The 72,089-nt window shown below is 39.9% G+C and overlaps 1 protein-coding gene across 1 annotated transcript; it reads right to left on the reverse strand.

Moving 5' to 3' along the window:
• Positions 1-7,551: 7,551 nt before the first annotated feature.
• On the reverse strand, positions 7,552-14,932 carry LOC138883081 (uncharacterized). Its single transcript, XM_070163741.1, has 6 exons — positions 13,964-14,932; positions 13,501-13,867; positions 11,918-11,995; positions 11,207-11,784; positions 10,937-11,110; positions 7,552-7,569 (listed from the first exon to the last, which is right to left on the reverse strand). Exons 1-6 carry the CDS (start codon positions 14,930-14,932, stop codon positions 7,552-7,554), a joined length of 2,184 nt encoding a protein of 727 aa, XP_070019842.1.
• Positions 14,933-72,089: the final 57,157 nt, after the last annotated feature.

Genomic DNA, 72,089 nt, shown 5'->3' on the forward strand with positions numbered 1-72,089 from the left:
GGTTGATTAAATGCACGTCTCTACACATTTAATGCCCCAAACATGTGTCATCCCATGATTCAGCATAACTTTTTTTGGCTATCGAGGTAATTATGGCCACGAGTTTAGCCGCCTAAACCTTTACTTATACGCATCAACTTTTTTAATTTACACTTCATAATACTCTGAATTTTCTAAGACTTTCTTTACTCAACTCATCGTTTGACTTCAACCTTTCTTTAACTTCCTTCTTTGAGAAAAAACTCTTTATTTGATAAGAAATGGCCTCCTCTTTAAAAAACCTAGCTCTTCAAAGAAAAATAGCAAAGCTAACGATGCCGCTCTCCCTACGGTGAGTACCATCGTCTCCAAGAACCTAATTACCACCAAAGATTTCAAAGAGAAGTTTTCTTGTGCTAACTCTCGTACATGGGTCATTGGCAGATACCCTTCTTCCATCTGTCCTTCCAGTATTCCTGCCATGAAGAAAGATTGTCGTTATCGAGATTTAAACATTATCGCTCCTGAGCTAGCGGAGTGGGTAACCCTACCCAAGGAGGGTTTTGCGTATTTTTACACATATCCCTTTATTTTGGGAGCTTTTTCTCTAAGTGGAGATCTTGATTCCGTCATTGCAAAGTTCTGTTTCCGCTACCAGGTGTGTTTGGCCCAAGTAAGTCCTTGGAGTATGATTACTTGTCTTTGACACTTGTGCCAAAGAACAGGAGATGAGCTTTCCTTAGCTCACATGATGAACCTTTATTCCCCCAAAATATTCCGTAGGGGAATGATAAACTTCAGCAAATGCAGCCATCATGCTTTATTATCTAGCATAGATGATGACAATGACCGTGGGTGGATGGAACGGTTCGTTGCAGTTGCCACCAATGATATAATTCTGTCAACGGCTTCATCCTTTTCAGAATCATGGAACCGTACTCATAAGCTCCTTGTTTAATATTTTTTTCATTAGAAATTTTCTCATATCCTTATTAACCCTCCTTCTTTCTCCTGTTTCAGCAACTCGATAGGTTCTACCTAGGGTTGAAGGCTTAGACTAGTGGGTCTAGAAAATCTTGGACATCACTGCGCCTGAAACCCGCACATGGAAACAACTGGCTCTTAAATATGGGTGGAAGGCCAAAGATCATGGTAACTTAGAATCATCTTATCTTTGCTTTTTATGTGAGGAAATTGATTGATCCTTTCTCTATTTGCAGAATTCAGGTCTACCCTAAGGCTTGGTTGTCATCCACAAGGAGGACATTTTGGCTGATCATGTTGATACGGCGAGGCAACTTCAGGAGGCGCTTACTCAAACAGGTGTCTTCGAGCTTGCTTCGAGTGCAAGTGTTTCTTCATAGAGTCCCCGATCGGAGAACAAGCAACCAAAAAGGAGTTCCTCCGTGGCCGGGGGAAAGAAAAAGAGGGCGAAGAATGCCGCCCCTAAATTGTCTTCGGAAGTCATGGTGAGGAGCCCTCCACCTGGGCCAGCCATAGATACTATGATGATTGACGATGATACAGAAGATAGTGATGAAGAGGCTTCTCTACATAGAAGATGATGATCTTTATCAACTCAATAGAATGCTCAACCTGTTGAGTTAGTTACACCAACCGAGGATGATGTCTCGGTGCTTTGGGGGGAGTTTGAGATGGTAGAAAATGCCAACTCCTATTGTCCGATCCTAATCACTGCGCCCGGTACCGTGAGGCTGAGTATTGGGCCCATGTCATCTTCGATTGATGAGCAGCCAGCAACCAGTATTGCATTTGTTGTAGTTGCTTCTCACCTTTCAACGCTATCAGCTTCATCACCTTCTTCACCCACTCTTCCACCAGCAACTGCTACATTATCTCCAACAGTTGCATCTGTCCGAGAAAAGGATGTTCCTCTTCTCCAGTCCCCAGTTCATGGGAATTTGGGGCAATATTATGTCGCCCCCTCAGAAGATCCGCAGAGGAGGAGGAGCGCTACTCCCTCGGTCTCCACTAGATGCAATCTGCTATCCCGGCCGGTGGAACTTGGTAACTATCTAAAGCCTTTAGCTTCAAAAAAAGATTAGGAGAAAATACAGGCTCTCTCGGGAGAGTGCTTGTTGAACAACGCAAAGCATAATGCCGAAGCGGTATATTTTTCATTTCCTTTGTCACTAATACTATCTTTGATTTAGTATTATTTTTGAATTTGCCTTTGTTGTTTCGCAAAACAATTTCCTTGCTTCCGAGGAAATTCAGAGGTTGATTCAGGAAAAGGAGAAACTAACTTCGGAGTGGGATCAACTTCTGGTCGAGCAGGACCAAATTGCTTCTCGCCTCTCAGAACTGGAAGCCAAAGTTGTTGACGCTGTTGTGTTAGAGGCTCTTTTGCAGCAAAGCGAGCAAGAAGTAGAGACCCTTAACCAAGAGATTACCCCGCTAATGGTTCAATTTATAGAGGCTAGGGATAAATGGGTTGAAGTTCATAGTGTCATCTTTGCTGCGTCCACTAAAAGATTGACAAATTTGGAGGCAGCCTTGAACTCCAAATCTGAAGAGCTTGCTGCTCCTGTGGTGAAATATACACAGCTGGAGGAGAAATATAAGAGGACCATCAAGCATAATAGACTTTTCAGCTATACTGTCTGTGATCTCGATATTAGCCTCCAGTCCGTGAGGTCCACGCGGGAGAATCTTTCTACCGAGGTTGACCAACTTAAAAAAGAACTTCAACGCTGAGCAGCTTCCCTCATTATTGAGAAAACACATTCTATATATAGCATGAGGAGAAAAACCTTGGAAGAGGCCAAAGCGGGTGTCATAGATTTTGATGCCTAAATTGCTAAGGCCCTTGAGTTGGAGTTAGCCGCAAAAAGAGGTCTCCCGGCCTGGCCTGATGCTACCTATTCTTCTAGTTCCGGTTTTGAGTTCTCAGGAACTGGAGAGGAACCAGAAGGTGTTGATGTTGAGAGGCCAAAATGATTAAGGCCAAGATATCGAACTGGCAGCGGATCTACCTACTTCCTCTGGGGGCACGGACGATTCTCTTTCTCTGGGTTCCGGAGATGCAGCAGTTTAGATTTTTATTTCTTTTCCTAACTTTTGTACTTGTGATATTTCGGCATTTTTATTTGGAATAAAAACATCTTTTGCTCAATTATTGCATGAGTCTTTCTGTGTTCTTTTGTTTGAACATTTATGCAAGTTTTAATCTTTGTGTTCATTCTTGCTTAAGTGTTTTGTGCAAGTTTAATTCTTGCATCTTTTTTTGTTTGAGTATCTACGCAAGTTTGTTTTTTGTGTCTTCTTGTGCAAGGCTTCGGGTGCATTTTTCCCCAAAAGTATTTGGATTCCGGGAATAAGTTCTTCTGAAACCAACCCTTTAACGTAAGGGTTTTCATAAGAGAGGACCTTCTTATGTTTATGGTGCTCTTGAAGAGGACGTCTCCTATTCATTACGGCACTAACATTTGAAGTACTTCTTTAACTTTAAAATGACAAAATCAATTCATCGTTCAGATAAGAAACAAGATAGAAATAAAAGTACTTTGCTTTATACCTTCCATTTTCAAAAAGTACATAAGCATTCGTTATGCTAAAAAAGAAATTGTCATTTCTTGTGGCTAACTTGCATAACTTGTTTCTATGGGTCTGGCCGCACAGTCCCTGGTCCTGATGATACAACTATGTTTCTGGTTTTCATATTCCGATCGATGTGGCAGTCATTGTTACCATATCCTCAAATCACCACTCCCCCCCAGTGTTCGAATGTGAATTTTGAACACTGGAAGTTTTGTGTTACGCCCCGCAATATTACGTCGATAGTACGTCACACAGTATTAAGTTACGATATTATTACACCTAGCAGTATTACGTTATGGTGATGTTACACTTAGCAGTATTAAGTTACGACGATGTTGCGCCCTATAGTATTGTGCGTTCAATTTGGTGTAAGGTAATTGACATCAGTCCAAGGAAAAGATTATTTGGAGATTATAAGGATTGTATGTGTTCTGAAGGATAAGTGGTACAGAGATTAAAGAAAACGAGTTTCGTTGATAGTGGCCAATTTGGAATAAAATACGGGCCGAATGATAATACCCGATAATTATGAACTAGTACCATATAAGGTACCATATGACCACGATAGTATAATTATGAAACGTGAAAATGCACAAATTCCATAAATGACTCTATTCATAGAAGTATCAGAAATATCTATGTTCTTTAATTCTCATGTGTCATAATATTTTATCATCTGTTCATGGGTCTCAGAAAAATACGAAAGTTGAAAAGATGTTACTTTATGATATTGCTCAAGAGGCAAAGTGGTCTTATGACCTTCCGAATGATTTTATTGACGTACTTTTCATGCATTGCATTCATGTGCATTGACCCATGACCAGATGGCGTTATATACACGTATATATGTAAATATATGTATATGGAATGGGAAAAGATTACGGCGTTATATACATACCACCACCTGATCAGCTGGTATATGATGATGATGTTGCCCACAGTGGCCGAAATATGATTCAAACGGCGTTATATGCGCGTATATATGTATGTACATATGTATATGGGATATGGGAAAGGTTATGGCGTTATATACGCACCACCACCTGATCAGCTGGTATACGATGATGATTTTGCCTACAGTGGCCGATATGATATGATGGGATGCCCTCAGAGGCTGATGATATTATGAAATATATACCTATGCACGACATGACATTCATACGCATATGCATGACGTTAAAAGTAATTTATGATTTACAAAGTTATTCAGACTTACAGGTTGAGTCATGTACTCTATATGTCTTCCATATCTCTCATGTATTTATTTATGTGCCTTACATACTCAGTACATTATTCGTACTGACGTCCCTTTTTCTTGGGGACGCTGCGTTTCATGCCCGCAGGTCCCGATAGACAGATCGAGAGCCCTCCAAGTAGGCTATCAGCTCCGCGAAAGATATTGGTGCGCTCCATTTGCTTCGGAGTTGCTCATTTGGTTAGTATGATTTAGACGTGTATTGTTTGGTATGGCGGGACTCTGTCCCGACCCTTATGACATTTATGTATTCTTAGAGGCTTATAGACATATGTCGTGTACATAAAAGATTGTACGGCCTTGTCGGCTTACGTTTTGAGTTTATAAAGGATCATGTTGGCCTATTAGGCCCGTATGCATGTGTATATGATGATGTATTAAGAAAGATACATTATGTTGGTACTCAGTTGAGTAAGGTACCGGGTGCCCGTTTCGGCCCATCGGTTTGGGTCGTGACAAAAGTGGTATCAGAGCAGTTCTGTCCTAGGGAGTCTACAAGCCGTGTCTAGTAGAGTCTTGTTTATGGGTGTGTCGTGCACCACACTTATAAGCAGGAGGCTACAGGGCATTTAGGATTGTCACTCTTTGTTCTTACTCTAGATCGTGTGGTAGAGCTCACTTATAAGAATCCAAGTTCTGAAATTCTATTTTATTCGTAATAAGATGATGCCTATATCCGAAAGAAGGTTGGAAAGAGAGATTGTTGTGGAAAAGCTAAGTAAGAGGAATTGGATTTTTTTATGATGCCTACGATAAGTAAATGTGAGGTCTTTAGCAGATTATGGGTGTACTGAAAGGTGTAAGCTTCCTGATAAGAAGCCTTAAGGTAAGAATGTCTATCCATCTTTATGGTGAAAGACAATGAGAGATTAAGAAGATAAATACAAGTTTCAGCAAGTAAAAGGAGCAAGGTGAAAAAGGGTACGAGGTACCCAGTTAATGAAGGCTAACAACGTTTATAATTGAGGCAGAGGAACATAAGCTTTTTGAGTTATATTCAATAGTAACAGAGGTATATACAATTTGTCGCACCCCTTCCAGATATGTCCTATAGGGGTTAACAAATGTAGTATAAGAAGATATGATGGATGAATTGATTGCGTCAGTTGACATTTCCGAAGGATATTGCAAATGTGCTAATAGATCTCTTTATGAGACACCTAGATGGTGCACTCTAAAATAGTGCAGCCACATATGAGTACTACAAAGATATGCACTATAAGCCTTGAAGGGATAAATATTACCTTAAATGTGGCTCTCATCCCTAGTAGAGCGAGGGTGTTGAGCAACCCAAAGAGCCAATGGGTGGAGCAAAGGGAAGCTAAAAGTGAAAGAATGTCGTATTGAAGTTTTCACAAGAAAAGGGATATACAGAATTATTAGCAGAGTAATGAGAAGAGAGATAAGGAAGCATTATGAATAAGGTGTGATACATGGATAAAAACGGTAGAGTGTTACAGAACCTATAGTCAAATGAAGGAAGAGACAAAAGGTGATGGGACTTAAGACAACAAAAGAGTATAGGCCATAAGGTTATATCCTCATTTTGAGAAACAAGTTTGTGACTCCAACACGACTACCAGCGGGGAGAGTTAATCCCCAGAGTAATAGAAATCAGTATGGACTGGTAAACAAGATAAACTAAATATGAATTAGGTACTGAATGATTCGAAAGTACTCGACATCATGGTAATTTCAGATTTTGTTTCGGCAGTAATAGAATGGACCACAGAAGAAGATTCACGATGAATTCAGAGAATGGTCATTTAGGGAGACGCTTCCCTAGAGCAAGCAATGTGAGAAAAGTTAAGCTTAAGAGACTGTATTGTCACGACCCAAATCCCGGTCGTGATGGCGCCCAACACACTACTAGGCAAGCCCGACTATTAGTCACACTTAACCCAATTTGTCAACAATAGCGGATGGAAATATCAATTAATTCACGATCAAAGTACTGAAGAGTTTAACAAAATACACAACATGATCTCTCTAGGACCTGGTGTCATGAATATGAGCCTCTAGAATACAAAATATCACCCTAATACATAGTGTATCCAAAGTCTGATAATGCAGAAATAAAAAGGATAGGATAGGAGGGAAGAAATCAATGCTGCGAACGCTGTGCAGCTACCTTGATACTCCCGAAATGCTGGAATCCGTTGATCAACTAGATCTACTATGCCTGAGACTGCCCTGGATCTGCACACAAGGTGCATGGAGTAAAGTGAGTACTCCGACCCAGTGAGTAGCAAAAGTAACTACAGTCCGAAGATAAGAAAATCCAGTATATACACAAAGTAAGCTAAAATCTAAATATACAGCAACATATGGAACTGAACAGCTAAACAACAGTATAAAGGCAAATACATGAATGCAATGCAATGCATATGATGGTACATTCCAGTACCCACTGCGGCGTGCAGCCCGAGCCATCCATATTTATTTATCATCGACGGCGCTCACTGGGGGTGTGTACAGACTCTGGAGGGGCTCCTACGGCCCAAGCACAATATCTTGGTCAGTCATTGTTACCTGACTGGTCAGCCATTGTTACCTGACCAACTTATATCACACAGTGCCATTGTTACCACTGTTCCAAGTATATATTACAGTGTCATTGTTACCACTATTCCAAGTATATATTACAGTGTCATTGTTACCACTGTTTCAAGTATAACATACGGTGTCATTGTTGCCACTGTTTCAAGTCACTTTATAATCTATCCAGAAAATAATATAGTAAGCCCCTTGGGCATTTACAAAGTAGAAGTTCCCTGCCCGAAATACATTTAAAATGTCATTTAAGTTTTCAACACTTAGAATTATGGCTGAGTTTGCAAGGCAGCATTTAAAACCTTGGACTGAAATTAAATGATATGCAAATCATGCTAAGCAGTAATGTAAATCCTCGAAGGATTTTTCAAGTCGGCACAAGGCCCCAAACATGGCATCAAGCCCAGTAATATCAATAAAGTGTGTGTATCAATCACCAGTATAGTATAAACATCACACGGGATAGACCAAGTCACAATCCTCAATAGTATTCGACCCCGCACTCACCATGGAGTGCGTGTCACGCCTCAATAGAGCGTTACGATGTGAAAGTCTGGGGTTTCAAACCCTCATAACAGCATTTACATCTATTACTCACCTCTAACCGGTCGTAGACTAGTCCGCAATGCCCTTTCCTCTTGAATTGACCTCTTCGCGCGTCGAATCTAGTCAAAACCACAACGAATACGTTACAATAGGCTAAGGGAATATAACCCAATCGAAAAGACTCGAAAAATGTCGAAAATCACGAAATTAGCAAAACACGAGCCCCGGGCCCACATCTCGAAATTCAGAAATTTTTACATCAATACGACCCTTATCTCTCCACGAGTCTATACATACCAAATTCACAAAAATCGGAGTTCATTTGACCCCTCAAATCACCATTTAATTCTCTTAAGTTTCAAGCCCTAAACCACCATTTTTGTCCATAAATTACTTGAGTTTTCAACTCTAATCCATGTATTTAACTTGGAAATAAGTAGAAACAACTCACCTTTGATGCTTGATGAAATCTCACTTGAAATTCTCTCCAAAATAATCCAAGCCAAATGAAAGAAATGAAAGAAATAAGCCAAATCCATGTTTAAAAGAATCTGCCCGTGCTTCGTCGAGTTGTATCTTGCACTTGTGCTATACAAGTTGTACATCCTATTAAAAAATTTCCTTGTCGGACACCTTCTGTTTAAACACCCATAACGTCTTGTATAAATATCCAAATGACAAACGGTTTGAAGATTTAGAAACTAGACTCGAAGATATTTAATTTGATAGGTTTTACACCATATAACTTTTTATATATCCCGAGATATGAGCTTCTAAAGTAGGCTCCCCGAAATCAGAAAATTCTGGAGAACGAGCTCCACCAGTCATATTCAATCGACCGTAACATTCCCTACAGATGTCCAAATTACGATTTCTTTAGCTTTCTGGAAACTAGACATGAAGGGCTACAACTTTCGTTTTTGAAGCATCTCAAAATTCCTTATAGATCGAAAGATATAGGCCTCCGAAATACGCTCCACGATTGCAGTCCAAAGACCTTCTGCAGAAAATTGCAACAGAAATTTCTGCAGCTTTTTCTTTTCTTTTTGGTCCGAATTTCATTCCGTTAACCTTCCGAAATCCACCCGAGGCCCTCGGGACCTTAACCAATTATATCAACATGTCCCACAATATCATTCAAACTTGTCCCAACCTTTGAAACACCCAAAATAACATCAAAACATCAAATCATCATCGGATTTAAGCCTATGAATCTCACGAACTTCCAAATTCCATTTTTGATCAAAACCCAACTAAACCACATCCGAATGACCTCAAATTTTGCAGACAAGTCCAAAATGACATAACGAAGCTACAGCAACTCTCAAAATTCCATTCCGACCCTCGGATCAAAATCTCACCTATCAACCGGAATTCGCCAAAATACTAACTTTGTCAATTCAAGCTTAATTCTACACCGGTAATCACAAAAATATTCCGGACATACTCTAAGTCCTAAATCACCTAACGAAGCTATTCGAACCATAAAATTCGCATTTCGAGCTCTCTAACACATAAGTCAATATTCGGTTGACTTTTCCAACTTAAGCTTCCTTAAAAGAGACTAAGTGTCTCAAACCTTACCAAAATCATTCCGGAATGACTTCAAATTTTGCACACAAGTCACATTCGACATTACGGACTTGCCCCAACTTTCGGATTCGCATTCCGACTCCGATATCAAAATTTTCACTTCCGGTCGAATTTTTCTCAAAAACCTTCAAATTTCTATACTTAGCCAAATGACTTCAAAATGACCTCCGGACATCCGAATTCACTTCCGATCGGTGCTACCAATCCTTAAATCATCCCCCGAAACTAACCGAATCATCGGAAATCAATTCCGAGACCTCTAACTCAGAAGTCAACTTCCAGTTGACTTTTCCAAACTAATTCTTCATTAAAGAGACTATTTGTCCCAATTTCTACCAAACTCGATCCGAATTGACTCAAATTCACCAAGTACACATATTGAAGCATGAATAAGCATATAACGGGGAATACGGGATGGAATTAAAGGAGGCGACGGGTCGGGCCGTCACATTCTCCCGACCTAAAACAAATGCTCGTCCTCGAGCGAGTTAAGAAACATACCTGGAGTTTCAAATAGGTGTGGGTATCTGCTCCGCATCTCTTGCTCGGTCTCCCAAGTAGCCTCCTCCACGGGCCGATTTTTCCACTGTACTTTCACTGATGCTATATCTTCGACCTCAATTTTCGAACCTGTCGACCCAAAATAGCCACTGGCTCCACATCATAAGTTAAATCTTCCCCTAGTTGTACTGTACTGAAATCCAATATATGAGATGGGTCCCCAACATACTTTCGGAGCATAGAAACATGGAATATCGGGTGAACACCCGACAAACTAGGTGGCAAGGCAAGCATATAGGCCACCTCTCCAACATTCCTAAGTATTTCAAAAGGTCCAATAAATCGTGGACTTAGCTTTCCTTTCTTTCCAAATCTCATAACACCCTTCATGGGTGAAACCTTCAGCAAAACCTTCTCACCCGCCATGAATGACACATCCCGGACCTTCCGGTCCGCATAACTCTTCTGACGCGACTGAGCTGTGCGAAGTCTTTCCTGAATCACCTTCACCTTTTCTAAGGCATCCTGGACCAAATCCGTCCCCAACAACCTAGCCTCGCCGGGCTCGAACCAACCAAATGGAGATCTACACCGCCTCCTATATAAGGCCTCATACGGTGCCATCTGAATACTGGACTGATAGCTGTTGTTGTAGGCAAACTCTGCAAGTGGTAAAAATTCAACCCAAGAACCTCCAAAATCTATCACACAAGCACGCAACATATCCTCCAATATCTGAATAGTACGCTCGGACTGTCCGTCCGTCTGAGGATGAAATGTTGAACTCAGCTCCACCTGAGTACCCAACTTGTGATGAAAAGTCCTCCAAAACTGAGAAGTGAACTGAGTACCTCTATCCGAAACGATGGAAACTGGAACACCATGCAACCGCACAATCTCCTGAATAAAGATTCTCGCCAACCGCTCCGAGGAGTATGTAGTACATACTGGAATGAAATGCGCTGACTTAGTCAGTCGATCCACAACGACCCAAATCGAATCAAACTTCTTCAAAGTCTGAGGAAGACCAGTCACGAAGTCTATTGTAACTCTCTCCCATTTCCACTCAGGAATAACCATCTGCTGTAGCAAACCGCCAGGCCTCTGATGCTCATATTTCACCTGCTGACATTTGAGACACTGAGCCACATATCCCACAATGTCTTTCTTCATTCTCCTCCACCAGTAATGATGTCTCAAGTCCTGATACATCTTCACGGCACCCGGATGGATGGAATACCGCGAACTGTGGGCCTCCTCAAGAATCAAATCTCTAAGTCCATCAATATCGGGCACATAAATACGGCCCTGCATCCTCAATACACCATCATCACCTATAGCCACATCTCTGGCATCACCTCGCTGAACCCGATCTCTAAGGTCAAGCAAATGTGGTTCATCATACTGGTGCTCTCTGATGCGATCATATAAGGAAGATCGAGAAATCACACTCGCCAACACTCGGCTAGGCTCAGAAATATCTAGCCGCACCATCTGATTGGCCAAAGCCTGAACATCAACTGCAAGAGGTCTCTCCCCAACTGGAATGTAAGCCAAACGCCCCATACTGATTGCCTTTCGGATCAAAGCATCGGCCACTACATTGGCCTTACCCGGATGATACAGAATAGTAATATCATAGTCTTTAAGCAACTCAAGCCATCTCCGCTGCCTCAAATTAAGATCTTTTTGCTTAAATAAATGTTGAAGACTACGATGATCAGTGAATACCCCACAAGATATGCCGTACAAATAGTGCCTCCAAATCTTCAAGGCATGAACTATAGCAGCCAACTCTAAATCATGAACAGGATAGTTCTTCTCATGGGGCTTCAACTGACGCGAAGCATAAGCGATAACTCTACCCTCCTGCATTAGCACACAACCAATCCCAACTCTGGAAGCATCGGAAATATACCGTGTATGAACCTGCAGCTGATGGTAACACCAACACTGGAGCTGTGGTCAAAAGTGACTTGAGCTTGTAAAAGCTCTCCTCGCACTCGTCTGACCATACAAATGGAGCACCTTTCTGAGTCAACTTGGTCAAGGGCGATGCGATGGATGAAAATCCCGGAACAAACCGGCGATAATAGCCTGCCAGCCCAAGAAAACTCCGGATCTGTGTGGCTGAGGACAGTCTAGACCAACTCTGCACTGCTTCTATCTTCCTTGGATCAACCTGAATACCCTCGCTGGACACTAAGTGTCCCAAGAATGCCACAGAACTTAGCCAAAACTCACACTTGGAGAATTTAGCATAAAGTTTCTCCTCCCTCAATCTCTGCAACACTACACGCAAATGTTGGGCGTGCTCCTCCTGGGTATGCGAGTATACCAGAATATCATCAATGAATACAATGACAAAAGAATCCAGATACGGCCGAAATACACTGTTCATTAGATGCATGAACGTTGCTGGGGCATTGGTCAGCCCAAAAGACATGACTAGAAACTCATAGTGGCCATATCTAGTCCTGAAGGCAGTCTTAGGAATATCTGAATCCCTGATCTTCAACTGGTGATAACCCGAACGAAGGTCGATCTTAGAAAACACCCTCGCTCCCTGAAGCTGATCAAATAAGTCATCAATGCGAGGCAAAGGATACTTGTTTTTCACTGTTACCTTGTTCAACTGCCTATAATCAATGCACATTCTCATTGTGCCATCTTTCTTTTTCACAAATAACATAGGTGCACCCCACGGGGACACACTAGGCCGAATAAACCCCTTTTCTAGGAGTTCCTGAAGCTGCTCTTTCAATTCTTTTAGCTCCGCTGGTGCCATGCGGTATGGCGGAATAGAAATGGGCTAAGTACCCGGCACCAGGTCAATACCAAAATCAATATCCCGGTCCAGTGGCATGCCCGGCAGGTCTGCAGGAAATACATCAGGAAAGTCCCTCACAACTGGGACAGAATCAATACTGGAAGTCTCAGCTCCCACATCACGCACGAAGGCCAAATATGATAAACAGCCTTTCCCAACCATACGTTGGGCTTTCAAGAAAGAAATTACTCTACTAGGAACATAATCAGTCATACCATGTCACTCGATCCTCGGAACACCCGGTATAGCCAAAGTAACTGTCTTAGCATGACAGTCTAGAATAGCATGACACGGAGATAGCCAGTCCATGCCCAGAATAATATCAAAATCTACCATTCTCAACAACAATAGATCAACTCGAGTCTCCAGACCCCTAATAGTCACAATACACAACCGATACATATGATCCACATAATAGTATCGCCCATCGGGGTAGACACATGAACAGGTAAAGCAAGAGACTCCCGGGGTATACTCAAATAACGAGCAAAATATGAAGACACATAAGAATAGGTGGATCCGGGATCAAATAAGATAGAGGCATCTGTGTGGCAGACTGAGATAATACCTGTGATAACAGCATCTGACGCAAGAGCATCTGTCCTGTCTGGGATAGCATAAAACCGAGCCTGACCACTGCCCGATCGACCTCCCCCTCTGGGGCGACCTCTAGCTGCCTAACCCTCACCCCTAGCTGACTGAGTGGGTGCTGAAGTAAATGGTGCAGAAGATGAGGACTGGCCCCTCTGCTGAGACTGACTGCCACGAAGCCGAGGACAATGCCTCTTCATATGACCAAACTCTCCACACTCGTAACAACTACCCGACGCTGGATAAGGGAACTGAAGGGAACCCCTCGCACCAAAGTGACTAGCTGATGCACTCGGCGCCGAAGAACCCTGGACTAAAGGAGCATGTGATGAACTCTGTGCTGGAAGGGCACCCAAAGAAGACTGACCCTGCTGAAATCCCTGATGACCACGGCCTGAAGATGCCCCTCGATACTCGGAACGAGCCGACTGATGAGGCCTATAAGAATGACCCCTGCTCTGCTGAAACTCGCTCCTAGATGGAGCACCACTAAAACTACCTGATCCACGAGGCCTCTTGGCCTCCCGCTCCTCTCTCTCCTAACGACGATCTGCCTCAATATCTCGAGCAATATCGACTTCATCCTCAAAAGTATGGCTCAGAATCCTCTCTCGAGCCATCAGGATACGGATGGGATAAATGAGCCCATCCACGAACCTCCTAATCCTTTCCCGATCAATCCGGACCATCCATGGAGCATAACGAGCTAACTCTGAAAACCTCACCTCGTACTGAGATACGGTCATATCTCCCTGACGAAGATACTCAAACTGCATGCGCCGCTCCTCTCTCTGAGATCGCGGTACCCACTTCTCCAGAAAGAGAGTGGAGAACTCCTTCCATGACAAGGGCGCTGAACCTACCGGCCTACGCCGCTCATATGTCTCCCACCAAGTGAAGGCTGCACCTGAGAACTGAAAAGTAGTAAAGGATACACCGCTAGTCTCCAAGATCCCTGCTGTCCGCAGCATGCGTCTACACTTGTCAAGAAAACCTTGGGCATCCTCGCCCTGAGCACCACTGAAAGGAGGAGGTGCAAGTCTGCTGAATCTCTCAAGACGACGCTGCTCATCGTCTGGCATAACTGGGACCATAACCTCCTGAACTTGGGCAACCAGCTGAACTGGGGCAACCTGATGTACTGGTGGTGCCTCTGGGGTCTGTAATCCCTGCACTACCGGCTCAGGTGTGCGAGCAGCGGGGGTCTGACTGCCTCCCCCTGCCTGTGAAGTAACTGCTGCAGTGGTAGCTGAAACTACCTGAGCCAGGCCAGTGCAAACTGATAAGATCTGTGCTAAGGCCTCCTGAAGACCCGGAGTAACAATAGGCATAGCTGGTGCCTGAGCATGTGCTGTTAGAATCTCTGCAGCTGGAGCCTGATCCTGTGCCGGGGCAACTGGTGGGTCAGCAGGTGCTGCCCCTGCGGCTCTGCCTCGACCACGACCGCGCCCACGGCCTCTGGTGGCCTCAGTAGGTGGCAATGGTGGTCGTCCGTCCTGTCCATTAGCTCGTGTTCTCGCCATCTGCGAGAGAATAGAACAGCAAAATTCAGGTTTTTTTTTTGGATCAACAAAGTCGCACGATAAGAATTCCAAGAATATGAAAATTTCCTAAAGGTTCTGCAGCCTCCCGAGGATAAGTACAGACGTCTCCATATCGATCCATGTGACTCTACTAAACCGGCTCATGACTCGTGAGACCAACTAACCTAGGCTTTGATACCAACTTGTCACGACCCAAATCTCGGTCGCGATGGCGCCCAACACACTACTAGGAAAGCCCGACTATTAGTCACACTTAACCCAATTTGTCAAAAATAGTGGATGGAAATATCAATTAATTCACGATCAGAGTACTGTAGAGTTTAACAAAATACACGACATGATCTCTCTAGGACCCGGTGTCACGAATATGAGCCTCTAGAATACAAAATATCACCCTAATACATAGTGTATCCAAAGTCTGATAATGCAGAAATAAAAAGGATAGGATAGGAGGGAAGAAATCAATGCTGCGAACGCTGTGCAGCTACCTTGATACTCCCGAAATGCTGGAATCCGTTGATCAACTAGATCTACTATGCCTGAGACTGCCCTGGATCTGCACACAAGGTGCAGGGAGTAAAGTGAGTACTCCGACCCAGTGAGTAGTAAAAGTAACTACAGTCCGAAGATAAGAAAATCCAGTATATACACAAAGTAAGCTAAAATCTAAATATACAGCAACATATGGAACTGAACAGCTAAACAACAGTATAAAGGCAAATACATGAATGCAATGCAATGCATATGATGGTACATTCCAGTACCCACTGCGGCGTGCAGCCCGAGCCATCCATATTTATTTATCATCGACGGCGCTCACTGGGGGTGTGTACAGACTCTGGATGGGCTCCTACAGCCCAAGCGCAATATCTTGGTCAGTCATTGTTACCTGACTGGTCAGCCATTGTTACCTGACCAATTTATATCACACAGTGCCATTGTTACCACTGTTCCAAGTATATATTATAGTGTCATTGTTACTACTGTTCCAAGTATATATTACTGTGTCATTGTTGCCACTGTTTCAAATATAACATACGGTGTCATTGTTGCCACTGTTTCAAGTCACTTTATAATCCGTCCAGAAAATAATATAGTAAGCCCCTTGGGCATTTACAAAGTAGAAGTTCCCAGCCCGAAATACATTTAAAATGTCATTTAAGTTTTCAACACTTAGAATTATGGCTGAGTTTGCAAGGCAGCATTTAAAACCTTGGACTGAAATTAAATGATATGCAAATCATGCTAAGCAGTAATGTAAATCCTCAAAGGATTTTTCAAGTCGGCACAAGGCCCCAAACATGGCATCAAGCCCAGTAATATCAATAAAGTGTGTGTATCAATCACCAGTATAGTATAAACATCACACGGGATGGACCAAGTCACAATCCCCAATAGTATCCGACCCTGCACTCACCATGGAGTGCGTGTCACGCCTCAATATAGCGTTACGATGTGAAAGTCCGGGGTTTCAAACCCTCAGAACAGCATTTACATCTATTACTCACCTCTAACCGGTCGTAGACTAGTCCGCAATGCCCTTTCCTCTTGAATTGACCTCTTCGCGCGTCGAATCTAGACAAAACCACAACGAATACGTTACAATAGGCTAAGGAAATATAACCCAATCGAAAAGACTCGAAAAATGTCGAAAATCACGAAATTAGCAAAACTCGAGCCCCGGGCCCACGTCTCGAAATTCAGAAATTTTTACATCAATACGACCCTTATCTCTCCACGAGTCTATACATACCAAATTCACAAAAATCGGAGTTTATTTGACCCAAATCACCATTTAATTCTCTTAAGTTTCAAGCCCTAAACCACCATTTTTGTCCATAAATTACTTGAGTTTTCAACTCTAATCCATGTATTTAACTTGGAAATAAGTAGAAACAACTCACCTTTGATGCTTGATTAAATCCCCCTTGAAATTCTCTCCAAAATAATCCAAGCCAAATGAAAGAAATGAAAGAAATAAGCCAAATCCGTGTTTAAAAGAATCTGTCCGTGCTTCGTCGAGTTGTACCTTGCACTTGTGCTATACAAGTTGTACATCCTATTAAAGATTTTCCTTGTCGGACACCTTCTGTTTAAACACCCATAACGTCTTGTATAAATATCCAAATGACAAACAGTTTAAATATTTAGAAACTAGACTCGAAGATCTTTAATTTGATAGGTTGTACACCATATAACCCTTTATATATCCCGAGATATGAGCTTCTAAAGTAGGCTCCCCGAAATCAGAAAATTCTGGAGAACGAGCTCTACCAGTCATATTCAATCGACCGTAACATTCCCTACAGATGTCCAAATTACGATTTATTTAGCTTTATGGAAACTAGACATGAAGTGCTACAACTTTCATTTTTGAACTATATCAAAATTTCTTGTAGATCAAAAGATATATGCTTCCGAAGTACGCTCCACGATTGCAGTCCAAAGACCTTCTGCAGAAAATTGCAGCAGAAATTTCTGCAGCTTTTTCTTTTCTTTTTGGTCCGAATTTCATTCCGTTAACTTTCCGAAATCCACCCGAGGCCCTCGGGACCTTAACCAATTATATCAACATGTCCCAAAATATCATTCAAACTTGTCCCAACCTTCGAAACACCCAAAATAACATCAAAACATCAAATCATCATCGGATTTAAGCCTACGAATCTCACGAACTTCCAAATTCCATTTTTAATCAAAAACCCAACCAAACTACATCCGAATGACCTCAAATTTTGCAGACAAGTCCAAAATGACATAACGAAGCTACAGCAACTCTCAAAATTCCATTCCGGCCCTCGGATCAAAATCTCACCTATCAACCGGAATTCGCCAAAATACTAACTTTGCCAATTCAAGCTTAATTCTACACCGGTAATCACAAAAATATTCCGGACACACTCCTAAGTCCTAAATCACCTAACGAAGCTATCTGAACCATAAAATTCGCATTTCGAGCTCTCTAACACATAAGTCAATATTTGGTTGACTTTTCCAACTTAAGCTTCCTTAAAAGAGACTAAGTGTCTCAAACCTTACCAAAATCATTTCGGAATGACTTCAAATTTTGCACACAAGTCTCATTCGACATTACGGACTTGCCCCAACTTTCGGATTCGCATTCCGACTCCGATATCAAAATTTTCACTTCCGGTCGAATTTTTCTCAAAAACCTTCAAATTTCTATACTTAGCCAAATGACTTCAAAATGACCTCCAGACATCCGAATTCACTTCCGATCGCGCTACCAATCCTTAAATCATCCCCCGAAACTAAACGAATCATCGGAAATCAATTCCGAGACCTCTAACTCACAAGTCAACTTTCGGTTGACTTTTCCAAACTAATTCTTCATTAAAGAGACTATTTGTCCCAATTTCTACCAAACTCGATCCGAATTGACTCAAATTCACCAAGTACACATATTGAAGCATGAATAAGCATATAACAGGGAATACGGGATGGAATTACAGGAGACGACGGGTCGGGTCGTCACATGTATATGCCAGTTACGCTAAGTGTCACCCTCGCGAGTAAGGGAATTTGTCATCCTCGGTGCAGAAGGATTGTCGTAAGGCGAGTAACGATCATTGATATTGAGAAACGACGCCAAAAATGAAGAGGTAAAACATCTATAGGTAGATCCTCGTGGCTTCGGCATTTAGTACACCCCTAAAGTGGGGAATATGGAGTGATGTGGCATTAAGTCAGAATTAAGTGGTTCTACTAACTATGGAATGGTAATGGAAGAATGCAGTAGATGAAAGAGGAATGAGATGGCACTTATTCAAATCTTACAGATACGCTATGATTCAAGAATATTGTGCAAGCACGACGTCAAGGAGAGGAAGTAAAGGTTCCTGTCCGAGCTGTTATTAATAAAAATACGGAGCCAGTGCGAGACGTAAGTTAAAACAAAGTAAATAACCCAAGAAAGAATACGAGGAATATTGATGTGAGAATGGCCCAACGAGTAGTTAGTAATTCGTCAGGAAGATCCCAGTTATGGCTAAACAGGAGGTTACAGACGAGTCATCAGATCGTGTAAGATAAATATTGTAGAACCCAACATGGAGAATTCAGCCTCGGAGAATATCATTATAATACTTGAGATATATTCAATCAAGAGTCGGGGTAGTTAAAGGTACCGTATGAGTGTTACGGGGATAAAAAAAGTGCCACTGGGAAGGCAGTCAAAATATCAATTCAGAAGCAACCATACAAGAACAAAGTCATGGAAGTAAGCAACAACGGATGATTATAGGCAAGTAAGAACATCGAAAAGGTCCGTAATAAGCTCACAGCTTTACGAGTGTCAAGGGTTCTCCTTAAGTACTACAACGAAAGATTACCTGAGAAGATAAGAAATAAGGCTTCAATCTAAGCACAACGACCTAAAGAGGAAATGGTCGTGTAATAACAATCTCGCAATAACATTGTAAACATTCTAAAGGAAAGTGGCACCTACCATGGCTAATGAACGGGAAGTAAGAATTAAAAGTAATATTCGAGATCATATGAGTTGTATGAAAACTCTGGCAAGTGTGGACACTAAGATAAGCTAAGTATGGATGCAACAAGGAGGCAGAATGACCAGAAAAAGTAATAGCTTACATTGAAAGAAAGCTAAGATGGAACATAAGAATTATTCGATCAATGATCCAAAGTTAGTACGTTATGGATACACTCAAGATTCTGGAGCATTATCCAGGCAGCATATTTGTTGACAGTCATATAGCCATAGAAAACTCCAATATAAGTTAAAAGAAAGAACTGAGCCCAGAGCATAGACAAATGATTGAATTGTTAAAAGATTGTATCATGGATATTCCATAACGCCCATGAAAGGCTAAGGTAATAACTGATACCATGAGCCACAGATCGGAAGATAGCTTAAGCCTACGTAAAGGCTGATCAGAAGGAAGAGGAAACTAAAGAATTACATCACCCAAGTAAATCAGAAGTCTGATTATTGGACCTAGAAAAATTATAGAAGTTGTGCTTGAGAAAATGACAAGAATCACTCTTAATATCATATGTTCAAGAGAAATAACACAACAACCATAATCTATAATGGCTCTACAAGGAATCTAGTTAGAAGAAGTACCAGCCTCACAAGATGTCAGTACGAAGCTCCCACCGGATTGTGTATGTACCAGAGGTGCGAGTATTAAAATAGAGCTTCAAGTTATGGACGTGAATTACACCTAGGTATAAGGGAGGTCAGGAAAGAGATAGAAGATACGCTGCGAGATTTTAAGGAGGTAAAGGTGAACAACGTACGAGATACTCAAAGACAGAAGATCGTGAATAGTCCATACTTCGGATAAAAGGCTATAAGCCTGGGGATCCAATAACCAGGAATGATAGCAGCATCGCCGGCGTCATGTCTTCCAGCCTATGGTTTCTAAGTACTGAGAGGTCTAGTTAAGAGAGTAGAGAAAAGTTGGAGATCATGTGATGTCTCGCTTGATGTTCCAGAATAACATAAGGGAATCTACGGTGCAAGCAAGTTGAAGGAAAGTTTATAAATGGATATGTATAGGTCGCCCAAGCTGGAATAAGCAACGAGAGTAAGCTAGGATTTGGTAGCAGGCCTCAGCAATGATAAATTAAAGTAAGAGTTATTGCAGTAAATTCATACGGATGGCTAAATGGACCTATGCGATGAGATAGACAATATTCGTGAATTCAACAAAGTATCGAGCAAAGGACTTCAGCATACCTATAAAGGCCCAAAGAGGCATCATATTAAGCCTTGTATATACAAAGTAAGGCCTAGAGATTGACTAAAAGATAAAAGGAAAAAGGAAAGATGAATTGCATAAGTGCACTTACAAAGCCAGGATCATACAGGCTGCATGATAGGAGGTAACAGTAGTTGCAAGATAGGAAGATTTCGACCACAGGTCATGATATGAGAAAAAAGACTAAAGGGGGGGAATACCCTAGACTTTTGATTTATTCACAGAGCAACTGCTTAAATGGCAGGAAGAGTATTAAGGAATTCATAAGAGCTATAACTTACGAAAAAGATAAGAGCATCAGTCAACATTCGAGGATGAATGTTCCAATGGGGGGAATGATGTTACGCCCCGCAATATTGCGTCGATAGTATGTCACACAGTATTAAGTTACGACATTATTGCACCCAGCAGTATTACGTTATGGTGATGTTACACTTCGCAGTATTAAGTTACGACGATGTTGCGCCCTATAGTATTGTGCGTTCAATTTGTTGTAAGGTAATTGACATCAGTCCAAGGAAAAGATTATTTGGAGATTATAAGGATTGTATGTGTTCTGAAGGATAAGTGGTACAGGGATTAAAGAAAACGAGTTTCGTTGATAGTGGCCAATTTGGAATAAAATACGGGTCGAATGATAATATCCGATAATTATGAACTAGTACCATATAAGGTACCATATGACCACGATAGTATAATATATAAAGTATATAAGAAGTATTTTAAAAATAAATAGAATTTTAAGTAATTTGTGATAATTTTTAAATTATGCGGGTAATTAATTAATTACCAGATAACAGGACATTACCCAGTTAACTAATAAATGGGTAAAAATTATTAAAATCCCACCCCACCCCACGTGGCAAAAAGCCACAACATTGGTAGATGACTAAGTAAGTCATTAATGCCAAATGGCTAAATTTGGAATGTGACTAAGATATAGGTTACATGATAAGTCTTAGCAAATAAGACTTTGGAGTCAACTTTTGAAACTTAGAAGCAATTTAATAAGAAAGATACAATCTGCAAATTGGACTTCATTTTCAAACACGTTGAAACAGAAGCATATTAAAGGCTTCACCAAAACAATTTCATACAAATTCCACACAAATCCAACAAAAACGTTGGAACAGAGTCAAGAATTTTGTCGGATTACATCTTATTCTGTCAAGAATTTTGTTCCAATTTCAAATTCAAATATAAATTCCTTTCAAGAATTTCGCAGAAATAGGTATGTTAAGGCTATCCCTTCTTTCTTTTGGCATGATCCATACGATATGAACGAAACGTGAAAATGCACAAATTCCATAAGTGACTCTACTCATAGAAGTAATAGAAATATCTATGTTCTTTACTTCTCATGTGTCATAATATTTTATCATCTGTTCATGGGTCTCAGAAAAATACGAAAGTTGAAAAGATGTTACTTTATGATATTGCTCAAGAGGCAAAGTGGTCTTATGACCTTCCGAATGATTTTATTGACGTACTTTTCATGCATTGCATTCATGTGCATTGAACCATGACCAGATGGCGTTATATACGCGTATATATGTAAATATATGTATATGGAATGGGAAAAGGTTACGGCGTTATATAAACACCACCACCTGATCAACTGATATATGATGATGATGTTGCCCACAGTGGCCGAAATATGATTCAAACGGCATTATATACGTATATATATGTAAGTATGATTCAAACGGCGTTATATACGCGTATATATGTATGTATATATGTATATGGGATATGGGAAAAGTTATGGCGTTATATACGCACCACCACCTGATCAGCTGGTATACGATGATGATTTTGTCCACAGTGGCCGATATGATATGATGGGATGTCCTCAGAGGCTGATGATATTATGAAATATGTACCTATGCACGACATGACATTCATACACATATGCATGACGTTAAAAGTAATGTATGATTTACAAAGTTATTCAGACTTACAGGTTGAGTCATGTACTCTATATGTCTTCCATATCTCTCATATATTTATTTATGTGCCTTACATACTCAGTACATTATTTGTACTGACGTCCCTTTTGCTTGGGGACGCTGCGTTTCATGCCCGCAGGTCCCGATAGACAGATCGAGAGCCCTCCAAGTAGGCTATCAGCTCCACGAAAGATGTTGGTGCGCTCCATTTGCTTCGGAGTTGCTCGTTTGGTTAGTATGATTTAGACGTGTATTGTTTGGTATGGCGGGACTCTGTCCCGACCCTTATGACATTTATGTATTCTTAGAGGCTTGTAGACATATGTCGTGTACATAAAAGATTGTACGGCCTTGTCGGCCTACGTTTTGAGTTTATAAAGGATCATGTTGGCCTATTAGGCTCGTATGCATGTGTATATGATGATATATTAAGAAAGATATATTACATTGGTACTCGGTTAATTAAGGTACCGGGTACCCGTTCCGGCCCATCGGTTTGGGCTGTGACATTTTGCACCTTCGAGGACTCTACTAATGAATTGCTAGATAATCTTCAGTTCGGTAACAAACTTCAGTTCCCCTTAGGAATATATGCTATCGATCCAAAGACTATCTAGCAATCCCTTAATGGTTTGCACTTGTGAACGGTCGAGTAACCTTTGTTTGATAGCAAACTTAACTTTGTAGTAGGAATTTCGCTATCCAGCGAAAGATTATCTAACCGTCCACGCGGTTCTTCGTTTGTGTGCCTTGTTATTAGAAGGTCTTATTGTTGTTATTGAAACATTTCTTCGTAATATGCTTTCCGTTGCTGCCTCGTTAAAACCCTTGCCAGAAAAACCCAATTGGGACAAAAACTGGATGAAGGGAAAAAGAGTGCAGCACATACTTTCAGTACATGTCATATTCTTTTGCAATAATATCTCTTGAGGTACGCCACATTTTAGTTGCTTGGCAGCTTTTCTCCATCATGATTCTACAACTCGTTTGAACCTTTCTCGGTGACAGCTGAAACCCGGTAGGGCCCTTCCCATGTTGGACCTAACTTCCTAATCATGCCCAAGTCTAGTCCTAAAAAGGATAAGCGGTCGCTGCAAATATAATCCGGTCTAAAAGTCCGGAGTCGAATCCCACAGAGAACTAAGGCTTAGCTATAACTATTTAATATCACTAAGAAGACAAGTTTGAACAACATTCTAAATTATAAAGATTGAGATTTATATTTCTAACTAATTAACTAGCAAATACTAGAAAGCGGTAAAATTATCAACTAACGAGACAAAGTGTTGGAGACTAAATTAAGGAGGTCTAGAGTCATGATTTTCCCAATTATCGGAATCCTTTCAGCTAAGGCCAGCAAGTGAGCTGGTTAGGCCCGGGACCAAACCAGGTCTGCGAGTCCATTAGGGTAGTGGGCCTAAACGGACCTAACCGGATAGGACCGGGACAAGGGGTGGGCTGCTAAGTGGGCCGGTTAAGCCAAAAAGACCGTTAAGACCGGACCGTTTGGGCCCGGGACAAGGTCATAAGTGGGTCGGTTCAATCGGTCCCAAACGGGCCCAACGACTAAATTTTTTTAAAAAAAAATCCAAAAAAAATTCTGACCGTTGGCTCATTTAAAATATGGTCGTTGGGCCTGCAAAAATAGTCGTTTGGGCTTTGCAAAATAGCCATTTAACCCCCCAACTTTGTTTTAACCCCAAAAACTTTATTTTAACCCCAAACTTTTTATAATTACACTTTTTTCCTATTTTCAACTATAAATATCCCCCTATTCTTTCATTTTTCTCATAAAATCATCAATCTCTCTCTAATTTTCTTCTATAATTGGTTACTTTATTATTGCAATTTGTGCAAAAAATTGTGAAGTTGGTGAATTTCAGTCTTCAATGATAATTAATTTTTAACAAGTTGTTCGTCAATTCGGTAAACTCGTTTCAACTCTTTAGTTTTAATATTATAGTTTTGTTTGTTTTATTTACTTTGTATAATTATTATTAAGATGACCTATTCCTTAAAACAATGTTTAGTAAAAATAAAGGAAAATCCAAGAGTGGTGAATCCAGTGGCCAATCTATTCCTCCTCTAATTCCCCGGGCTCACCTACCCAAACCCCACCCGCCCTCCACCTGTTGCTATTCTTGATAGTGATAATACTTTATTACGATTTACTGAGAGTCAATATGTGCATAATATTGGTGGTGGTGAACTCTTAGATGATGAATATATAAATTCTATTTATGGTAATCCAACTATTGATGAAGAAGATGAGCAGGAAATAGATTTCGATGAAACACAACCGGATGACGATCACCCACTAGTCCTGTTGCTGAAGTTAACCCAACTAATCCAAATGATGCCCCGGTTGACCCCCCTGTTACTACACATACTTTTTCTAGACAACCTTCTAAATGGGAAACATCTCTTGTTTGGCCATTTTTTATTCAAATAAGAGAGAAAATAAAGCTAAATATAAAACTTGTCTACACTTTCGGATGCACAAGCCTCATTAAAACAAATGCTCAAACTATTTATAGTGCTTATCAAATTTAATAGATAATGTTAGACTAAATGTTCCAACTCATTCTTCTTCTAGTTCTCAATCATCTAAATGAACTGCAGGAGTAAGAGCACTTACTGCTTGGACCGGTTTCAGGGGTTCTCAAGGTTGTAGTACTAGTGATTGTTCATAACTAAATGAGCTTGAAGTTTATTTGTCACAGGAACTTGAGGAAGTGAATTCCGACGGCTCATTTAATTTTTTGGAATGGTGGAAGGACAAAGAACAACACTTTCCGATCCTTTCAAGGATGGACCGAACCATTCAAGCTTCAACAGTGGCATCGGAGAGCGCTTTCAGTCAAGCAAGACTTCAACTCGGTGATTATAGAGCATCTATGAGGGAGAGCTCGGAAAAATCAGTACTTTTCAGAGATTGGATCCGTTCAGAATGAAGAAATTTTGGACTTGCTGAATCACAACCAGAGGTAGACGAAGCTTACAAAAAAATGCTAGTTGAACTTGTGAAAGATGTAGCTTCACCCAGAAGCGGTGATGAAACACGCTTCTTTTCCGCCAGCACCAACAAAAATTCCTCCGAACCTTGATGGATTTATGAAATTTGTAAGAGATGCCATGTAAAATTAATATGTAACTTGTATTTTTGTACATCTTGATTAGTTTCTTTCCTTCTCAATGGTGGTATTAGCACCTTGGTTGTGCTCATTCCATTGGGGGGAGACTAAGAATGATTGGGCCATGTTTTGTTAATGTCATAATAATAAAAATTATAACGCATTCCTTTGAATATCTTTTTCCAATATTTTGTCTTTTAAATTTGAATTAAAAAAATTTAAGTCACAACTATATAATATAATTTACAAGAAATTGCCTTAGATAAAAAAATTTAAAAAAAAGTCAGGCCCACTTAGGCCCATATATATATATATATATATATATATATATATATATATATAGACACACACACACACACATATAAGCCATGTATATAGTATACATATATATTATAGATATAGATATAGTATATATAATATATATAAGCTATATAATTTACAAGAAATTACCTTAGATAAAAAAAACTTTTAAAAAATAAGTGAGGCCTACATAGGCCCGGGACCGGCCCACTTAGCTCGGGACCATTAGTTTGTGGTCTCGGTCCTGGTCCGGTTACCTCCAAAAGCCTACGAAGCCCGGGACCGTTTAAGCCCAGCCCACAAAGCCTGGCCCACATAGGACTAACCCACTTAGGACCAGCCCACGAGGCCCGTTTAGGACTAGGCCCGACCCGTTTGTCAGCCTTACTTCCAGCTATGTTCCCTACAATTTCGCCGATGTATTCTCTACTAATCGTGAGCACTTTAGGTGTCGTAATTCTCTCTCGAGCAACTACAATAATTTACTAGACATATTCTCTCGAACTACGCTAGTTGGCTTCATCTAACCGCTCACTATGACCACGTCAAGGCATTTCTAAACCTACCTTTAAACCCATTATACTAATTTCTCACATACGTTAGGAGTGACGTTGTTCAACAACCACCTAAATATGTATCCTTTCTCAAGCAACACTTAATAAATAGGCACAGTCAGTCGATGGCCATTCAATCAACTGAAATAAACATGTAGTTGAACAAATAAATAAATTAAAAAGCTAAATTAAATTAAAACATAACAAGAATTCATTCTACAAAAGTTTCTATCAAAACTCTAGATAACAAATTAGCTATTCATAATAGTATGCATAACTATAATACTAGAATTCATAACCAATAATGGAAATAGGAAGAAGGAAGTGAGAAACTTGTAGAAGAATTCTCTGCCTTTCTCCTAGTGTATTCTTGCCTCCTTAGGTCGAATCCCCGGTCTCCTTAGTCTCCTTAGGTCTAAATTATGTCAAAAGTATGTCAAAAGTGCTCAAAATACCGTTTTTTCATGTATATATACCAATTAGGGTCGGGTCCAAATAATTATACCTTCTCCTACGCAAAAAAGGACATTTTTCCAGGTCAGGAAGTCCGCGGCCGCGGATTCAACCGCGGATTTGGCCTCGGATTTTGGCCAGTTTCTGCCTTACATCTGCGGCCAATGCGCGATCGCGCACTTGTATTGCATTTTTCACCTTGTTCTGTTTTGAATTTTGGAAAAACGTAAAATATGAAAGTTGTAGCCCTTTGAATTATCTTTCCAACCACATATTGTGGAGATCAAATGGATTTTTGAGAGAAACGATATGTGTATTTTACTATACAGTACGCAATATGCCTACTCGATTCTTTGTTCGTTCATCCATTGATCCCCGAACACGATCCCGGCTTAATTCCTTGGGCTTTTACTCATACTTTAAAGCTCCAAATAACTTGAATTCATTCCATAATATTTACATGGCTCGAAATCACTCCTACAAGGCATAAAACACACAATTAGTGCAAAACACTAGCGATTAAAGCTCAAATTCAATTAAAGTGCAGTAAATTAGAGTGTAATATGCGACTAAACTACGCAATTATAGCCTATCATCACTTTCCTGAGTTGAGTTCCTGGGTGTTTTGAGTTACTTTGCTTAGAACCAAGTCTCCCACTTTGAAATAACATAGGTTGGCTCTTCGATTATAATATCTTTCTATTCTCTACTTTTGGGTTGCCATCCTTATTTGTGTCAAGTCCCTGCGCTCATTGAGTAGCTCCAAGTTGACTAACATTGCTTTGTTGTTTTTTCTTCACTTGCCTGGAAATATCTCAAGGTAGGTTCCCCTACTTCCACCGGGATTAAGACTTCTGCTACACAATGGAGAAAGGAGTTTCTCATGTGCTTGATTTGGCCATGGTCTGGTATGCCCATAGCACTCCAGGCAGTTCTTCAGGCCATTTACATTTAGTTGCTTCCAATCTCTTTTTGAGATTTTGTATAATTACTTTGTTCGTTGATTCTGCTTTGACCATTTGTGCTCGGATGATAGGGCGAAGATGTGATTCTTTTAATTTTCAAGTTCTTCAAGGAACTTTGTGATCTTTGGGCCTATAAATTGTGGCATGTTATCACAGTCTATCTTTTTTGGTATTCCAAATCTGCAAATTATGTTTTCCCACAAGAAATTCACCATTTCACGCTCGCCGATCTTCTGATAAGGACCCGCTTCAACCTATTTAGAAAAATAGTCAGTCAAAATTAAAAGAAATCTTACCTTGCTAGGGTCGGCGGTAGTGGTTCGACGATATTCATTCTCCACTACATGAACGACCATGGAGACAGAACTCAGTGCAATGTTTCTACTGGTTGATGTACCAGTGGTGCGTAGCGTTGACACTTATCACAATTTTGTACGAAAGCTTTGGTGTCTTGTTCCATTCGGGGCTAATAGTATCTCGCCCTTACTAATTTTAGTACCGAGGAGTCCGCGCCCGAATGATTTCCACATATCCCTTCGTGGACTTCTCACATAACATAATTAGCATTGGAAGCTCCCAAGCATGGGGCCAGCAGGCCTTGGAAAGATTTCATGTACAATTGGCCTCCTTTGAAGCTATATCGCACTGCTTTAGCGTGCAACGCCCGGGATGCCTTGGAGCCTTCGGGAAATTTTCCGTGTTCGAGATAATCGATGATCTCATTCGTCCAATCCATACCAAATTAGTTGTATTCACCTCATAGTAGTTATCTGCGTACAGAACTGAATACATGAACTATACTACTATCTTGGAATCTGACCCCTTCATTTCTATTGATAAGACGAGGTTAGCCGATGCATCTTATTCTGCATTGTCTTCTCTTGGGATATGCATAATTAACCACTCCTGAAATTGAGGAAGTAGAGCCTGAACCTTTACTACATATTGTTGCATGCGCTCCTCTTTGGTTTCGAAGATCTTGTAGACCTGAGTTACCACCAGCTGCGAGTCGCATCTAGTTTCTTTGACATTGGAATCTAGTCCCCGATCCAATTTGAGTCCTGTAATCAAAGCTTTATACTTTACTTTGTTGTTAGTTAAAGAAATCGTTCTTATGGCCCGCCTTAAGGTTTCTCCTAAAGGCGTGATCAACACTATACCGAGCCTAGACCCTTTTACATTGGAAGATCCATCCATAAATAGGGTCTACACTCCCGATGTCGATTCTGACACCATCACTGCTTCTTTGGTTGCCTGAGGCAGCAATCCCGGACTAAAACCGGCCACAAAGTCGGCCAAAACTTGTGACTTAATTGCAGTCCTAAGTTTATATTCTATGTCAAATTCACTTATTTCGATGGCCCATTTGGACAACCTACCCGAGAGTTCGGGTTTATGTAGGATATTCCGCAAGAGAACGGTGGTCACCACAACTATCAGATGACATTGGAAGTAAGGCCTCAGTTTTCGAGCGGTGACTACGAGAGCTAAGGCCAGCTTCTCCAAATGCGGGTAGCAAGTTTCAGCTCCTGTTAAAATTTTACTAACGTAATAAATGGGAGATTGCATACCTTCGTCCTCACGGACTAAAATGATGCTTAATGCTACCTCCAAGACTGCTAGGTAGATTAATAATTTTTCTCCTTCCTCCGGCTTTGATAGTAACAGAGGGATTGACAAGTATCTTTTCAAATCCCTTAAATACTGATGGTATTCCGGGGTCCATTCGAAGTTGTTCTTCTTTTGAGTAGTGCGAAGAAACTGTGGCATTTCTCTGATGACCGAGAAATAAACCTACTCAAAGCGACCAGTCTCTCTGTGAGCCTTTGAACCTCTTTTACGCTTGACAGTTGGTCTGTGATGTCTTCAATGGCTTTAATTTTATCGGGGTTTACCTCAATCCCCCTTTGTGATGCCAAAAACCCTAGGAATTTGCCAGAGTTGAGCCCGAACACGCACTTCTCGGGATTAAGCTTCATATTATGCTTCCTTAGGATGTCAAAAGTTGCTTTCAAGTGCTTAAGATGATCACCTGCGTTCAAAGACTTAACAAGCATATCGTCTATATAAACTTCCATGGTTTTTCCTATTTATTTTTCAAACATCTTATTTATGAGCTGCAGATAAGTGGTTCCGGCATTTTTTAGCCCGAAGGGCATCACATTATAGCAATATGTGCCGAAATTCGTTATCAACGAAGTCTTCTATTGATCCTCTGTGTTCATCTTAATTTGGTTATACCCTAAGTAAGCATTAAACTCATTAACTCGTGCCTGGCCGTCGCATCAATCATTTGATCGATATTTGGCAGTGGGAATAAGTCTTTTGGGCATGCCTTATTCAAGTCCTTATAGTCTATGCACATGTGAATTTTTTGTTCTTCTTAGGAACTACTACTATGTTAGCTAGCCAGTCTGGATACTTTACCTCTCGGATCAAATCGATACCAAGTAAGCTAGTTATCTCCTCTTTGACGAATTTATTTGTGGCCTCGGCAATAGGACGTTTCTTTTATCTTATCGGAGGAATGCTGGGATCCAAGCTTAACTTGTGTATGACCACTTCCATCGGGATACCTATCATATCCGCATGCGACCACGCAAAATAATCGGCATTAAACTTAAGAAATTCAATCAATCCATACCTGAGCTCGGGTGTAGTACTGTACCCAGGTGGAATTTCCTCTCCAAGAACTCTTCAAACAATGTGACTAGCTCAAGCTCTTCCCCTGTGGACTTCATTGCTTCCGTCTCTTCTGGTACCTGGAATTATCTTGGCACTTAATAAGATTCCAACGTTTCTTCCCCCTGGTTAGCTTCACTGGACTCGAGAGCAGGCATTAGTTCATGTAATTGCTATGCTGCATGCTCTTTCCCTTTGCTACTAGAGACCGAAATCGCATTCATCACCCTTGTCGCTGGTTGTTCACCTTTTATCTGTTTAATTCCCTCGGAAGTTGGGAATTTCAGCAACTGATGATACGTTGATGGTATGGCTTTCATCTCGTGCAACCACGGTGTTCCCAGAATAATGTTCTAACTCATATCACCGTCTACAACCTCAAAAAAGGTCGTCTTCATTACCCCATCAGCATTTGTGTGCAGCATGATCTCTCCTCGGGTTGTCACGCTTGAGAGGTTGAACTCAGCGAGGAGTTTTGTGGCCGGAATGATGCTTCCGGTGAGTTTGACTTGCTCCAATACCCTCCATTGTATGATATTGGCCGATCTTCCTGGATCCACCAGAACACATTTGAATTTAAAATCTAATACATTTAAAGAAATTACCAATACATCGTTGTGCGGTAGTAATAATCCATCTGCGTCTTCCTCCGTGAAAGTGATGTCATCCTCAACGACTTCCTAGAGCCTCTTGACGTGGGTTACTATTACCTTCATCTTTTTTGCAGCTGAGAAAACCGTTAATCTCCCCCCTCCCCTCCCGCCCAAAATCATGTTGATCGTCTGGCGCATGGGGGCTTCTCCTGTTTTTAAGGGCACCGTGTTATCACGGTTGCAACCGAAATTGTTTTTGGCCCGGTCGCTTAAGAATTCCCTAAGATGACCATTTTCAGTAGTGTCTCCAGCTTTTCACGTAGATGCCGACAGTCCCTAGTTCGGTGGTCGTTCGCCCCGTGGTATTTGTTGACGGTCAATTTTTACCCTCCTTTTTAAAATTAATTTATTTATACTTAATTATTTAAAATAATTATTTTTCAAAGTATTTTTAGTAATGAATACCTATCTCTTCAAATTAATTCAGTGTTAGTTTCAAAATTAATAATTTGGCATTAATATTATGTAATTACAAATATATTTACTATTTTAGGATTATTAAAATAATTTCTATATGTGAGTTTTATAATTAATTCAATAAATTACTTCTTAAAATAGTTAATTAGTTTACCATTTCATTAATTTAAAATTAATGTCTTAGTGAAGTATTTTTATAAATAATCAATTAATTATGATAATTAGTAGTATTTAACAATTATAATGTTTACCACATTTATTGAAAGTTATTAAGTTTATTTAACTTAATTTCAAAAGGGATAAAAGACCAAAAGGCCACAATTGTAATTCTTGAATCAAATGTAAAATGGCCATCTCTTAAATGATAGTTAGCCAAATACAAGGCCCAGTCCATAATTACCCAACCCAAACAGCCCCTATCTCTCCACTGTGGCGATCCAAGCCACCCCATCTGCACAAATCGCAACGCGCCATATCACCCTTACTCTCAACTCACAGAACAAATACATCCACATCTGAGCTATTGATCCATCTGATCAATTGTCCATGCTTATTTTCTAATTTGTCTTTTAATTTAAATACCCGTCCCCCAGATTCAATTACAACCATCCAAATCCAACCATCCAATGGCCATAACTTTTTACCTTTTAATTTCTTTAATGCCCAAATTATCAAAGCTGTTGATCATTAGATCCAGCGGCCCAGATCCTATCTCTCATTCTTAAACCTAAAGACCAGTCCCGAAATCCTAAATCATTTCTCTAAACTCTCAACCACCTCCCTTTCCTCTTCTTCTCTCATTTCACTCAAGCTCACAGACCCATCAATCACCCAGAAACCTCTGCCACGTCCTTTGGCCCGTTCATAGGGCAAAAACCGACCCTTCGAAGATCGCTTGTCTGTGTCAAAATCGCCTTTTAATTTTTCTTTATTCTTCTCCCGACCTTTAGCCGATGTCGGGAAGCCGAGCTGATCATCCTCGATCCTTATCTTCGATTTGTACTAGTTGTGAACATTCGCCCATGTCATTGCTTGAAATTCGAGCAAGCTCTCCTTCAACTTTTAGGAGGCATTAGAACTTCTCAGATTCAAACCCTTGGTGAATGCCTCAGCCGCCCATTCATCCGAAACAGCCGAGAGCAACATTCTTTCCTTCTAAAATCAGGTTATGAATTCCCGCAGAAACTCGAACTCCCCTTGTGGAATTTTGAATATGTCAGCCTTCCGGGCCTGCACCTTTCTGGCCCCGGCATGAGCCTTAATGAAAGAATCCGCGAGAATCTCAAAGGAATCTATGGAATGCTCAGGTAACAATGAATATCAAGTCAAGGCTCTCCTCGTGAGAGTCTCTCCGAATTTTTTCAACAAAACAGATTCGATCTCGTGGGGAGTTAAATAGTTCCCATTCACCGCTATTGTATAGGCAGTAATATACTCCTGATTGTCTGAAGTCCCCTCATATTTCGACATGTCGGGCATTTTAAGCCGCTTCGGGATCAATTCTGGTGCCGCGCTTGGCTTGTACGGCAACTGAGTATACTTCTTTGAGTCCAATTATTTCAGCACGGGTGGTGCAACTAGAATTTGGTGCATGCGGGTGTTTAATTCCCTCATAAACCGTAAGAGTTCGTTTTTGAAGGAATCATTCTCGTTGTTGTGATCGGAACCGCTCCCCCGGGCCTAATCGAAGTCGACTTCACCCCTCGAGGTGTTGTTGTCAATCCTCTACGTTGTTTGATTTGCGGCAATGTACTCCTGAGGATCCGAAGTCCCATCATATTTCGGCACACCGGGCATTTTAAGCCGCTTCGGGATCAATTCTGGTGTCGCGCTTGGTTTGTACGACAAGTGAGTGTACTTCTTTGAGTCCGGCCCTTTCAGCACTGGTAGTGCAATCGGGATTTGGTCCATGCGGACGTTTACTTCCCTCATAAACTGTATGAGTTCGCTTTTGAAGGAATCGTTCTCGTTGTTGTGACCAGAACCGCTCCCCCTGACCCCATCGAAGCCGACCTCACCCCTCGGGGTGTTGTTTTCAATCCTCTACGTTTTTTTATTTGTGGGAGCTCCAGGAGGAACTGGACCTTGTCCGTTCGCATTATTGGAAGCACTCGATAACACCTGTTTTAGTTCTGTCATAACCTTGTCCTACCGTGTGAGATGACCTAGAATGACCTCTTGTTGCTCCTGCAAGATTCTTATCACTTCAACAACATGCTCCTCTTTAGCATCATCAGGAGTCGCCCCCCGAACATGTCGCGGGTACCGCCTACCATGGACCATCATGGCATTATTTCCCTCATTGCGGGTATCTCTGATTGAATCCTCATGCTGATGATGGTCTCCTTAGGCCTCAAGATTGTGTGTGTTGTTAACACCATTATCCGCCATTTTCTGTGATTTTTTGCTAAGAACAAGTATTCAAACTAGGTCAGTAAAAGAGGCAAGGACCAACTTAATTACTCAACTGTCTAGGCCCCACGGTGGGTGCCAAGCTGTTTACCCGTAAAATGGTACAATTAAATTTATACGTGGTTTCAAACAAAGTGAATTAATTCGATCCTGAAATAATAGAAGAATTAAAATAATATGAAATACTTAACCTTGGGATGATAATGAAACAGCAGAAACAGTAGTTCCGGGAACAGAGCTTTCGGGTATAACAACAATGTAATCAAAAAGCTAAAAGATAAAATTGTATAAGCTTTGAACAGATTATAGCATAACTTTTTCAGAATATTTCCCTCCTTTACAATGATAATAAAGCTCACTATTTATAGATGCACCTAAGGAACAAGGTCCTAGGATCATGCCTTTCTTTTAATGTCAATTATGAGGGCCATTGAAGAATGTGTAACGGCGGGCATGAATAATAATTCTTTATAACGGGCAATATTCTAATGTTGTAGAATATTCTCCATTAAATGTTACTGAGGGTAGGCATTTATTTCATCTTTATGAACACCATTCTTCCTGGTAACAGATGGAACAGTTGTCCTCGATTTTGGCTATCTTCTGCATTCGGCTCCACGTGTCACTCCTTTATGCAATCACTTAACATAACATATTTTACCCTATATAGTTCTAATGGTGATTCTAAGTTAATTTCATTTCTCCAATACCTTATTAATACAGATAAACCCTTCAAATCATTAGATATTTGATCGAGATGTCATTGTTGAGAAAACCCGAATTCAAGAGAATTGAACGTTAAAAGGCAATATCTTCATCCTATAATTGATTATAGCACTGGTTTAATTATTACAAACTCTAAGTTCATGAGATATGAGTTGATGGGTTTGATTAAAAGCATGAACGATTATAGGTTTGGGTTGTTGATTGTTGATTATTGGTTAAGGGTGTTGTTTATCTTATGGGTGATGAAGAATGATATTGATTATAAGAAATTTGAGATTTTAGAATTTATTTAGGAGAAAGAGAATGGATTGTTGGTGTAGAAACACCATTAATAAGGGTTGTGAGTCTTTATGCCCATAAAGTATTTGATAAAATGCCTAACTGACCAAAACATGAGTATTATTGCTAATATAAAATCCCTTTGACTTGTATTGATACAGATTAAAGTTGAAGGGTTTGTGAATGTTGTATTACGCTCAAGAGCAAGAAGTTAAGGTATGTGAGGCTAACCCTCTATGTTTGGGAATGTTAATAAATCTCTCCACACTACGTTTCTTTTAAAACTGTTACGCCCCGCAATATTACGTCGATATTACGTCTGGCAGTATTAAGTTACGACAGTGTTGCACCCAGCAGTATTACATTACGGTGGATTTATGCTTTGTAGTATTAAGTCACGACAATGGTGCACCCTATAGTATTGTACGTTGGATTTGTCATAAGGTAATTGACATCAGTCCAAGTAAAAGATTATTTGGAGATTATAAGGATTATGCTATTTATAACACGCGATAAATAAGTGTTATGAAGGATAAAGGGATACACAGATTAAAGAAAATAAGTTTCGTTAAAGGTGGTCAATTTGGAATAAAATACGGTTCGTGCAATAATACCCGATAATTATGAACTAGTACCATGCAAGGTACCGTATGGCCACGGTAGTATAATATATAAAGTATATATGAAGTATTTTAAAATTTAATAGAATTTTAAGTAATTTGTGGTAATTTTTAAATTATGTAGGTAATTGATAATTTATCGGGTAACAAGACATTACCCGATTAACTAATAAGTGGATAAAAAATTAATAAAATAACCCACCCCTACTCTCTACATGGCATTATGCCACCATTCAAGCATTTGACTCATAGTCATATATGCTTGTGTGGCAATGTAACATGTAAAGTCATTTAATGACTCATAAGGAAGGACTTGAAATAGTAGTCACTTTGAAAAATCTGATTCTTGGTTAATTTTCAAAAGACCTCTTGTCTTTGAGAAAGAAACGTGAAGGAACAAAACCAAAGTCTTCCAAAATTCTAAAACCAAAAAACGTGAGAAAGGCAGAACAATTTTCGTTCAATAATTCAACTTCTTAGCCAAAAAAAAAATCTCAATTGAAATTTCAAAAGCATCAACAATTTACATTTGTATTATGTATTGAACCAAAAATGTGAAAACAAACAATAGCAAGAACATTTTCTTGCTTGGTTCATACACTGTAACACCAAGAGCAGAAGCTTAATTCCATCCAAATTTTGCGGTTCTAAAAGGGTACGGTGCAATCCTCGCCAAGAATATTATACAGATTTTTCCCTACTCCAGGTATGTTAAGGTCATCCCTTCTTTCTTTTGGCATGGTCCAAATTATATTGAAGAAACGAGCAAATACACGATTTTCTATAAATTATTCTATTCATAAAAATAGTAGGGGTGTCTATATACTTGATTCTCCATGAGAATTATTATTATCTTCCGTTCATGGGTCTCAGAATAATACGCAGTTGAAAAAGTTTATCCGAAAGGAATATCGAGATTATTATGTATTTTTCATGCATTTCACTCATTTATACATGTGCATTGACCCATGACCAGATGGCATTATATACGTGTATATATGTAAATATATGTATATGGCATATGGTAAAGGTTATGGTGTTATATACACACCACCACCTGATCAGCTAGTATATATTGATGATTTTGCCCATAGTGGCCAATATGATATGATGGGATACCCTCAGAGGCTGATGATGTTATGAAACATGTACCTATGTATGACATGACATTCATACGCATATGCATGACGCTAAAAGTAATTTATGATTTATAAAGTTATTCAGACTTATAGGTTGAGTCATGTACTCAATATTTCTTCCATGTCTCTTATGTATTTATTTATGTGCCTTACATACTCGGTACATTATTCGTACTGACATCCCTTTTGCCTGGGGACGCTGTGTTTCATGCCCGTAGGTCCATATAGATAGGTCGAGAGCCCTCTAAGTAGGTTATCAACTCAGCGGAAGATGTTAGTGCGCTCCCTTTGCTTTGGAGTTGCGAGTTTGGTTAGTATGATCTAGACGTGTATTGTTTGGTATGGCAGGACTCTGTCCTGACATTTATGTACTCTTAGAGGCTTGTAGACAATACATATGTCGTGTACGTGAAAGATTGTGCTGCCTTGTCGGCCTATGTTTCGTGTTTATAAAAGATCATGTTGGCCTATTAGGCCCGTATGTCATGTTTATATGATGATGTAATAAGAAAGATACGTTACGTTGGTACTCGATCGAGTAAGGTATCGGGTACCCATCGCGGCCCATCGGTTTGGGTCATGACAAAAGTGGTATCAGAGTAGTTCTGTCTCAGGGAGTCTACAATCCGTGTCTAGTAGAGTCTTGTTTATGGGTGTGTCGTGCACTATGCTTATAAGTAGGTGGCTACAGGGTATTTAGGATTGTCACTCTTTCTTCTTACTCTAGATCGTGTGGTAAAGCTCACTTATAAGAATTCAAATTCCGAATTTTTTTTATTCATAATAAGACGATACCTACATACATAATGAAGGTTGGAAAGATAGATAGTTGTGGACGAGTTGAGTCAGAGGAATTGGATTTTTGTATGATGTCTACGATAAGTAAATGTGAGGTCTTTAGCAGATCATGGGTGTACTGAAAGGTGTAAGCTTCCTGATAAGAAACCTTAAGGCAAGAATGACTATCCATCTTTATGGTGAAAGGCAATAAGAGATTAAGAAGATAAATACAAGTTTCAACAAACAAAATAAGCAAGCTGAAGAAGGGTACGAGGCGCCCAGTTAATGAAGGTTAACAACGTTTATAATTGAGGCAGATGAACATAAGCTTTTTGAGTTATATTCAATAGTAACAGAGGTATATAAAATTGGTCGCACCCATTCCAGATATGCCCTATGGGGATTAATAGAAGTAGTATAAGAAGATATGATGGATGAATTGTTTGTGTCAGTTGACAATTCTGAAGGATATTGCAAATCTGCTAATAGATCTTTTTATGAGACACCCAGCTAGTACACTCTAAAATAGTACGGCTAGATATGAGTACTACAAAGATAGGCACTGAAAGCCTTGAAGGGATAAATATTATCTTAGTATGGCTACCACCCCTAGTAGAACGAAAATGCTTGGCAACCCGAAGAACTAATGGATGAAGCAAGGGGAGCTAAAAGCAAATGAATATCATGTTGAAGCTTTCAAAAGAAAGTGATAGGTAGAAATATTAGCAGGGAAATAAGAAGAGAGATAAGGAAGCATTATGAATAAGGTGTGATACAAGGATAACGACGGTAGGAAAAACAAAAAAAATAATGACAGTATTACAAAGTCTATAGTCAGGTGAAGGAAGGGGCTGACAGGCCTTAAGACAACATAAGAGTATAGTCCATACAGTCATGTCCTCATTTCGAGAAATAAGTTCGCAACTCTAGCGCGATTACCAAGAGGAAAAGTTAGACCCTAGAGTAATAGAAATCAGTATGGGCTGGTAAATAAGATAAACTAAATATGAATTAGGGACTGAGTGATTTGGTAATAGTCAGCATCATGAGAATTTCAGATCGCATTCTGGCAATAATACGATGGACAACAGAAGAAGGTTCATGAGAAATTCAGAGAATGGTCATTCAGGATGACGCTTCCCTAAGGCAAGCAATGTTAGCAAAGTTAAGCTTAAGGGATTGTATGTAACAATTACATTAAGTATCACCCTCGCGAGTAAGAGGATTTGCCATCCTTGATCAGAAGGATTGCCGCAAGGCGAGTAAGGATCATTGATGTTGAGAAACGACGTTAAGGATGAAGAGATAAAACATCTATAGGTAGATCATCGTGGCTTCAACTCTTTGTACACCCCTAAAGGGGGGAATAAGGAGTGATGTGGCATTAAGTCAGAATTAAGTGGTTCTAGTGGCAACGGAATGGTAAAAGAAGAATGTGATAAATGAAAAAGGAATGAGATGGCACTTATCCAAATCTTACAGATACGCTACGATTCACGAATATTGTGCAAGCATGACGTCAAAGAGAGAAAGTAAAGGTTCCTGCCCGACCTGTTATTAATAAATAAGGAGCCAGTGTGAGACGTAAGTTAAGACAAAGGAAATAACCAAAGAAAGATTACGAGGAATATTAATATGAGAATGGGCCAACGAGTAGTTAGTAATTGGTTAGAAAGATCCCAATTATAGCTAAACAGGAGGTTACAGACGAGTCATCAGATCGTGTGAGATAAACATAGTAGAACCCAACATGGAGAGTTCAGCCTCGAAGAATATCATTATAATACTTGAGATATATTCAAACAAGAGTCGAGGTAGTTAAAGATATCGTATGAGTGTTACGGGGATAAAATAAAGTGCCACTGGGAAGGTAGTCAAAATATCAGTTCAGAAGCAACGATACAAGCACAAGGGCATGGAAGTATGCAACTACGTATGATTATAGGCAAGTTAAGACATCAAAAAGGTCCGTAATAAGCTCACACCTTAACAAGAATCAGGGGTTCTCCCTAAGTACTACAAAGAAAGAATAGCTGAGAAGATAAGAAAGAAGGTTTCAACCTAAGCACAACACCCTAAAGAGGAAATGGTCATGTAATAACAATCTCTCAACAATATTGTAAGCATTCCAAAGGAAAGTGTCACCTACTGTGGCTGATGAATGGGAAGTAAGAATTAAAAGTAATATTCGAGATCATATGAGTTGTATGAAAACTCTCGCAAGTGTGGGCACTAAGATAAGCTAAGTATGGACGCAACAAGGGGTAGAAAGACCAGGAAAAGTAATTGCACACGTTTAAAGAAAGCTGAGATGGAACGAAAGGAATTGATCGTGAGAATTAAAAGTAATATTCGAGATCATATGAGTTGTATGAAAACTCTCGCAAGTGTGGTCACTAAGATAAGCTAAGTATGGACGCAACAAGGGGTAGAAAGACCAGGAAAAGTAATTGCACACGTTTAAAGAAAGCTGAGATAGAACGAAAGGAATTATTCGATCAATGATCCAGAGTTATTACGTTATGGATACACTCAAGATTTTGGAGCGTTATCTAGGTAGCATATTTGTTGATAATCATACAGCCATGGAAGACACCGATATAAGTTAAAAGAAAGAATTGAGCCTAGGGCATAAACAAAGGATTGAATTATTAGAAAATTGTGTCATGAATATTCCATAACACCATGAAAGGCTAAGGTAATGACTGATACCATGAGCCATAGATCGGAAGATAGTTTAAGCCTACGTAAAGGCTGATCAAAAGGAAGAGGAAACTAAAGAATTACATCACCCAAGTAAATCAGGAGTCTGATTATTGGACCTAGAAAAGAATTATAGAAGTTGTGCTTGAGAACATGACAGAATCACTCTTAATATCAGATATTCAAGAGAAATAACACAACCATAATATATATTGGCTCTACAAGGAAGCCAGTTAGAAGAAATACCAGCCTTATAAGAAGTCAGTATGAAGCTACTACTAGATTGTGTATGTACCAGAGGTGCGAGTATTATAATAGAGCTTCAAGTTATGGATGTGAATTACATCTAGGTGGAAGGGAGGTCACGAAAGAGAGAGAAGACACTATGCGAGATCTTAAGGTAAGTAAGGTAAAGGTGAACAACGTACGAGATACTCAAAGGTAGAAGATCTTGAATAGTCCATACATCGGATAGAAGGCTATAAGCACGAGGATCTAACAACCGGGAATGATAGCGGCATCGGCGGCGGCATGTCTTCTAGCCTATGGTTTCTAAGTATTGAGAGATCTAATTATGAGAATAGAGAAAAATTGGAGACGATATGATGTCTCGCTTGATGTTCTAAAATAACACAAGGAAATTCAAGCAAGTTGAAGGAAGATTACGAGTAGTATAAATAGATATGTATAGATCGCAAGCTAAAGTATAGTAAAGAGACAAAGTTTTATGACAGGATGTAAGAACGAGAAAAGGCGAGTGAGAAGGTGACGAGAATGGATTACTCCTCAGGATTAGGCCCATGAAAACAAGGGAGATAATGGATTCTCTATGTTATACAAAGCTTACTATAGCCTTAATGAGCTCAAAAGAGTCTAAGATTAATAGCATTCAGAAGGAATGAAATTCTGACCTGGTAATTAAATGAGGATATAATTGTGACAGATAAAGAATGACGTTTAGGCCTTTGTTTGATTAATGATTTGAAAAAGAAAAAAAAAAGAAGGAGAAAAGATTTTGTTGGTGGAACGAAATTAGGATACCCCCATAAGGTGAATCACATTGAGACATTATGAAATACGATTATGGGAATCACTTCGAATATTCTTTAAGGTAACGTAAGCCCTAGGGGCAAAGTATTACGTAAGAAGTTTCAAGTTATCAGTTGTATATTGTAGATCAATATTGAGGTGCATCAACAATGGATGGACAAAAATCACAAAGTATGAGATGAGATTAGGCCGTCATTCTAAAGATGAGCGGTAACGAATGAGCATTAAGGGACTGAGATTTATATCCCTAAAGGATAGGCAATAAAAGTAACTGGGAGCTTGGTAAGCATACCTCAGTAAAGCTAGATTGAGGCAAAAATTATGGTATAGTATAACCCATGTAAATGCAGTAAAGTCATATGAATGGGTAACCAGATCTATGAAATGAGATATGGTCATATTCGCAAGTTTTACAAAGTATTGAGCAAAGGACTTCAGTACACCTATAGAGGCCTAGAGAGGCATCCTATTAAGCTTTGTATATACAAAGTAAGGCCTAGATATTGACTAAAAGATGAAAGGAAAAAGGAAAGATGAATCACATAAGTGCACTTACAAAGTCAGGGTCATACAGGTTGCATGACAGGAGGTAACAACAGTTGCAAGATTAGGAAGATTTCAACCACAGGTCATGATATGAGCAAAAAGACCAAAGGGGGGGAATACCCTAGACTTTGGATTTATTCACAGAGCAACTGCTTAAATGGCAAGAAGCGTATTAAGGTATTCACAAAAGCTATAAGTTACGAAAATGATAAGAGCATTAGCCAACATTCGAGGACGAATGTTCCAAAGGGGGGGAATGATGTTACGCCCCGCAATATTACGTCGATATTACGTCTCGCAGTATTAAGTTACGACAGTGTTGCACCCAGCAGTATTACATTACGGTGGATTATTATTGCACCCTGTAGTATTGTACGTTGGATTTGTCGTAAGGTAATTGACATCAGTCCAAGTAAAAGGTTATTTGGAGATTATAAGGATTATGCTATTTATAACAAGCGATAAATAAGTGTTATGAAGGATAAATTGGTACACAGATTAAAGAAAACAATTTTCGTTAAAGGCGGTCAATTTGGAATAAAATACGGGTCGAGCGATAATACCCGATAATTATGAAATAGTACCATGCAAGGTACCATATGACCACGGTAGTATAATATATAAAGTATATATGAAGTATTTTAAAAATAAATAGAATTTAAAGTAATTTATGGTAATTTTAAATTATGCGGGTAATTGATTTATTGCGAGGTAACAAAACATTACCCGGTTAACTAATAAGTGGATAAAAATTTAGTAAAATAACCCACCCCTACTCCCCACATGGCATTATGCCACCATTCAAGCATATGACTCATAGTCATATATGCTTGTGTGGCAATGTAACATGTAAAGTCATATAATGACTCATAAGGAAGGACTTGAAATAGTAATCACATTGAAAAATCTGATTCTTGGTTAATTTTCAAAAGACATCTTGTCTTTGAGCAAGAAACGTGAAGGAACAAAACCAAAGTCTTCCAAAATACTAAAACCAAAAAACATGAGAAAGGCAGAACAATTTTCGTTCAATAATTCAACTTCTTAGCCAAAAAGAAATCTCAATTGAAATTTCAAAAGCATCAACAATTTACATTTGTATTATATATTGAACCAAAAACGTGAAAACAAACAATAGCAAGAACATTTTCTTGCTTGGTTCATACACTGTAACGTCAAGAGCAGAAGCTTAATTTCGTCCAAATTTTGCGGTTCTAAAAGAGTACGGTGCAATCCTCGCCAAGAATATTATACAGATTTTTCCTTACTCCAGGTATGTTAAGGCCATCCCTTCTTTCTTTTGGCATGGTCCAAATTATACTGAAGAAACGAGCAAATACATTATTTTCTATAAATTATTCTATTCATAGAAATAGTAGGGGTGTCTATATTCTTGATTCCCCATGAGAATTATTATTATCTTCTGTTCTTGTGTCTCAGAATAATACGCAGTTGAAAAAGTTTATCCGGAAGAAATATCGAGATTATTATGTATTTTTCATGCATTTCACTCATTTATACATGTGCATTGACCCATGACCAGATGGCATTATATACGCGTATATATGTAAATATATGTATATGGGATATGGGAAAAGGTTACGGCATTATATATTCACCACCACCTGATTAGCTGGTATATGATGGTGATGTTGCCCACAGTGACTGAAATATGATTCAAACGGCGTTATATACGTGTATATATGTATATGGGATATGGGAAAGGTTATGGAGTTATATACGCACCACCACCTTATGAGCTGGTATACGTTGATTATTTTGCCCACAGTGGCCAATATGATATAATGAGATGCCCTCATAGGCTGATGATGTTATGAAACATGTACTTATGCACAACATGACATTCATATGCATATGCATGACGCTAAAAGTAATTTATGATTTACAAAGTTATTCAAACTTACATGTTGAGTCATGTACTCTATATTTCTTCCATGTCTCTTATGTATTTATTTATGTGCCTTACATACTCGGTACATTATTCGTACTGATGTTCCTTTTGCCTGGGGACGCTGCGTTTCATGCCCGCAGGTCCAGATAGCTAGGTCGAGAGCCCTCCAAGTAGGCTATCAGCTCAGCGGAATTGTTGGTGCGCTCCATTTGCTTTGGAGTTACGATTTTGGTTAGTATGATCTAGCGTGTATTGTTTGATATGGCAGGACTTTGTCCCGACCTTTATGACATTTATGTACTCTTAGAGGCTTGTAGACATACATATGTCATGTACGTGAAAGAATGTGCGGCATTGTCGGCCTATGTTTCATGTTTATAAAAGATCATGTTGGCCTATTAGGCCTCTATGTCACGTTTATATGATAATGTAATAAGAAAGATACGTTACGTTGGTACTCGGTCGAGTAAGGTATCGGGTGCCCATCATGGCCCATCGGTTTGGGTCGTGACAAAAGTGGTATCAGAGCAGTTCTGTCCCAAGGAGTCTACAAGCCGTGTCTAGTAGAGTCTTGTTTATGGTGTGTTGTGCACCACACTTATAAGCAGGTGGCTACAGGGTATTTAGGATTGTCACTCCTTCTTCTTACTCTAAATCGTGTGGTAAATCTCACTTATAAGAATTCAAATTCCGAATTTTTTTTATTCGTAATAAGACGATACCTACATCCAGAATGAAGGTTGGAAAGATAGATAGTTGTGGACGAGTTGAGTCAGAGGAATTGGATTTTTGTATGATGTCTACGATAAGTAAATGTGAGGTCTTTAGCAGATCATGGGTGTACTGAAAGGTGTAAGCTTCCTGATAAGAAACCTTAAGGCAAGAATGACTATCCATCTTTATGGTGAAAGGCAATAAGAGATTAAGAAGATAAATACAAGTTTCAACAAACAAAATAAGCAAGCTGAAGAAGGGTACGAGGCGCCCAGTTAATGAAGGTTAACAACGTTTATAATTGAGGCAGATGAACATAAGCTTTTTGAGTTATATTCAATAGTAACAGAGGTATATAAAATTGGTCGCACCCATTCCAGATATGCCCTATGGGGATTAATAGAAGTAGTATAAGAAGATATGATGGATGAATTGTTTGTGTCAGTTGACAATTCTGAAGGATATTGCAAATCTGCTAATAGATCTTTTTATGAGACACCCAGCTAGTACACTCTAAAATAGTATGGCTAGATATGAGTACTACAAAGATAGGCACTGAAAGCCTTGAAGGGATAAATATTATCTTAGTATGGCTCCCACCCCTAGTAGAACGAAAATGCTTGGCAACCCGAAGAACCAATGGATGAAGCAAGGGGAGCTAAAAGCGAAAGAATGTCATGTTGAAGCTTTCAAAAGAAAGTGATTGACAGAAATATTAGTAGGGAAATAAGAAGAGAGATAAGGAAGCATTATGAATAAGGTGTGATACAAGGATAACGACGGTAGGAAAAACAAAAAAAATAATGATAGTATTACAGAGTCTATTGTCATGTGAAGGAAGGGACTAACAGGCCTTAGGACAACAAAAGAGTATAGACCATACAGTCATGTCCTCATTTCGAGAAATAAATTCACAACTCTAGCACGATTACCAAAAGGAAAAGTTAGACCCAGAGTAATAGAAATCAGTGTGGGCTGGTGAATAAGATAAACTAAATATGAATTAGGGACTGAGTGATTTGGTAATAGTCAGCATCACGAGAATTTCAGATTGCATTCCGGCAATAATAGGACAGACAACAGAAGAAGATTCTTGAGAAATTCAGAGAATGGTCATTCAGGAAGACGCTTCCCTAAAGCAAGCAATTTTAGCAAAGTTAAGCTTAAGGGATTGTATGTACCAGTTACATTAAGTGTCACCCTCGCAAGTAAGGGGATTTGTCATCCTTGATCAAACGGATTGCCACAAGGCGAGTAAGGATCATTGATGTTGAGAAATGACGCTAAGGATGAAGAGGTAAAACATCTATAGGTAGATCCTCGTGGCTTCAGCTCTTAGTACACCCCTAAAGGGGGGAATATGGAGTGATGTGGCATTAAGTTAGAATTAAATGGTTCTAGTATCTATGGAATGGTAAAGGAAGAATGCGATAAATGAAAAAGGAATGAGATGGCACTTATCCAAATCTTACAGATACGCTACGATTCAAGAATATTGTGCAAGCATGACATCAAGAAGAGAAAGCAAAGGTTCCTGCCCGAGCTGTTATTAATAAATAAGGAGCCAGTGTGAGACGCAAGTTAAGACAAAGGAAATAACCCAAGAAAGATTGCGAGGAATATTAATATGAGTATAGGCCAACGAGTAGTTAGTAATTGGTTAGGAAGATCCCAGATATGGCTAAACAGGAGGTTAGAAACGAGTCATCGGATCATGTGAAATAAACATAGTAGAACCCAACACGGAGAGTTCAGCCTCGAAGAATATCATTATAATACTTGAGATATATTCAAACAAGAGTCGGGGTAGTTAAAGATACTGTATGAGTGTTACAGGGATAAAAGAAAGTGTCACTAGGAAGGCAGTTAAAATATCAGTTCAGAAGCAACCATACAAGCATAAGGGCATGGAAGTAAGCAACTACGGATGATTATAGGCAAGTAAGGACATCAAAAAGGTCTGTAATAAGCTCACAGCTTTATGAGAATCAGGGGTTCTCCCTAAGTACTACAACGAAAGACTAGTTGAAGACTAAGAAAGAAGGCTTCAACCTAAGCACAACAACCTAAAGAGGAAATGGTCATGTAAAAACAATCTCGCAACAACATTGTAAGCATTTTAAAGGAAAGTGGCACCTACCATGGCTAATGAACGAGAAGTAAGAATTAAAAGTAATATTCGAGATCATATGAGTTGTATGAAAACTCTGGCAAGTGTGGGCACTAAGATAAGCTAAGTATGGACGCAACAAGGGGTAGAAAAACCAGGAAAAGTAATTGCACTCATTTAAAGAAAGCTAAAATGGAACCAAAGGAATTATTCTATCAATGATCTAGAGTTAGTACGTTATGGAAACACTCAAGATTTTGGAGCGTTATCTAGGCAGCATATTTGTTGATAATCATACAACCATGAAAGACTCCTATATAAGTTAAAAGAAAGAACTGAGCCCAGGGTATAGACAAAGCATTGAATTATTAGAAGATTGTATCATGAATATTCTATAATGCCATGAAAGGCTAGGGTAATGACTGATACCATGAGCCACATATCGGAAGATAGTTTAAGCCTACATAAAGGCTGATCAGAAGGAAGAGGAAACTAAAGAATTACATCACCCAAGTAAATCAGGAGTCTGATTATTGGACCTAGAAAAAAATTATAGAAGTTGTGCTTGAGAACATGATAGAATCACTCTTAATATCAGATGTTCAAGAGAAATAATACAATAACCATAATCTATAATGGCTCTCAAGGAAGCCAGTTAGAAGAAATACTAGCCCCATAAGAAGTCAGTATGAAGCTCCTACCAGATTGTGTATATACCAAAGGTGCGAGTATTATAATAGAGCTTCAAGTTATGGACGTAAATTACACCTAGGTGGAAGGGAGGTCACTAAAGAGAGAGAAGATACGATGCGAGATCTTAAGGTAAGTAAGGTAAAGGTGAACAACGTACAAGATACTCAAAGGTAGAAGATCGTGAATAGTCCATACTTCGGATAGAAGGCTATAAGCACGGGGATCTAATAACCGGGAATGGTAGCGGCATCTGCGGTAGCATGTCTTCTAGCCTATGGTTTCTAAGTATTGAGAGATCCAGTTAAGAGAATAGAGAAAAGTTGGAGACGATATGATGTCTCGCTTGATGTTCTAAAATAACACAAGGAAATTCAAGCAAGTTGAAGGAAGATTACGAGTAGTATAAATAGATATGTATAGGTCGCAAGCTAAAGTATAATAAAGAGACAAAGTTTTATGACAGGATGTAAGAACGAGAAAAAGCGAGTGAAAAGGTGACGAGAATAGGTTAGTCCTCAGGATTAGGCCCATGAAAAGAAGGGAGCTAATGGATTCTCTATGTTATACAAAGCTCACTATAGCCTTAATGAACTCAAAAGAGTCTAAGCTTGTTAGCATTCAGAATGAATGAAATGTTGACCTGGTAATAAAATGAGGATATAATTGTGATAGATAAAGAATGACGTTTGGGCCTTCGTTTGAATAATGGTTTGAAAAAGAAAAAAAAGAGAAGGAGAAAAGATTTCGCTGGTGGCACGAAATTAGGATACCTCCATAAGGTGAATCACATTGAGACACTATGAAATACCATTATGGGAATGACTTTGAATATTCCTTGAGGTAACGTAAGCCCTAGGGGCAAAGTATTGCGTAAGAAGTTTCAAGTTATCAGTTATATATTGTAGATCAATATTGAGGTGAATCAACAATGGATGGACAAAAGTCACAAAGTATGAGATGAGATTAGGCCGTCACTCTAAAGATGAGCGGTAAGGAAGGAGCATTGAATGTAAGCACGTGATTTTTGCCCTATATGAGAATTACTCCCAAAAAATTCAAAAATAAAATGATTTTCCTTGGTGTGCAATTTTGTGATATTTTTGGATAATTATTTGTATTTGTTTGTGCATGTTTATTTGTTAAATTAATAAAAAATACAAAAATATGTCGCATTTTGCATGTAGGATTTAATTCTACAATTGTTAGTAATTAAGTTTGTTTTACAAAAAAATGAAAATTACAAAAATTGGCATCTTTTGCATTTTTAGCATTTAATGTCCAAATATACAATTTTATGCTTAATTATGCGTTAATTATTATTGGGAGTTAATTTGCGCTTTTATAACTTATTTTAGTTCTTAATAATAATTTAAGGATTTTTAGAATTTAGTTTTAGAAAAATAAAAGAAGAAAAGAGAGCAAAAATACAAAGAAAAATCGGATTGGGCCGCTTCTTCAAATTCAAGCCACAAGCCCAAAAAATACCCAATCTTCCCAAACGACCCAGTCCATTTCGAACTAGGTCGACCCAGTCCATAACCCAAAGAGACCCAAACCCCCTTTTTCTTTCATTTTTCATAAAACAAAACAAAACAAAAAAAAACCAAGAAAACCCTAAAAACTAACCATCCGCCACCCCCCTCATTTTCTTTCTTCTTCTTCAAACTCCAAGCAAGCCATCCATGGCTGCCCTGCCTATCCCCCACAACACACACACACACACACACGTCATTATTCATCACCCTCACGACCCCAGCTCGAACAAACAACCAACACCATCTCCATCATCGTCTTCAAGCTATGAATGACCAAATGACCACCTTCGAGCTCCGTCTCGACATCCATGGCCGCTGCTTCATCTCCTCGTCGTCAACCCCCCATTTCTGTCAACTACAGTCGACAACCAGTGACGACCCAAATAGTCCACCTGCTGCTCCCCACGGCTGCCCGTCATAGCTGCTTCATCTGCGTCTGCTGATGTTGCGTCCGTTGCTGCTCCGACGCTGCTGCGTGCTGCTACTAGCGACTGCCATGGCCAAGCTGACCTTGACTTTAGGACTCGAGGATAGCGAAATTATAAGACTCCGTATCTTCACTTCCACCTTTACTTCCTCTTTCGGAATGGCTTTCGCCATGGAAATATCAACAATGGGTCAGGCCATGCAGCTCCATGCCCAAAACCTCAGCAAGCTTTTCACTTTCTCAGCTCTTTCACCTTCAAGTGACCTCACTTATGCCCGCCACATTCTCACCACTCTCCAAACCCCAAATTCATACTACTACAACACCATGATTCGTGCTTACTCGGACTCTCCGGACCCGACAAGTTTACATACGCGTTTGTCCTTAAGGTTTGTTCGAAGTTGCGATATGCCCAGCTCGGGAAACAGATTCATGGGTTGATTTTAAAGTTGGGGTCGTCAAAACAGTCCATACATAGTTCGAGTTCATCGTTGGTCAATCGTTGTTCGTCGTTTCATTTCCGGTTAGTTGGTTTTGAGTTTTATTTTTGTCCGTATTTCGTTTTGATATTCTCGAATCTAAAAACGGTAAATGTTTGGTTTTTGTTTTGTTCATGTTCATTGTTTTGTTAATTTTTCAGTTTGTTCATGTGAAATTGTTAGTTTAATGTTTGTTAGATTCAAATTGAAATTTAATTAATTATTTCTTTAGTTTGTTTCATGTGTTTTATGTATTTACAGAAATTGTTAATGTTGTTAGATTCAAGTTTAAGTTCATAATTGTTTCTTCGTCGATCTTGTTATTTGTCTAAAAGAATTTAGTTGTAATAGGGAAATATGTTGGTTTAATCGTTTGAATCCGTCATGTTTGTTGTTTAAAATGGATTTAATTCATGTTCATCTTGGTTTGAAGTTCATTTTAATCCAGTGACTTAATGTGAGTTTATGTTTTGGTTTTTGATTCGTTGATGAATCATGTATTGTGTTGTTAATATTGTTGTTTCATTGCTCATCCATTTTTGGTCTAAGTTAACCAGGATTGGTTCCCGATATGGTTAATTTATTTCCATTAATTTGGAGTTGTGTTGTTCATCTGTGTTCATATGATTTGTGTTTGAATTTGTGTAGAATTGGTCATACTGGCTATATTTTGGATGAGTTTGATTAATTGATTTGTTATAGCTGATGGGTGTAGTTTGGTAAATTGCAGTACGTTCGGGGGTAAGATGGTAATTGCAATAAGGTCGGAGGGGTAGTTTGGTAATTAAACATTTTTGTAATTTTTTATGTCAAGCATGAGGGACAAAATGTAATGGGGTGTGAGTGATATAATTGTTTATGTTAGGCATGGGGGACAAGATATAATGATGGGGAATAATGCATTTGTTTAATATAAGCATGGGGGACAAGATATAATGGGGTATTTGTTTAATAAAGTGGGGGACAAAACATTAAGTAGTGGGATTAAAAGGGGGATGAGTGGGAAGATAATGGGTTTGGTAGGAGAAAGTGGTTGATTTATTAATTGACTAAAGGGTTTGGGATGGGAAAAAAATAAGAGAGCTTGAATCAGATTTAAGGAGGACAGAATACAGAAGAAAATTTTAAGAGAGAGGAAATTCCGAAAAATACTAAGACTTTAGAAAAATAAAAAGAAAAACATTCTGGAAATTCAAAAGAAGAAGAATATACACCTGATATACAATCCAAATATTCTGATATACGGATTCAGAAATTAAGGGTTAAACACTAACTAGTCTTTCAAAATCTGATAAGATTCCCTTTGCTTCTGTCCGTTGATTGTTGTTGTTGTGTCTGGATTTTTGTCTTGATTTTAAAATCTGTCACTAAGTTTCTCGTTGCTGGTTGTTACTGGTTGCTGGGGTTGCTGTTGTTGTATGCTACTGAATTTCTGCTGATCTCCCTTTTCTTTTGCTTCCAATATCAGGTACACAACTGACACGCTGATTATTGTAAACTGAAACAGGAAGCATGAATACGAAAAAATGAAGAGTTGAAGTTCTAAATTTATTTAATTATATTCTGAATTTTATTTGTATATATAAATTATTTAGCTTACAAAAATCAGAATCATGTAGCTATTTAATATATATAGTGGAACATCTGACGATAGCTTAACGGATGAACTATCTATATATATTGCCTAAAAATAAATGAATGGTGTAGCAACTCCGTCTAGTTAAAAATCAAACGAATAGGCCATTTCGAACTTGTAGGAATATTGTTTAGTTAAATAATATTGGTTAATTTCAGCATGTAAATGGTTTAGGATTAAAATTAGATTGCTAAGTTTTTTTTTAATTTGACAAACTGAGAACATGCCTAGTATAATGTAACTAGGTAGTAACATGTGAATAAGACGGCCCAGGTCTAGTTTTATGTCATACACGTTGGGCCTGGGCCCGCATTGACAACGGACTGCCCTGCTTGCATCATTTTCAGAATTTATGAATCATACTCGAAACCCAACTATAACAACTCAAACATGTAAGTAAATTAAGACCTTTTCTCTTTCATTTCATAGAGACATAATAGAAAAATGTAGTCATTGTAGGTTTATCCTTTCATAAAATGAGACGCCTCACCAAATAAAACAATGCAAATTGCGGGGCCCTCAATAACTGGTCATAATAAAATACTTAGAATTTGGGATGGACTGTTTAGTGAATTTCACTGCCTTTCCCAAAGACATTAAACGCGTTAGACTCTTTAGGAGCGACTTAATTAAATTACATTCTTAAACTCGGGTGCGCATTTATGTGACCCAAATTCAAATCTCAACGGAGTCGGAATGTATTAACGACCATGGGTGCATTGACTGTGACGTGGTTCGAGATGCATTTTCACGACGTTGTAATTATATAAAAATGATAAATAATAAAAGCGGTTTAAACTTAATGAAAGCACATAAGTAATAACATGTATTAAACAGATATCTAGCCATTATAACAATTTAAGAGACCGTGCTAGAACCACGGGATTTGAGGGTGCCTAACACCTTCCCTCGGGTCAACAGAATTCCTTACTTAGAATTTCTGGTTCGCAGACTTCATTTGGAAAGTCGAATATTTTCCTCGATTTGGGATTCAAGATAAACCGGTGACTTGGGACATCAAAAGCCAAACCTTTCCCAAGTGGCGACTCTGAATTAAATAAATAATCTCATTTCGAATATTGTCACTTAAATTGAAAAAACTCTCTCGCGCATTTTACCCTTCGGGGCGGGCACGCAAAAAGGAGCTGTGACATTGAAGGACTGAGATTTATACCTAAATGATAGGCAATAAAAGTAACTGGGAGCTTGGTAAGCATACCTTAGTAAAGGTAGATTGAAGCAAAAATTATGGTATATTATAACCCATGTAAATGCAGTAAAGTCATATGAATGTATAACCAGATCTATGAAATGAGATATGGCCATATTCGCAAGTTCTACAAAGTATCGAGCAAAGGACTTCAGTACACTTATAGAGGTCTAGGGAGGCATCCTATTAAGCCTTGTATATACAAAGTAAGGCCTAGATATTGACTAAAAGATAAAACGAAAAAGGAAATTTGAATTGTATAAGTGCACTTACAAAGTCAGGGTCATACAGGTTGCTTGACAGGAGGTAATAACAATTGCAAGATTAGGAAGATTTCGACCACAGGTCATGATATGAGCAAAAAGACTAAAGGGGGGAATACCTTAGACTTTGGATTTATTCACAGAGCAACTGCTTAAATGGCAAGAAGAGTATTAAGGTATTCACAAAAGCTATAAGTTACGAAAATGATAAGAGCATCAGCCAACATTCGAGGACGAATGTTCCATAGGGGGGAATGATGTTACGCCCCGCAATATTATGTCGATATTATGTCTCGCAGTATTAAGTTATGACAGTGTTGCACCCAGCAGTTTTAAATTACGGTGGATTTATGCTTTGCAGTATTAAGTCACGACGATGTTGCACTCTGTAGTATTGTACGTTGGATTTGTCGTAAGGTAATTGACATCAGTCCAAGTAAATAATTATTTGAAGATTATAAGGATTATGCTATTTATAACAAGTAATAAATAAGTGATATGAAGGATAAAGGGGTACACAGATTAAAGAAAACAAGTTTCGTTAAAGGCGGTCAATTTGGAATAAAATACGGATCGAGCGATAATACCCGATAATTATGAACTAGTACCATGCAAGGTACCATATGACCATGGTAGTATAATATATAAAGTATATATGAAGTATTTTAAAAATAAATAGGATTTTAAGTAATTTGTGGTAATCTTTAAATTATGCGGGTAATTGATTAATTACCGGGTAACAGGACATTACCCGTGTCACACCTCCTTTTTTCACTACACCCCCGGAAGGGAGTGTATTTAATGGAGTTTTTCCAATTAAAGGACAATCGAAATGGGATTATTTTTATTTAAAATTCAGAGTCGCCACTTGGGATAATTTATGGTGTCCCAAGTCACCGGTTCAAATCCCGAATCGAGGAAAAGATTGACTCTGTATTACAGTCCGCGAACCAGAAATTCGGGTAAGGAATTTTGTTAACCCGGGAGAAGGTGTTAGGCATTCCCGAGTTCCGTGGTTCTAGCACGATCGCTCAACTGTTATAGTTGGCCTATTATCTGATTTTAATACATATTTTAGCCTATGGTTCAATTTTAACTTATTAACCACTTTTAATTAATTTTAGGAAGATTCAATGTCATCTAAAACACGTCTTGAACCACGTCACATAAATGCACCCGCGATCCACGACACATTTTATCTAACGTTGTTGAGATTTTAATTTGGGTCACATAAATGCACACTCGAGTTTAAGGAAAGTAAATTATTAAATAGCGCGCCTAAAGCATCTACACATTTTAATTATTCGCGAGGGCCATGGAAATTCAACTAAATGGCATGCCTCGATTTCTAAGGATTAAAACGAAGTTAATCAAAACGAGGGCTAATTTGTTTGCACATCTCGACTATCTAAAAATCTAATCAATTAATTAAGGGAAGCTTATGGGAATTCTATTTACTTTGAACTAAAAGTTCGACCACACTAATTAACTGAGGCTCACTGCGTTAGTTGACAAAATAATTGAGCGGGCCCCTTTGAAAAGTGCCTTCAAACTCAGGCTCGAAATGAGCCTAGTTAATGATGAGAAGAGGCGCCCAAATTCGATTATCCTTTAGCTGGGCCTGCATTGGGCGCAGTTTTCATGCTCCAAAGTATTCATGCCACTCAAATAATGCCCATTAACTTATGTCGACATGGATGCGGAATCGACTTAAACAAACTTCCATTCTGATTTTAGATAGTAAAACAATGTAACTAAGCTAAACTTTAATTCCACCTTTCATGCAATTTTAGGTCAATCTTGCCATAACGATGTATCAACAATAAACAGACTGGTTATTTAGTTTAAAGAGAAACCTCAAGTGCAAGCAAAGGCAAATACCAAAACCATTTGAACCCCAGGTGATGGATCATGTTTCTAGCTATGAGCAAGCAAACCATTACTTGGCATTCTTAACACATTTAGAGATGAGTTGATGCTAAAACAGCCCCGATCGTAGCAGAGACTGAACGAATACCCCCCAAGCCTACAAACATCACACAAGTTCGCTACAACAGCCTTACAACCCATTTATACAAACACAGAACTTGAGCTCATCTATCCTAATTAGTTAAAACTCATAATTTCATCTAAAGCTACAAATAAACTCAAAATGAACCAGGAAGAGACATATGTGACAAGAGACCAAACTAATTATGAAATCTGACTGATTTTCAGAAGTAGAAGAAACTACATTTACGGGCTAGTAAGACACAGCTTGCCACTTAATCAAATAAACATCTTGTTCTTCCATTTCACATGTCCGAGAATGGGAGATACATGGTAAAATCAGAGCAAACAACAGGGAGAAGGTCAGCTGCAGGGTGAGGTGAGATTCAGCAAACTAACAACAGCAATTCCATCTTGCTCAAACCATTTCAATCCCAGAAAGAGTCAAAATCACTTCAAATTTTAAGAAAACCCAAAGAAACACACAGACTCAATATTTTTCTCAAAGAGTCAAATTTTCAGTGTTTTAATTTTCTCAATGAAACAGTGCCTCAATGAAACAGTGAGAAATTTTCAGTGTTTTCTCTAGCCGTTTTTGGTTTTCTGAGTTTTCAGCTCTTAAACTCTACCTTGAAAGGCAAGAAAAGCTGTCTTTATAGGCAAGGCACCAGGGCAGCTTAAAGAAATCAGATTTTTCATTTTTACCCTTTTAATATTTTTGTTTTTGCTCAAAAGCCCTTAGTTTAAAATATTAGATTTCATATAAGTCCCCACCCCACTTTCCTAGAAGCTTCCTAATTCAGTTACTGAGATTCCTCCCACCTACAGTTCCTAAATTACCCCTTTAAGCCCTGTTTCTTACTCTATGAACCCAAATGGGTCAAATTGACCCGATAATTAAACCAAAATTTGGGCTAAATTCTGACCCAATTACCTAAATCAACCCCCTTGGGGTGAGGTCTGCAATAGATTCAAAGCCCAACAACAAGATAAACTAAATCAAATCAGTCAACAAACAAAGGGCAAACACTTGAATGATTTCGAGAATTAAAACCTACACTAATCAACTGATTACTACACACAAATAAGCAAGAAATTAACCAAGTTATTAAAATGACCCTAATTAAATTAACTAGGTGACTAAACGAGATATGAAATCAGAACTTTAAACGGGCTGATAACACAACTAAGGAAACAGAGAACAAACTTTCACAAAGGAAAACGAAAAAAAAAAACAACGAACAGAAGATAGTTTAAACCCGGCGGATTGGTTGAGTTTCAACCAGACCAGTAGAAGAAAATTAAACCAAAGAAAAGGGAAGGAGAAGAAAGAACAGACAAAAGAGGAGAAGGGAACTTACCAAATCAGGACTAGAAACCTACTGGAGACAAATGACCTAACAAAACTAATGTCGATCCCTTATTCTTTGTCAAGAACAACTGAACGACATCAGTTTTGCTGAATCCAAACTTCAAAGCTCGAAAGAATAGTCCCCCCATGATCATGCATGCTACCAGGTTCGATGAAAAATGATTTTGAACTTTTAGGGGTTGAACTCGACCTCCAGATTCGAAGAGTATGGGGTTGATTCGAGGGTAAAGGGTTGGATATTTGGGATGGGGAGGTTATGGTGATCATTTGGGGTTGATTTTGTGGGAAAAGGAGTCGGCGCCGCCGGGCAGGGGGTTGGGAATTCTAGGACGGCGGCTAGGGTTTGAGGTTTCGATTTGAAATTCGAACGGTTGGGGTTCGATTTGAGGGAAAAGGGTGCAGATCTGGGATGTGGAGATGGAGGAGGGTATTTGGTGTAAGTTTGGTGGCGGTTTGCGGTGGTGCCGCCACCGGCGGTGGAGGATTTGGGGGCGGCTAGCTAGGGTTTCGGGGGTGTTTTCTGATGAGGGTGATGAACAGAAGGGAGTTCTGAGGGGGTAGGGTTATTCGGACATTTAAATATATATGAAGCTTCAGTTCTGAGCCGTTTGATCAAGGGGAGATCAACGGCTAAGATTACACAGTCCAAAACGGCATCGTTTTAATTTGGGGGGGATGGATCGGGTAATGGGGCGGGTTTTGGCCGGATTGGTGCAGTTTTAAGAGCAAGAATGTTTGGGCCTGGGGTTTGTAGCCCAAGCCAGCTTCTTTATTTGTTTTCTTTTCTTTTCTTTCTTTTTTACCCCTTTTTTCAATTTTCTTTTAGTTTCCTTTTAAATCAAAATTAAAAATAATCCTAAATTAATCACTAATCAAATTATCTTATTACATTAATTAACTCTAAATAATATTTACCACAAATAATTAACAACCAAATTCAAAGAAAAACTACCAAAATTCGAATTTTTTTTTTTTGGTTAAACTGAAAATTTGATTTAACCAATAAAATTCGAAATTAAAAGTGCAAAATAAACTATATTTTTTGTAATTTTTTCCATTTTTATAAAACAAACTAATTTGCTAATTAATCCTAAAATGTAGAATTAAATCCTAGATGCAAATGCAACATATTTTTGTATTTTTCGTTAATTAAATAAAATAAATATGCACAGACAAATGCAAACTTTTAACATAAAATGCCACGAAAATACACAAAATTGCAAACACCGAAAGAAATTATTTTGTTTTGAATTTCTGGGAGTAATTTATATAGGGCAAAAATCACGTGTTCACAGCTGCCCCTCTTTGCCCGGAAACACGAAGAGTTTTCGTGCAAAGATAAAGTGAGCGGATACGAGCGATTTTTGCCGTTTGAATACTCCGTGGGAAGCATTTTTGAAAGATTTGACCGCACCCTACTTCCGAGGTTGCCTACATATCCTTGGCTAAAGAGGAATCAGGTCAGTGTAGTTCAGGAATGTTTGGTAGCTGGGACTACCATGAAGCTGTGATTTCACTGTTGTTGCTGCTGCTGCTACTGCTTACTGAACCCCCTTATTACACCATGTCAAAAATAAAAGAAGCTAGACTAGACTATGATCTACGCTTTACAAAATCCTATCTAGATCTTCAAACTTGCTTTTGTGTTTCTTGTTGCCTTGTTGTCCTCTATTCTCTCGATGACATCCATTTGTGCCCCCTTGAATTGTAAGCTGAGATGTTTTTTCCTTCTTCAAGTGGGTGCCTGACTGCTGAACTTGATATGTATTCCCATGCTCTCCAGGCGGGCTCCTGACTTCGAAACATGAATGTATTCCCATGCTATCCAGGCGACTTCAGCGAAATAGACAAAAACAAAAAACAAATTCTGCCCTGGTTTGGGTATGTGGGCCCATGCGTACGTGTAAAACAAATCACATTGCCGAATATCAAAGAATTTTGAAAACCAAAACTTGAATTGTACTCCCTGGTTCTCCAGGCAGGCTCCTGACTGCTAAACTTGAAAGTATTCACTGCTTTCCAGGCGGGCTCCTGACTTCAGCTTGAAAGCATTCCCTGCTCTTCAGGCGGACTCCTGACTTCATCTTGAAAGTATTCCCTGCTCTCCAGGCGGGCTCCTAATTTCAACTTGAAAGTATTCCCTGCTTTCTTGGCGGGCTCCTGACTTCAACTTGAAAGTATTCCCTGCTCTCCAGGTGGGCTCCTGACTTCAACTTAAAAGTATTCCCTGCTCTTCAGGCGGACTCCTGACTTCAACTTGAAAGTATTCCCTGCTCTCCAGGCGGACTCCTGACTTCAACTTGAAAGTATTCTCTGCTCTTCAGGCGGGCTCTTGACTTCAAAGTAGACAAAACAAAGAATTTGAAAGCTAAAACTTAAATTGTACTCCCTTGTTTTTCCAGGCGGGCTCCTGATTGCTGCGCTTGAATGTATTCCCTACTTTCCAGGTGGGCTCCTGACTTCTAACTTGACATGCTTCTCCCTGTTCTCCAAGCGGGTACCTGATTTCAACAAAATAGACAAAACAAAGAAAATTTTCTGCCCCAGTTTGGTAGCTGGGCACATATGTGAGTGTTAAACTGAATCATATTACCAAATATTACTAAGAATTTGAAAGCTAGGTCTCATTATCCAGGGGGTCCTGACAACTTCTTAACTATATGACAATTTTAAATCTACACTATATCTTTTAAAGGCATGACTTCCGCTACATCTTGTTATCTAAGAAGGTCTTAAGCTACTCCCCATTATCCAAGAGGGTCCTGAAAATCAAATGTCAAATTTTATCTTAAGAGTGACAACTTTTATAGCTGAATTATATTACCCTACAACAGAGTTTACGCTAAATGTTGTTATCTAACCGAAATTTTAAAGCTAAGTCCCATTATCCAGGAGGGTCCTGAAAACTCCTAATTGAATCGTATCTCGAACATGCAAACTTCTAAGCTAACTTATATTCCTTTGGCATGCATTTATGCTAGATTGTGCTATTTTGGACATTTAAAATAGGCCCCATTTTCCAGGAGGGTCCTGAAAGTTTGCGGTCAAACCTGTCTGGTGCTTGCTTTTCCTTGCGGAGGGTTTCTCCGAAACAAACGAAATTTCCTGCCCCTGTTTAATTCAAAGAAAAAATCTTGTCAGTTTTAAATATGGTGGTTGGTTGATGGCATTCTTTGCTGAAGGTCTCTCCGCTGCATTGTTTTGTTTTGACTGGCTTCCCCGAATTGTCCCTGAACCGCTTGACTTTTTGACTGACTCTCAAAACCCATAACTTGAATGACCCGAGTGTTCTATCCCCGAACCGTTGTTTCACATCTCTGACCCCTTTAACTGAACCTTTGCATCTCCTATGAATTACCAAATCATTTTGCCGATGGAACTCTTGCTGGCATTTTATCCCCTTTTACATCATGCTATCTTTGGTATGCTCTGGCCGCACTGTGCTTTGCAATCTTGAAGCTGGTAGTGAGCTTTGAAATTCCTTCTTATTTGCTTAAACAGAACTGACATTGGGAATATCTTAGAGAAATAAACCCAAAGAAATGAAATACAATGACTTTCAGAGTTAAGGATAAGGAAGTCCAAAACTGGAAGACTATCTGAAGAGAAAAAGAAAAGAGACTTATCTGAGTGGAACACCTGGCACCAATGATCATGACATGCAATTTGGATTAATCGGCCCAATCTGTCCAACCAATCAACTTTCAGTTGCCATACTTTGTTGCCCCAGAATTTCCATAACCTGATTTCTTCACCTCAAATCCCGACCTTGTTCATCCTGCAGTGCCTTGAAAGGTTTTCACCAGCAGACCTCTCTTATTCCTTCATCTGTCAACTCACTTTCGCCTTAAGGTGCCCATGAGGGTTTTCACCAATAAGACTCTCTCATTTTCATTTCTCTCTGCTCCCGTCGCCTTACGGTGCCCGTGAAAGTTTTCACCAATAAGACTCTCTCATTTTTGATTGATTTTTTTTCTGCTTGAACCAGAGTGTTGCCCCTGACATGAATTACCTTTACCTTCTTGACTTGGCATTTCTCGAAGACTGATCAGAAGGTCTTTCTTTGGACCGTAATGTGGCTTTCGGATGGGTTTAGAAAGGAAGGGTATAAAAAGCTCAAAACAATTTGATTGGGTTCAAATTTACAACCTTCGGAATCAGATTTCTGATAACAACCACAACTTCTGCCCCAGTTTCTTGTTTAGGGACTTTTGAATTTTTATTTTGATGGGACCGAACCGTGAGGCTGCCTACGTATCCTTAAAAGGAATCAGGTCGAACGTAGTTCATGACATAGGAACTACTTTGTTGTTGTGATTTTCTCTTCTCTCTTTCTTTTCTTTCTCTTTTTTTTTCTTTTCTCTTTTTGTTGTTGTTTTTTTCCTTTTTATCTCTTCTTTTTTTTCCTTTTTTTTTCTCTTTTTTTCGATTTTCATTTTTCTTCTCTCCCTTTTCTTTTCCCTTTCTCTTTTTCTCTCCTTCCTTTACTTATCTTTACGCTTGTGTTTCTAATATTTGCTATTGATTCCGAAGGAGGGGTATGAAAGAAAATAAATGAGGCTCAAAAGGGTAACGAGGGATAAAGTATTTAGATAGCGGAACATAATGCCTTCGTCATTTCAATATTCGAGACATGCCAAATACAAACAAGTACAATCAAAGAAAGAAAGCATACATAGTATCTCTTGACTGCGTCAGAATTGATAGCCATTTCTACACATTTGCCTTCTACATCTGTCAAATACAATGCACTATTGGACAACACTCTAGTCACAATGAACGGCCCCTGCCAATTTGGGGCGAATTTTCCTTTTGGTTCAACTTGATGAGGAAGAATGCGTTTCAATACTAATTGCCCCACTTCAAACTTCCGTGGGCGCACCTTCTTGTTGTATGTTATTGCCATTCTCTGTTGATACAACTGGCCATGACACACTGCTGCCAGTTTCTTCTCATTGATCAAACTCAATTGTTCCAAGTGGGTTTTGACCCACTCCTCATCATCGATCTCAACCTCCGCGACAATTCAAAGGGATGGAATTTCCACTTCTGCGGGTATCACTGCTTCGGTGCCATACACCAACAAATAAGGAGTCGCCCCTACTGAAGTACGGACAGTAGTGCGATAACCTAGCAATGCAAACGGCAGCTTTTCATGCCACTGCCTAGAGCCTTCCACCATTTTTCGAAGTATCTTCTTTATATTCTTGTTAGCCGCCTCAACTGCTCTGTTTGCCTTAGGGCGGTATGGGGTAGAATTGCGATGTGTAATCTTGAACTGCTGACATACCTCTTTCATCAGATGACTCTTGAGATTAACCCTATTGTCTGTAATGATTACCTTCGGTATCCCAAACCGGCAAATGATATTTGAATGCACAAAATCAACCACCACCTTCTTGGTTATAGACTTGAATGTTTTAGCCTCTACCCACTTGGTGAAATAATCGATGGCCACCAGAATAAACCTGTGCCCGTTGGACGCTGCTAACTCGATTGGTCCAATAACATCCATTCTCCAAGCAACAAAAGGCCATGGTGCAGACATTGTATGTAATTCAGATGGTGGATAATGAATCAAATCTCCATGCACTTGGCACTGATGACATTTACGCACGAAATTGATACAATCTCGCTCCATAGTGAGCCAATAATACCCTGCCCGAAGAATCTTCTTTGCCAGCACATACCCACTCATGTGCGGTCCACAGACTCCAGAATGTACTTCGGTCATGATTGTTGCAGCCTATCTGGCATCTACACATCTTAATAACCCAAGATCTGGAGTTATTTTGTACAAACTACTCCACTGAAGAAAAATCCACTTGCCAAGCGACGAATTGTTCTCTTTTGATCACCTGTGGCTTGTACCGGATATACTCCCCTTCAGATGTATTCCTTGATGTCGTGAAACCAAGGCTCCCCATCGAGCTCTTCCTCCACCATGTTACAATAAGCATGCTGATCACGTACCTGAATATGCAACTGGTCTACATAAGCCTTATCTGGATGATGTAACATGGACGCCAGAGTAGCCAAAGCATCGGCAACCTCATTGTGAATCCTCGGAATATGCCTAAACTCTATTGATTGAAACTGATGACAAAGATCATGCAAACATTATCGGTACGGTATGAGTTTTAAATCCCGTGTTTCTCATTCTCCCTGAATCTGGTATACCAGAAGGTCCGAATCACCCAAGAGCAAGACTTCCTAGACACCCATGTCCACAGCCATCCTCAAACCCAAAATGCATGCCTCGTATTCCGCCATGTTGTTAGTACAGTAGAACTGAAGCTGTGTTGTAACAGGGTAATGATGCCCTATTCAAACAAGTACCGTTCTTATTCCAACGCCTTTCATGTTAGCAGCACCATCGAAGAAAAGCTTCCATCTTGGCCTTTCAATCTGTTCCGACTCATCAATGTGCATTACCTCTTCATCAGGGAAGTAAGTCTTCAAAGGTTCGTATTCTTCATCCACAGGATTCTCAGCCAAATGGTCGGCCAATGCTTGTGCTTTCATTGCAGTCCTAGTCACATAGATAATGTCAAATTATGTGAGCAAGATCTGCCACTTTGCGAGCCTTCCCGTGGGCATGGGCTTTTGGAAGATATACTTCAACGGATCCAAGCGAGAGATGAGGTAAGTAGTATAAGAGAAAAAATAATGTTTCAGCTTCTGGGCTACCCAAGTTAGGGCGCAACACGTCCTCTCAAGCTGAGTGTACTTAACCTCGTAAAATGTGAAATTCTTGCTGAGATAATATATAGCCTGCTCCTTCCTGCCAGTGATGTCATGCTATCCCAATACACATCCAAATGAATTGTCCAAGACTGTCAAATACAGAATCAAAGGTCTCCCTGGTTCGGGTGGGACCAACATATGTGGGACCAACATAGGTGGGTTTGACAAGTACCCCTTTATCTTATCAAATGCTTCCTGACATTCATCTGTCCACCTGACTGCAACATCTTTCTTTAACAATTTGAAGATAGGCTCACAAGTTGTCGTGAGTTGAGCAATAAATTGGCTGATGTAATTCACTCTTCCCAACATGATCATCACCTCAGTCTTGCTCTTTGGAGGCGGCAATTCCTGGATGGATTTGATTTTTGACGGGTCTAATTCAATACCTCGTCGGCTGACTATGAATCCCAACAACTTTCCAGACGGAACACCGAACACGCATTTTGCAGGATTGAGCTTGAGATTGTACCTGCGAAGCCTTTGGAAGAACTTTCTCAGATCTCTGACATAGTCAGACTGCTTTCTAGACTTTACAATCACATCATCCACATAAACCTCGATCTCTCTATGTATCATGTCATGGAATATGGTCGTCATTGCCCTCATGTAGGTTGCCCCGGCATTTTTCAGACCAAATAGCATGACCCCATAGCAGTACGTTCCCCGTGGCGTGATGAAGGCTATCTTTTCCGCGTCCTCCTCATCTATTAAGATCTGGTGGTAGCCCGCATAACAATCCACAAAAGAACCAACCTCATGTTTGGCACAATTATCGATCAATATATGGATGTTTGGCAGTGGGAAATTATCATTGGGACTCGCCTTGTTGAGGTCTCGATAATCAACACACACCCTAGTCTTGCCATCCTTCTTCGGCACAGGCACTACATTGGCTAACCAAGTGGGATACCGAGTGACCCGAATGACCTTGACCTCAAACTGTTTGGTGACCTCTTCCTTAATTTTCACACTCATATCAGTTTTAAATTTCCTCATCTTCTGCTTGACAGGGGGAAATGTCGGATCAATGGGCAATTTGTGAACCACTAGGCCAGTGCTTAGACCTGGCATGTCGTCATAGGACCATGCAAAAACATCTTTATACTCGAACAATGTTTTAATTATCTCCTCTCTGAGTTGTGGTTCAAGATGGACACTTATTTTAGTTTCCTGGACATTATCTTGATCCCCTAAGTTGATTGCTTCTGTATCACTCAGGTTAGGCTTGGGTTTTTCTTCAAAATGGTTTAATTCTTTACTAATCTCTTCAAAGGCTTCATCCTTGTCATATTCCGAATCAACATCACATTCTATTTCTTGAATTACTATTTCAGAACTAGATTGGCTTTTAAGACTGGGCCGTAGATTCCGCATGCATGTCATATTATTGAGGCCAGCATAAAAAGAACTGTACAAGGAAGAAAGAAAAACAAAAATAAAACTATTAGGAAGAAAGAAAAGAGAAATTGCATTTCATTGAAATTAAAGATAACGGGATTTATACATCCAAATGGACGAAACATAGAATCTGAATTACAACCCTGGAATAATCCAGATAAATTGAAAGAAAATCAAAGAAAACTACCAAAACTCTCTCCTGGTGGGGAGAGGAGTAGCTTCCCAATTGCTAATCTTCGCACTGGGCCCAACAAAGTGCACATCCGCCTTGCTAGAACCCTCTCCAGCTTCCAATACGTTCGTATTGGCGAATATCCTCTCGAACCTTTCCATCAAATCTCCATCCACATCATCCACCGAAATGGGAACCAACGTCACTGGGCGCTTTTTGGACCAGGCCTGACAAATGATCGGGAAAGACGCGGGACTGGCTTTAGAAGGGCCCATGCTCTCTGTTTCATTTTTTTGGCTCTTCTCACGTCTACGATTGTGGGCTTGAACCCCAAACCAAACGTATCCAAGTTCTTAGGAAGAGAAACCGGTTGTACGATACCTTGCAGAGATGCATCCAAACCCTTGCCCGGCACAAAACCATTTTTCAATATTTCAATGGCTATCATGACTGATGTAGCAGCTACCCTTGGAGTTGGCACGCACTCCCCCTCAGGAGTTTTATCTACCGATACCGTGTCAACAACCTGATAAACCCATGGCCCCTTGTCATCTTCAAACTCTATGAACGGAACAATGGCATCACTGGGAACACACAAATTATCTTCGCCATGCATAACAATTTCCTGTCTATCCCATTCAAACTTGACCATTTGATGCAGAGTAGATGAGACCGCTCTGGCAGCATGAATCTGGGGTCATCCTAACAGCAGATTGTAAGAAACAGCCATATCGAGTACCTGGAATTCCATAGTAAATTCAACTGGCCCTATTGTAAGCTCGAGCACTATGTCCCCGACTAAATCTTTCCCTCCACCATCAAATCCCCGAACGCAGATACTGTTCTTGTGCATTCTTTCATCATCCACCTTTAACTTGTTCAGAGTGGAAAGAGGGCAAATATTTGCACGGGAACCGTTGTCAACAAGCACCTGAGTAACCACGGAATCTTCACATTTCACCGTCAGATAGAGGGCTCTATTGTGCTCGGTACCCTCCATGGGCAACTCATCATCAGAAAAAGTGACTCTGTTTACCTCAAATATCTTGTTAGCTATCTTTTCCAAGTGGTTTACTGAGATTTTGTCAGGAACGTGGGCTTCGTTCAAGATCTTCATCAAAGCCTTATTGTGCTCGTCTGAATGGATCAATAATGATAAGAGCGAGATCTGAACTGGTATCTTCCTTAACTGCTCCACAATGGAATAGTCTTGTACTTTCATCTTTCTCAGAAATTCTTCTGCTTCTTCCTTAGTCACCGCTTTCTTCACCAACACTGGGTTATCTTTCGAGGTCTTGGCTTTTCTCAACTTTTCGGGGGTGAAGCATCTCCTCGATCGAGTCAAACCATAGGTCTCACACACTTCTTCTTTAACCTCTTTCCCCTTGTAAGTCATTTGTTCATAATTCCATGGGACTGCCTTGTTGTTGAGTATGGGTAATTGAGTTACCGGTTTGATAATGACAGGATCTGTGCAGGCGCCCTTCACAATTACCACAGGCTTGTTCGTCACTCCTGGCACAACCACTCTTTCTCTTTCATGTTTTCCTGTGACGTCACTTGAGGACCCCTTCTTGACCTCCACAGATGGTTCATTATTTGCCCCGTTCAACTTGATCACAACCTTCTCACTTGTTGACTTTTCAAATGGCTTGGCTTCACTAGCCCGAATCATCATGACGGTTTGCGAAGGCTTCTTAGGCTCCCCTCCCTTATGCACTATCTCAATCATATTAGTCTCATGATGGGCCGGCAACGGATTCTAGTTGATGTTGGGTGCCTCTGGGGCTTGGACCTCAATCCGATTAGTATCAATGAGCTCTTGGATAGATGTTTTCAACTTCCAGCATTTCTCTGTGTCGTGACTCGGGGTCCCTGAACAATACTCGCAACTCACCGAGCGGTCAAGATTTCTGGGATGGGGATTCGGCAGTTTAGCCTCGATCGGATTCAACATACCCAACTGTCTCATTTTCTGGAATAGACTAGTATATGATTCTCCCAAAGGAGTGAAGGTCTTCTGTTTCTACAACATTTCATTCTTAAAGGCTTGATTTGGCCGGAAACCTGTTCCAGGGGGATTTCTATAGGCTCTCAGGGGTGGATGGGCATTTTGTGGAGCTAAGTATGGACTTTGTGGAGCTGGCGCATGCCATTGTGCGTGAGTAGGAGGTTGGGTATAGGTTTGTGCGTGATGGACGGAAAAATAGGGATCGAGCGGTGGGTAGTAGTGTTATGGTGGACTATATGGAGTATGGGGGTAAGTTTGGTGGTAGGGTCGAGGCGGGTTGTAGTAACGTGGAATGTTTCTGGATCCAACCCAAGCTCCTTACTCAACTGTAGCAACATCTTCTTTCTTCTTCTTCCCGAGTACACCCCCAGTACTGTTTTGAATGGCCTGGGTGGTCGCTTTGATTGCTGAATAACTCATGATCTTGTTGGACTTGAGCCCCTCCTCAACCATGCCTCCCATTTTTACAACTTCATTAAAGGACTTGCCTACTGCTGATACCAAGTGACCAAAATAAGTGGGTTCCAAAGCCTGCAAGAAATAATCAACCATCTCACTTTCTTTCATCGGAGGGTCAACCCTCGCTGCTTGCTCTCTCCAACGGAATCCATATTCCTTAAAGCTCTCACCGGGCTTCTTCTCAATCTTTGTCAATGATAGACGGTCTGGGATAATTTCGAGGTTGTACTGAAAATGGCAGGCAAAGACTTGGGCTAAATCGTCCCATGTTTACCACCTGCTATGATCTTGTCTGATATACCATTCTAATGCCGAGCCACTCAAAATTTGGCTGAAATATGTCATCAACAATTCATATCTTCCACCTCTCCTCTCATCTTGCTACAAAATCCTCTTAAGTGTGCTACTGGGTCACCATGCCCATCGAACAGATCAAACTTAGGCATTTTGAACCCTGCTGGCAACTAAACATCTGGGAACAGACATAAATCTTTATAGGCCCCACTTTACTTGACCTCTCAACCCCCTCATATCCCTGAACGATTGTTCTAAGCTTTTGACCTTTCTGATCATCTCTTCATGCTCGGGATTTTTGGGTGGCTTCTCAGTCTTTGCCGGGAGATCAAGATGAGGGGTGCAAGAATATGGTTCTGGAACTTTGAAGGTGGGTTCAGGGGGATAGTACTGGTTGTCATGAGTTTGGAACAGAGGTTCACTAGAAGATCGGTGTAATGTAGCAGGTGGAGGTGCCACAAAAATAGGTGTAATTGGTGGGGGAGGGTATGGGACTTGTTTGGGTGGTGGAGCTTGAGAAGTATGGGAAGAGGTGCCATGGCATTGTTGGTAGAGGGGAAAGGCTGGAGATGAGTTCACAGTGGGAGGCTCCGGAGGTTGGGCTGATGGTGGGATATAAGCAGGGTTGGCAGGATAAACCGGTGGTAGATGCCCCTTTGCCCAGGCTTGGTACATTTCAGCCATCTGCTGCTTTAACTTATACATCTCTTCCTTCATTGCATTAACATCTAGTTCTTCCACCTCTTTTGACGGGTCAACAATACTTGTCTCCGGTTCTTGGTTGGCCATATTCAGCCTGTCTTTTGATCTGGTGTTGTATGAGTGAGTTGCCAGAATGCCAATCAACTAACCACCTGCCTGGACTCAACACATCAAACAACAACCTTGTTAGCGATTAGGCTTTAACAGATTGGTAACCGCACATTGGGCATGAATGCACCTAAGCAGTTAACCGTCTCTATTATGTATTTGATCGGTTTCATGCGTCATCCCGGCCTTTTATTACTTTCAATTGCAAACTTTCCCCTTTTTCTTTCTTTTCTTTTCCTTCCTTTCACTCTTGCCTTTGTTATCTCTTTGTTTTTATTCTCTCTTGATTTCTTATTTTCTCTCTTGTTTTTTCGCTCTTTTTCTTTTCTTTACTCTCTTGTTTTTCCTCTTATTTTCTTTTTCTCTTTTTCATTTGGTTACGGTCGAATCCTATGGAGATTGCCTACGTATCATGACCCCGCATGAATCAGACCAAGCGTAGTTCTTGGAGATAAAAATAATAAAACATTTTTTTTGGAATTTTCAAATTTTTCATAATAAGACTCGGAAATAGACTTAAACAAAAACTAACAGACTCTGATGAAAGACGAAATACAGACTCGAAAAACAAACAACCCACATACTCTAATAAAGAAATACAGACTCCAAGACAAACTGGCAGCCTTTAACGGAAAGAAAATACAGACTCAAGAAATCACAAATACATCAGTGCCTCAATTGCCCCCGGGACCCACGGGGCATCATTCGGCCTCGCTGCGGGCCGACTCGCTAAATCCCCTTGGAGGTGGTATAGATCTTACATTACCCGGCGAACGAAAATCATCACAGTAGCGAAGAACATAGATCTAGTCATATCCTCACAGGTACTGCACTTCATCGCGATGTAGTGGCGACCCTTTTGACTCGCTCTCTTATGACGCCCTTCTCTTGCAACAAACGCTCAATCTGTTCGGTTCTGGCTTCCAAAGTTTGTTCGGCTACCTAGTTCTGCACTTGGAGTTGTTGCAAGTCTTTTTCTAGCCGTGTCATTGCCGTATAACACTGTTCCCTTTCAGCCTTGAAGTCTTTCGCCTGTTTGATCATTTTGTTTTCTGTGGCGATGGCCCTTTTCTTTAATCCCCCGACCTCGTCATCGTACTTTTCTTTTAGCTGCTTAACCAGGCGTGCTCATTCATCCGCATTTTTAGCCAACTGTTTTCGAGCCTTGACTAGTTCACCTTCTGCTTTATTCAAATCAAAACTATAGTCACTCACTTTCTGCCTCAAGTTAGCTATGAGTTTCTCATCTTTGGCACTTCGGGCTGGGTTTTCTGCCGCTATTTTCATTTTCTGAATCTGGGCTCGAAGGGCCTCATTTTCTATGGCTAGCCTTTTCTTTTCTCCTTCATCCGTCGCGGTTTGTAAGCTATTTTCAAACTGAAGGTCCCTGACTTGTTTTTCCAATTTACTTATGGTAGCCCTATACTCGCTTTCTTTAGCAAACCAGTAACATTGTTCATGTGATGCCTCGACGAATTCCTGAAGATGAGGTCTTTTAGCCGGTCTCCCAAACTCAATTTCTCTCCTATACCAAGCAAGGTACCCTAGTAAAACCTCACCTTTGGATCGATCACACACACAGGTATTGGTTGTTAAGTATTGACATTCACTCCAGATTTGGCGGACTACTGCTTCATGAAATTGACCGTTAGGTCTGATCTCGACTACTTGGGCACTAAGATCTTCATCTCTCGGAACTATCTGGCATCTCCCCAGCTGCCTCAAAACCCGATATGGAGCATAAGGCTGGATACTCCTAAGTCCCATCAAGAGGAAATGAGGCCCGCTGGCTGGCATGTATATGACCTCATCCACAGACAACCATCCAAACGTCCACTCTATTTGGTTTGCAGTGATAGAACGGAGGCACGCTTCCCACTCTGTGACCCCCTCCGGCAAGCTGATCCCGTCAACCCTTGTGTAAAATTCTTCTACACATGTTTTCTCTGTCGACCCATAGCTCATAAATTGAGGACGATGGCATAAGTGTTCGATCATCCACATCTGCAACAACACGTTACACCCCCCAAAAAAGTCTCCTCCGGCTTTGCAGGTTGTGAGAGCGCGGAAGATTTCAGCTACTATCATGGGTGCGAGGGTGTTGTTGGCCTGAGTAAGCAAAGTACTGACAACTCCAGCTATTCATATGTCAATATTCCCATCTTTTCTAGGAAACACCAAAAGTCCCAAGAAGACCACCATAAATGCGAAACACCTGTGTTCTTCCCACTTTAGGCGGTTTCCTTTGCTGCAGATTTTATTTTCCGGCTTGTTGAACCCTCCTACATGACCATATCTGTTGTATATAAACTGCAAAGTACAAAAACCAGCTGCCAAGTCTAGGTTGTGGACCCCCTGCTTATTTTCAAAAAGTCTAAGAACCTGTGGACGGCTACGGCCCTTGGAGCAATCAGGTACTGGTGCCTCAGGGGAACTTTGGGATTCCTGATATATCCGACTATTTCTTCCAATGTTGGGGTAAGATCAAAATCTGAGAAATGAAATACGTTGTGGGTCGGGTCCCAAAATGTAACCAACGCCTTTATGATGTCCCCCCTAGGATTAATCTTCAACAACCCAGTGAGGCCTCCCAAGTATTGATTGACCATGTCTTGTCCCGATTTACCCAAATCATCCCACCACATATGCAACTCCAAAGGGATCTTGTTCACGACTGTTATTGGCAAATTCCGACTTGTGCTCATTCTGCACATTTGTTAGGGTGGTTAAGCAAAAATAACGATTCAATTGACTCAAAAACAAATTGACACTTTTTCATTTAAAAATAAAATCCGGTTTTGCAAATACGACCTTTCAGCACCTCGGAGTCGAAGATTTTAAGGCTGTGTTGGCTAACCAGTGAAAACCTTGAAAAAAATGACCACAAGTGGTTGTTCTTGCAAAACAACCTTCCAGCGCCCTTTTAGGGACATTCGGCTATTTCCGACAAGAATGGTGTCACCCTAATTACTTTCAAACAAAAGCAAATTTTTATTTTTTATTTTTTTAGTTATTTTTGCAAAAAGGAAGTTGGACCCGATGGGGGTTGCCTACATATCCCACATCCGGTGGGAATAAAACTGGCGTAGTTCGGGCCAATTTGTCAAAATAAAACCAATTATTTTTCCTTTCTAAAACACAAAGATTTTCCCTTTCTTTTCTTTTCTTGAAAATTACAAAATTCTTTTTTTTCAAAATTTCGGCAGAGTTTCGGTATGTTTGGGACATTGGTTTTTCAAAACAGACACTTATCTCTCTCAACCATCTCATTAACCCTTCTAATTATTCCTTATAAGCCGGTCGAAATGCAAATCCGAAGCAAATGAATGCACAAGTAGCAAGTAAGATGCATCATAATGGTCTTCACATTTTGGGTACACCTGTCCTAGATAGACCCAACCCCTGTGTTGAGTCTCCAAAGTCAAAATGCACATGATGCAAACAAACGTTCCTACTAGGGATCCGGCATGAGGCTGAGTTATTCTAGGTTCAAAACCTGGGTATATGTTCTAGACCGTGTACCCGAGCGGACAACTCGAGCTGAGGAGGGGGCTACGTACTAGGAACCAAGAGGCCATCCGGCTTAGTAACTTGTCCGAGCCTCTTTCTTATTTCAAAGTATGACACTAACAGAATAGGGAATCTCGACCAGCAAGCACATCCCCGAAGATGAGAAGAGAAAGGTTTCATAGCAGTTTATATACAGTTCAGATAATATCAAAGCGGTAAAAGCATCACTTAGCACATTAGGCATGTAACAAAATCAGATAAAGCCAAATATAATAATTTATCT

Source organism: Nicotiana sylvestris, chromosome 12 (genome assembly GCF_000393655.2).
Source record: "Nicotiana sylvestris chromosome 12, ASM39365v2, whole genome shotgun sequence".
Lineage (NCBI taxonomy): Eukaryota > Viridiplantae > Streptophyta > Magnoliopsida > Solanales > Solanaceae > Nicotiana > Nicotiana sylvestris.

Excerpts from the sequence above, each read along its gene's own strand:
- LOC138883081 (XM_070163741.1), bottom strand. The coding sequence starts at position 14,932 with ATGGCGAGAACACGAGCTAATGGACAGGACGGACGACCACCATTGCCA. Across the intron at positions 13,868-13,963 it reads ATATTGCTCGAGATATTGAG|AGCAGGGGTCATTCTTATAG; the intron begins GCAGATCGTCGT and ends GAGTTTCAGCAG. Across the intron at positions 11,996-13,500 it reads TCAGTCAGCTAGGGGTGAGG|ACGAGTGCGAGGAGAGCTTT; the intron begins GTTAGGCAGCTA and ends TTGTATGGTCAG.